Below are 72,089 nucleotides of genomic sequence, written 5' to 3'. Positions count from 1 at the left end.
CTGTTTCGTCATTTTGGGCCCGGTCAGTTGGATTTTCTTGTAACTCCGCCGTGTCAAGTTCCTCATCTTGGAGAGGAAAATCAACAGCTGGTTGCATTTCAACATCCAACTGCACTGGAGAACGATAATGGATTTCATGAAATATATTACAGTTTCCTTCAGCATGTGGATGTAGAACTGAACCGGCTACATTTATTTTCTGTTCCGTGTCAGTATCACTAATCGAATGACCTGGATCATCAAAAATCGTTACTCCTAATTTCAGTATTTTTGATGTCGTCCAAGCCCTCAAGGTCGTCACTGTCATTTTCGTCATAATCTGAAAGTCCTTCGTCAAGAGCAAACCTAATCTGTTCGTCATTCATTGTCTCGATAAAAAAAAAAATTACGGCAAATAAAAAAAAATTACGGCAAATAAAAAAAAAATCACAAATTTAAAAAAACGCCCAATATGTGAAAAAAATCGCACTGAATAAAAAAAAAACCAATGTAATTTTGAAAAAAATAATGAAATAATATATTACCAACGGAACGCCGGTTTGCGATAGAAGTTACTTAGTTCACTCGTACTCACTCACACAATAAAGTAACATATGTTAGTATAAAGAAAGAGATTCAGTAAAAACTACGTTTTATAAAAATCCCCTCCACTTAAAAGGCTATTCTGATTGACAAAAAACTATTTTTACTGTATACTGTTATTCATTACGAATCGGTATGTGTTTCATTGATGCCGATATCTTTTGTCAGAAAAGATTTATTAGGTCTCAAATAAAAGTGACACATTTATGACCACAAATTCCTTTTTTTTTGTGTGTGCCGTATAACATAACTTATTATGTGTTTCAATACATCGTTATGTTGCTAATATAATAAGCTAGTTTTGTAAATAATAAATAAATCCGTAACCCTCATAGCAATTATAATACACCAGTCACACACACACACACAAGCACATTTCTGAGAAAAAAATGGTCATATTCTTTCTTGTCCAAATAAAACATTTTAATTCGTATAACCATAGTTCAAATTGTATAATAAAACTGATTTCTTTGTGAATATAAAAAAATATAACCGACTTAGATCCCATATAAAATGATTTTGTAACAGCGTTTTAAAACTATCACCGCACAGAGCCACTTTACTGGCTTCCTGATCTGAAAAGGTTAAAGTGTTTGATACATCAAACTATAAAGTTTGATAGTTCCTGGGATATATTCATTGTACTAAGGTATTTGTACTTAATTAAAGCAGACAAAGGTAGCGAAGCACAAGATAAAACATGTCTATTCAGTACAGATAAATTACATTTTCTATTTATACAAATAATGTATCCAGATGTAATATAAAAATTAGGCAATTCCTATAAAATTATTGAAAATATTAATACATTTTATAGCATTTTGTTGAATAAAATTCATTTTAATTCCTACATAAAATTCATCAGTAATTAATATAAAAATTTTGCCAGTTGATGTATCCATTTCAAAAAAAGATTACATCACCCCTGCTTTTTTTTTTTGAATAAAACAAATTTTGTAAAATGTAAGATTATTATTTATCTATAATAGATATTAAATTAAAAACAAAATTACAGTAAAAAAGTTCAAAAAATAAATTGTAACAACGTGCTTTAGAAAACCACGTTAAATTTTTATTTTCATTAAACTGTAAATTAAGAAAGAAATGTTTAATTTAAACCGATTAAAAAAATAATAAATCTATGTTGCATAAAATAAAATAAATGTCCCTCACTTAAAATAATGTCCTAAATTGTGTGGTTTTCTTTTCTAGTAGATTGTTCAAAGTCCACACGAACGAGATGCACACAGCAACATTTACGACGCAACTGAAAGGATACGACGGTCTTTTACTGCGTATGACGTTCAAAAACAAGTTAATTACCTTTCTGTGTTTCTGATTGGGGGTGCTACCATAATATCTCGGCAACCGCTCGGCCGATTTTTACGATTCAAACGGCGTAAGTATCGGTAGGTCGAGCGCTAACTGTTTAACGAATCTGGTACACACTTGGTCGACCGGATCTTGGTTATCCAGAAATTAATTCGTCTAGCCCTATGTTTTGATTGCGCTCACCCAACGTAAAACGTACCGATCCGATCTTTCGCTAAATACGCTCAAACCTGTGCGCTAGCGAAGCTGTAAACTATAAACTTATCGAGACTGAAAAATGGAAAATAAAAAATATTTTAAAACACCACTGTTAAATTAAACGCACTAACATATAAAAAATAATTTTAGGAGGGTATCTCAGAATGGATTTGACATAATCTGTTATCGTAGAATCTGTCCTATAACCTTTAGAAGACTTCCATTATATTGCTCTAATTAATTAACCTAAGAGTTTATATATACATGTAGACGTGCGCGATGTTTACTCCGCCTACTACTAGGTTCAGTTAAAGATTTCAGTTGAACGTTGATTATAGGTATTACTTAGCAAAGCAAACCAGCAATTGGCTGTTTTGTGAAGTAATCTTGTTTCTATGAAACCTACGAGTTTAATAATTCTTAAAAACAGATTCTTATTTATTTTTATTTATATATAATAACTTTCAATAGTATTTATTCATTTATTATTATTAATTATTTAATTTGTCTATACATATATTAAAATCATAACTAGGATCGATCTCCCTGTACGCGCATCTCGCCAAAACTGCTGGACAGATTTTAATAAAACTTTACAGATTTATACCTTATAGGCGTGATCATTAACTCCAGTTAGAATTAGCCAGATATATTTTTAACGGGACGTTATTAAAGTTCAGATCTCTAAAATATTTTAATATTTTTTTTTTTTTGAGACTATGTTTATCTGCTGCTTTTGTCATTAACCCTTGTCTCAAACAACAAAGCCTTTTCCTCCCTAATAAAAAAACCAGTAGCGTAGTTAAAAGCCAAATTTTGTCAGACAAATCATCCACTGATAGACTTGTCACAGAACATAAAATTCTCAAAACAACACAAGACAAGGCCCCCTTGCCACTTAAATACCAACATCCATTTCTAAAGAAATGTTGTCAAATTTATCAAAACGGGTGTAATGATGTAGCAGTTCTTAAAAACTCATCCTTAATAAAAATTCATCAAAGATTAACTACATATTTTCTCGACTTCCAAATCAGCTAATTTGGGAAGACGAATTCGCCACTATACCAACCCGGTGTGTTTTACTCTGTACGCTATAAACATAATTTATAACTTGTTGTGATTGACTTTACGTAGTGGTGACGGAAAGACATCAACGTTACCATGGTAATATTCCAAGGTTGCCATTTTTCCCAGATTGTAAAGTTAATTACAAACAATGAAAACAAAGTTAATTACGGACAATGAAAGTGCGTTCTACTTACGCACGAGTAGAACACACTTTCATTGTCCGTGAATTGTACTAATCTAAGGCAGTATAAGAAAAGAATACCAGGCTGCAGATTGGTTGATTCATTTTCTTACCTCTTCAAATCTATCTCGCCAAATGACAGTGATTGTGCTGGGATTTTCTATCCTTCCCTTGCAAAACTTGTATGAAATGTATGTGATCTTCAAATTCATGATTTCTAGTTTCTAATTAAGTTTTTTTTTTTTTTTTTTTTTTTTAGTATTATGCGACCAAAGTTTAATTAACGTTCTTAGAATTATTTATTTATAGAATTTATTATTGTTTTTAGCTGAAATTATAAACTCAGTTGAATAAAAAAGTTGAAATAAGTTATTTAAAAATTTTCATTTAGAACAGTTGTAGATGAAAAGTAGAATAGAGGTAACATCAGTTTAAATCAAATTTAATTTGATAGATATTATTATTATTACTACTACAATGAAACTTTAAATCTTTCTCGTCAGTGTAATATTTATCCAACTAAATTACATCTTCAGAAGATATTTTAGCGTCTTTGTTTTGACGTAAAAGAGACAATGACTTCTCTTTTACAGTAATTGTACTAAATTAAAAAACATGGATATCTGTTAAAACTCTCCTTTCTATACGGTTATCATCACTGTTTGTGCATGCACAAAGACAAACGCGCAACCGTGTACGCACATTAAAATATCATACCCTTACGTCCGTATAAAATATGAAAAGAAAGTTAACGTCAAAGCTTAACGTACAAATTCTATTCAAAAATATAGGCTGTATTTTACTTTTAATAGTTTACATTGTTTTAATATTACGTAGCTTTATGTAGAGTAATATTGTTAATACCGCTCACGTAAGTAAGCCATTCATTGTTCTGTTAAACTGCTTCTCACCATTTCTTTAAATTGTTAACTTGATTGTTCTGCTGATTGTTAAGACAGGATAAAATTGAACACAAAAGCAAATGCTATATTTCATTAACTTTTTTCTATCATTTTTTTTTTAATTTACGTTAATTTATTTTTTATTAAAAAAAATTTTATGGCATTAAAGAAACGCGTACTACTAATTTTAACTTTAATTTTATACAAAGGAGGCCTATGGTAATTTGTTATTGAAATAAATTGAAAAATAAGAAACGCTCAAAACCGTTTACAAACTTTTTTTTCTTAAAGTATAAAACTAGATGCCTATTTCTTTTGTTAAATAATCCGTAATCAGTTGGTAAAAGAAATTAATTTATATAAATTAATAAATAAAATAAGAATTAATTATTAAACAGTACAATATTTGTATATGTTGATTCGTCCAGAAGCCTTGTACGTTGCATAATATTTGAGTGACAATGATCAACACGGAAATTTTAAAAGAAATCCAAAAGAAAAAAAAGATTTTTGAGTTAAGTCGCTTAATACGCGTATATATATATATATATATATATATATATATATATATATATATATATATATATATATATGCGTATTAAGCGAATTAACTCAAAAATCTATATAATACGCGTATGTATATATATATATATATATATATATATATATATATATACAAATTTTATCCCAAAAAAATTTCGTATTAAAGATTTAATGAAATAATGCATGACAGGATGCCTAAACTACATTTTAAGGATGAGTGATAATTAATTTCTTACAAAATCTAGCAAGAATAGACACTCTTCTAACAGTTGTATTATTATAATACTAAGAAAGTCTTGAAACAAAGCAGAAATAGAAATTCCGGAATTATAAACTAGGAAATAAATCAATAAAAATTTAAAACAATCTCGGAAACAAGAGATCTTGAAAAAGAAGAAGAAGAAGAAGATGATCCAAAACAAAAAAAAAGAATGTAAAAGGAGAATTCAAGTAAAAAGTTCATTGGGAATGACTTATGTGAAAAACTGGCATGAAAAGAAGGATGCTATGAAAAATGTATAAACATAGAATAATGTATAAAATTAGGAAATATATAAAAAATGTTTAATATGGTATGTAGAATGTATCACGAAGTTCTCCCGGGAATTTCATATAGTCTACTCATGAAAATAATGGAAAAAGTTCATATAAACGTATATCCCAGAATTCTTGGTTTGCAAGTTCCGGCTACTGTGCTTCGTTCAGGTTTCAGCTACTACGGTGAAATGTGGTCGTATTGAAATCTTTTGGTCGTTAGTTAAGAGGCAAAATTAATAATTTTTTATGGGGTTTCACCTGAAAAATGGAATAAAATAGTCTCAAAACCCTATCTGCAGTAATCCTTGAGAAATCTGAGGTGAAACCCAAAAAATTAGGGTAAAAATACCTGTTTATATTTGGTTAAAACGAAAGGAAAATAAACAGTGCTTTCAAAACAAAATAAACGAATACTTTTACTAACGATAAAACTAGTTTTATCAATAAATATATATATAGAGGAGGGTTGAATAGATATCAACGGGCAGATTAGGGAAATAAAAAAAAAAAATAGAATAAAATAATTTTAATAACACTAAACTGTTATTCATTCCCTTCGTTTCGTAGGAGAAGGTTATTTACATTAAAATTTTTATTTGATATACTACCTCCATTTTTCTTTTGGTAAATTTTTATTTTATCCAACCCCATATAATAGGTATAATGAATAATTTGAAGTGAAGATTCTATTGATTAGATTTTTTTAAGCTAAATAAACTTTAAAAAATTGGAATGACAAAGATAAATTTAAAAAAATAAATATAGTTTTAAAAAGTACTCGCTTTTAAGTGTTTCGTAAGTACTCCTATTTTTTATATTAATTATTATTTTGTTTTTAATATTTATATTTTATACAGTTATTTACAAAGAACGTAACAAACTTACAGAACATGTTCTACTAGTGAAAATGAAACTTCATGTAGACATAGATTCAGAAACGCTTAGAGAGTATCGGCTGACGAACGATTTCTGCTCATTCGGTAAAATTTAGCTAGACTGTAATCCTTAAGATTTAAATTAAGGGCTAAATTAGTAGGGTTATATGAAATTGGAAAGTTGTTAATACAATTCATAAATAACATACAATACAAAAAAATTGTTAATACGATTAACCAAAATGAACAGTAAAGAAATGAATCCTTTATGTATTTGTATACAAATTGATTTTTGATATTATATGTTACGTGCGTACATACTTACGAAGAAATATGTACTCGTATGTTCATAATCATCTTCTACTAATGTTAATACCTTATTTTTTTTGTTTTGATTAAGGGATTCTGAAAACATTTGTAAAAATCTGGATCTTAAATTTCGGCCGACCGTTATACTTTTCCTTTATGTATATCCTGCTGCTGCACCGGCAAAAGGACTATAATTGGGAAAGTATATAGGTTTATAGGTCTTAATAATTTAACATTGTAAACTAATAAATAGACTAATTAATATTAACTAGTAAATTTATATCTTTTGTATTTATAAATCCAAAAGTTTGTTTGTATTTCTCTCTCTGTCTGTTTGTTTTCGAAGCACGAGAGAACCAACCGACCAACCGCTTTCAAATTTGCAGAATACATTTGCGTTATCCCAGGAAAAGTTTGAAGCTATAGATCGATGTTCCTAACCTCCATGGGGAAGAACCTATCGATTAAAGAAATTAATTAAAGAAGAAAAAATTAATTTCTATCACCATGGCAACAGAAATAAGTTGTGAATCTTTCCTCGTCAAAGGTCTGTGTACCTAAATTACCATAGTGACTACTATTCTCTCTTCTGTAATTTAGGTTTTCGGGTTTTTATAAAGCCTGAATACTTTTTAATTGTTATTTTATCAGTATTTTTATCACAAACATGAAGGTAATGAGCACTGCAGAGGTCCTAGTTAAACGATAATGGCGAGCGACGAGAGCTCGCAATCCCGGAGCTCATCTGCGCCGACCTGGGCCATGAGAATGCAATGGGCTCCGCCTCTGGCTAGACGGTCAGGCAAGCAATCGACCCCCGATCGGCTAATATATATATATATATATATATATATATATATATATATATATATATTTATTGTAACTTACAATTTTTCGTAATCTCTGTAAAATATCTTCGAAAATTATTTTATGCTTATCTCTAAAATATCGATAATAATATAAAAGCCATTGAAAAAAATAAATATCTCTTTTGAATCCAATGTGATCGATTTTATCATTAGAAATTCGTAAGTGCTAAAAAATGAAATACTGTAACTAATATGTGTATGTGGTATATGTATAAAAAAAATCAAAGCTTACTTTGCTGATAATATTATTCAAGATTAACAGAATGATCCTACTGATTTATGCATAAATACATATTCGTGGTTATGCGCAGTAGGTGCATCGGAGGATGCCTCCGATGCAAACGCCCCGGCATACATTTCCATCAGTGTATTTATACAACTTACTATCGCCTTTGCACGGCTTCTTCTAACCACGACCACCTAGCATAACTTACAACTTTCAACTATCAAATTAACCGATTCATTGAAGAGAAATTCCCGCGCCTTCCTGTAACACCGAAGGTTTCACACAAAATTCTTCCTTCAACAACACTGTTCCCCATGATCGAGTCTTCAACACCAAAAATATTATCATACCATCAAAACAATTGTTTATCCCGAAGACAATTTTTTCGTATAATTTAATTTACTCAAAATTTTTTTATTTACTTAAAAATCAAGAAAAAATTCACAAATTTAATCAGACTCTAATCAAAACATACCCTATCTCTCTCTGTTCCAGTCGGCTTTCGAGATCGAGGTCAATGCTTACACCCTTTTACACTGAAGTTCCATCACAGAATTCTTCACATATCCATTCTCATTCCAACAGCGAATATATCACCTAACCAGGGCTCAATGTCAAAATCACCTAGCCGGGCCCTAAGCAACCCGGTTGCTATTCTATCTATACATCTATAACACCATCCTACTCCCTCCTAGGAGTATATTCCTTTCCCTTTAAGTATATTCCATTCCCTTTCAGTTTTCCAATTAACTTATGGATCAAAGCCATAATTGATCCTTGCAAACTCTTTAACTACTTTAGTAGTTCAACTTCGTACCTGAGGCCGTTATAGAAGATATGGCACACATTATCTATGCTCCTACACTTTGAACACATGCCCTAATTAATCAAATCAAATCTGGTCAACCTATATCGAAAAGTCCCACGTCCAAAAATAAAAATTTGTAATATGCCGATTGGAGGAAATCCATTAACCTGCATATATTTAACATCAGAAAATATACCATGCGTTTAACGGTCATCGGACGATTCAGTCCACCTGACCTGTCATGAATGGAAACTTTGGTCGTCTATTTCTTTTATGCGTCCAGGGGTAAGTTGGCCTACCTTCTTAATATCATAACGTAATTGGCGCTCAGTCACAAGGATAAGAATGAGTTTAATACCAAAAATAACAAGGATCACCTTTCGAGAGGCAGTGCTATAAGCACCAATTACGGGTAACAGTAGGAAATGTTGAGCTCTCAACAAAATATTCCTATAACATTTGTACTTCATTCGATGAGCCCGACAAGTGTAGCATACAGCATTCTTTCTTTTGATTATTTTTTTTCATTTTCCTAATTTATTTTTATTTCTCTTATTTTTCGATTTATTTTCTCTTATCATTTCCATTATCAAATCGAATCGCATCCTGCTTTACTTTATCCACTTTTTTTTAGCTTTCACACTTTAGGTATAAGCATAAATAAATTTCAAAGAAAATGTTAAAAAATTAAGTCTAACTTAATGTTTTATATAACTTCTTAATATAACATTTTTATATAATACTGTTATTAAGAATGAAACATTAGAGTAAAATAATTTTCAAATTTTATTTAGGAACGAGTTATTAAAAAAAAAAATATTGATTTTTTTTTTATCGTTTAAAAACCGTTACGAATTTTAATAAAATTTCGCAATTATTTTTTTTTTACAACAGAATAAGTACGATGTTTAATATTTATATATAAATTCTTACAAAATGAATCAAAAACCTATTTTTATTTTAATTAAAATTCATTTTTTAGATAAAAATACAAATAAAGAATCTCCGAAAATAAGTCAATATATGTACTGTGTCTAATTCTTTATTTTGAGGAACGGTTAAATTTATTTTGTTTTAAATTCGTAAATTAAAACCCAACTAGTTAATTAATTTTTTAGTTAGTTTATAAAAAAACAACATGTTTCGTTGAGATCAACGAAACATGTTGTTTCGTAGGTAGAACACCTTGGATGTCAGAGGATACATTGCAGCTGATGGATGAATATAGAATATATATGAATGCTAGCGATGAAGAAAGTAAAAGAAACTATCGACAATTAAAAAATACTGTAAACAGGAAGTGCAAACTAGCGAAAGAAGAGTGGATTAAAGAAAAGTGTTCAAATTAAAAGTGTTCAGATTAAAATAAACTGAGCATACAGGAAAGTTAAGGAAAATTTTGTAGTACATAAATTAAAATCTAATACTGTGTTAAACAAAGCTGGTACACTGATTTATAATATGAAAGGAAAGGTCAATATATGGGTGGAATATACTGAAGGGTTATACTGAGGAAATGAATTAGAAAATGGTGTTGAAGAGGCAGAACAGAAAGTCAAAGAGGATGAAAGGGGAGAAATACTAGGATCTGAATTTAAGAGAGCATTAAAAGATTTGAATGGGAGAAAAGCTCCTGGAATAGACAGAATGCCTGTAGAATTACTGCGCAGTGCAGGTGAGGAAGCGATAGTTAGATTATACAAACTGGTGTGTAATATTTATGAAAAAGGGAAGTTCCGTCAGACTTCAAAAAGATTGTTATAGTCATGATACCCAAGAAAGCAGGAGCAGATAAATTTGAAGAATGCAGAACAATTAGTTCATAGAACTAATCATGCATCAAAAATCTTAACTAGAATTCTGTACAGAAGAATAGAGAGGAGAGTGGAAGAAGTGTTAGGAGAAGACCGATTTGGTTTTAGAAAAAGTATAGGAATAGGAACAAGGGAAGCAATTTTAGGGCTCAAATTAATAGCAGAAGGGAGATTATAGAAAAACATACCGACATACATGGCATTTATAGATCTAGAAAAACATTCGATAATGCAGACTGGAATAAAATGTTCAGCATTTTAAAAAAATTACGGTTCAAGTACAGAGATAGTAGAAAAATTACTAACATTTACAGGAACCAAACAGCAACAGTAATAATTGAAGGACATAAGAAACAAGCCATAATAAAAATAAGTCCTACGCAAGAACTACCACATGAAAATATAAGAACAAAACAAAAGTAATGAAATGTAGTAGAAATAATGTAGATAGACCACTGAATATAAAAACAGTAAGAGAAAAGATTACAGAGGTAGAAGAATTATATTATTTGGGAGGGAGAATTAGTAAAGATGGACGAAGCAGGAGTGATATAAAATGCCAAATAGCACAGGCGAATCAGAAATATCATCTGTTTACATCAAAAATTGATTTAAACGTCAGGAAAACATTTTTGAAAGTATATGTTTGGAGCGTAGCTTTATGTGAAAGTTAAGCTTGGACGATCACAGTACCTGAGAAGAAAAATTAGAATCTTTTGAAATGTAGTGCTATAGGAGAATGTTAAAAATCAGATGGGTGGATAAAATGACAAATGAAGAGGTGTTGTGGAAAATTGATGAAGAAAGAAGCATATGGAAAAATATAGTTAAAAGAAGAGACAGACTTACGACCACATATTAAGGCATCCTGCTTTAATATTGGAGGTACAGGTAGAAGGGAAAAATTGTGCTGGCAGGCAAAGTTTGGAATATCTATAACAATATGTTAGGGATGTAGGATGTAAGGGTATACCGAAATAAAATGACTGGCACTAGATAGGGAATCTTTGGGAGCTGCAACAAACCAGTCAAATGACTGAAGACAAAAGAAAATTTTAAGTAAAACAACACAAGTCATTACATTTAATAATGAAACAAAACATGAATTAAAAACATAAATTAGGATTTTTTTTCATTTTACTTGAAACAATGATTTTCTGTATTAAATTTATTAATAATTTACTAATAATTTTATATTTAAAAACTTTCCTAATGTTTTTCCGTATGATTATGTTAGGTCATCAGGAATGAAGCTGTATAAGAATTCAAGCAGATAGAAGAGTTAAAAAAACAAAAAAAATACAGACGATCATGAATTATAAATTTACAATATCTAATCAATAAAATAGTTTTACATCTCGATGCTCCTCGTTTCTTGTGCAAACAAGAAGAAACCACGAGTTTCTTTACTTATATATAGAAAAAAAGGTGCTTTATTGAAATTCTTGATGGTATCTCACCAGACTCTTCTTACATAGCCAACATAGGTCTGACGTCTTTTGCCTACACAACATAGTTAGTGTGATTGTACATTTCAGTTCTTGCTCCTTGTTCAAGTCTCTCTATGCTTATCAAATTTTATTATTTCAAAATCGGTTCATTTCCTCTACCAGGACTATAACTTTACACTCTGTATAGTCATTTGCTATGTTTCTGATAGTTATTAGAACTCTCTACCTCCTTAAAAGCACTAGTATGCACTTTTGCTACTTCATTTTAGCTTTATTTTCTCTAAAATTTTCGCTTACTTTTGCTTACGACTGTTTCCTTTAATTATTGTCATTCTTATATCTCAGCACCTTTCAATCTTCCTTAGCCAGTTTTCATTGAATGCATTTAACTTGATACCGTTTACTGCATCCTTTGTCTTCCATGTTCTTATTTTCATCCGTTCCTTCTAATATATCAACTCTATTAACTTTATTATTTCCATAATTAAAATTTATTCGTTTGGCTTTCTACAGAATCTACTTTTGTAATAATTTGCAAACTCATTCCTACTTAAAATGGCTTTAACTTTACATCATTCTCATTTAATTTGACTGTACTTCATTTATTTTTTCAACCTTTTTCTTTAATTGTGTAATTTCAATGAGTGTAATTATAAATAGATTGTTCATCATAAATCACTTTTGACTGGAATCCATATCTGCTCCTTCACATATTTTATATTTTTAAATGACCATTTTTTTTTTTGTCTTCAGTCCTTTGACTGGTTTGATGCAGCTCTCCAAGATTCCCTATCTAGTGCTAGTCGTTTCATTTCAGTATACCCTCTACATCCTACATACCTAACAATTTGTTTTACATATTCCAAACGTGGCCTGCCTACACAATTTTTCCCTTCTACCTGTCCTTCCAAAATTAAAGCGACTATTCCAGGATGCCTTAGTATGTGGCCTATAAGTCTGTCTCTTCTTTTAACTATATTTTTCAAAATGCTTCTTTCTTCATCTATTTGCCGCAATACCTCCTCATTTGTCACTTTATCCACCCATCTGATTTTTAACATTCTCCTATAGCACCACATTTCAAAAGCTTCTAACCTTTTCTTCTCAGATACTCCGATTGTCCAAGTTTCACTTCCATATAAAGCGGCACTCCAAACATACACTTTCAAAAATCTTTTCCTGACATTTAAATTAATTTTTGATGTAAACAACTTATATTTCTTACTGAAGGCTCGTTTAGCTTGTGCTATTCGGCATTTTATATCGCTCCTGCTTCGTCCATCTTTAGTAATTCTACTTCCCAAATAACAAAATTCTTCTACCTCCATAATCTTTTCTCCTCCTATTTTCACATTCAGTGGTCCATCTTTGTTATTTCTACTACATTTCATTACTTTTGTTTTGTTCTTGTTTATTTTCATGCGATAGTTCTTGCGTAGGACTTCATCTATGCCGTTCATTGTTTCTTCTAAATCCTTTTTATTCTCGGCTAGAATTAGTATATCATCAGCAAATCGTAGCATCTTTATCTTTTCACCTTGTACTGTTACTCCGAAACTGTACTGTTACTCCGAAATGACCATTATAAAATTGATTCCTTTCTTTATTTCATGTATTTGAATCTGCTTCCTCTTTGTTTTATAAATCAATTTTTTTCAGATTTTTAATAATACTTTTAACATCAGGATGACTTCTCATAACAATTATAACACATAATTATTATAATTTAATTTTTTTTTTTTTGAGGCTGACAGATGAATCTTGTAGTCCATTAGAATAGAATTATATACATTTAAATAATGAAGAAAAATGGCATGTAATTTTATAACCAAAAAATAACATTACATACAGAGTGGCGCAAGAGTCACTTGACACAGCAAAAGTATTTAAAAAAAAAATTTACAATAGCATAATGTGGTATACAATAAATTTAGTCCATGATGTTGGTATTATGAAATGTTGATAATTCAGTCATGTGAAATTAGCAATACAAACATAACTAACTGTCTAGATCTGTATCTCAGTGTACTGAAGTGAGCTGTAGTGTTTGATTTGGTTTTCTGTGTTAAATAGTTGTAACAATGTTAACAAAAGAAGAAAGGATTTTCGCTTTAAAAACTTTTCATAAAAGCCGTGATACTGTAATTATTAATGGGTGGATTAGACATTGAGATATCTTTTGGTGTACTTGGACCATACTTTTAAAAATTATGTAGTACCAGGGACTCATGATGTGATGTATGCTGAAAATATTCAAGAAATTTACTTCCAACATGATGGCGCTCCACCGCATTATGCCATTGCAGTCCACGATTATTTGAATGAAATTATTGACAGAAGAGAGAGATGTGCGGATATTAACATGTCTTCATGTTCTCCAGATATTGTACCAATTTTTTTTTTTTAGTATGGGATGTTGTCAAGGAGTCTTTTTGATTTTAGAAGCCTTATACTAATGATAAACTGAAATATTACATTTACAACACATTCAATAATTTAGGCAGTGATAGAGAACTTTTCCGTAGAGTGTGAACCGTGTTCCCAAAAGACTGCAAAAATGTATTAATGAAGATGGAAGACATTTTGAAAATAAAATAATAATTAAATTGTAAGTATCGTCTGTAATAAATAAAACAAAATAGATTCATTACTTTTATAAATAAGTGTCAAGTTACTTTTGCGTCGCCCTGTATAATTATGTAATTGACTTGTAAGATCTTATTCCTAACATGACAGGAGTCTTGTTGTCTACCTTGTAAAAACAGTGCTGCCTATTTTGCTTTACTATTTAATAATAATAATAATTTGAAGAAGGAATATACATTATTTCATTCTTAGTTAAAAAAAAAAAAATAATGAAATTGAAACATAATGACTCATAAAGAATATAGAACATAAAATAAAATAAATGTAGTCACAGGTTTTGTACTGATAAAAATCCTGATCTTTAAACTCTTAAGGTCCTCATTTAGAAGATACCTTGATTTTGTACACACTTGTTTTTTTTTAAGTTATTGATATGCTGTCAATTAAGGATGACCCGGGCATTCTCATTGTTTGAATGTTGCTGTTTTCTCAGAAAGTTACGACAATAATTATTGTCAACAACAATAATATTTTATTCAATTAATATGTGATTTTTTTAAATCAAATGTTTTATGGTACTTGATGCTTTTAATTTTTAAAGTTTGTTAGTTGACTTCACAGTAGTAATCGATCAATATAATGACACAACCATCATCAAATATAACTATCTAATGCAATCGACCCAACCTCCTCTGCACAGTCATAAAAAAAACTTTCATAATTGAGAATTTGAATAACTGGTCTTGAATAACTGGAGAATTTGAGTAACTATTGGATGAAAGAATTATGTAGCTGATGTTCAATTATGAAATCAGTTTGAAGGTATATTCTTCTACAACCTCAAAATGTTCAACTTTGTTCAAAGTTTATGTGTAATCATGATCTCAGTAAGACATAAAACATATAGATAATAGCGCACAGCCTATTATTGGAATAAAAATTCATTTAACTTAATGTATGGAACCTTTTTACAATGGTAAATGAGCTTTTAGTAATTTCGCAAGCTGAATAAATATTTTTGAAAATGGTAAATCTGCATTTATAAAATGTCCAATTGATATTATTTTGAATGTAGACTATTCCAGCAAGTCTTTAAGTCTGTCTCATCAATTTCAGTGGATTTGAACATCCATCAAATTTAAAGAAATAATTTTCAATACATCAACAACAGTATTCAAAAGAATCAAAATTTAAATATAAATAATATTATTTTAACATGACTCACATGAATTTACACTATATTCTTAAATTAATGCATCTTCTTAAGTTAGTTAATTTGTCAATGATTTTTACATTAAATACCTTGTAAACAGCTTTTTAGTTAATCATTTAGACCTTTGATATTTACAAACCAATGAAGGTAACAAAAATAATTATAATTTGATGTAGTTTATGACTGTCATATGAAACAACTAAACAGATCTTATTTGACGATTTGGCTCCTTAATTTCTGAACCTGATGGATCATTTGATTAGATCTTAAATTATAAGTGCTGTACTCCCTCTGACTTGATGATCCTACATTTGATGAAATCTGCAAAGATATATAAATAAGCATTTAAATACTTTAGTTAAAAAAAAATTGATAAAATGGATAATGTATCCATCATTTCCCTGAGTAATGGATCGGTCATGGAGGTCCACCTTTCTAGCCACCAAGAACACTTGATGTAACACTTTTAAATTTTTGCGTCTGGGGATGGATGAAAAATATTGTATATAAAACAAAAATACATTTTCAGGAGGAATTAATTGTTCGCATTATGGATGCTACTGAGAAACTTAAGAATACAGGGCTATTCTTAAGTCTTAAGCTATTCTTAATCTCGGGAGAACTTAGTCATACGCTTTCTATATAATTCAATCTTTTTTTAACCTCTGGGATCACAGTCAGATATTGTTTCACAGGATGAAATGAATGACAATTAGCGTGTGAAAATGCAATGCCTGATGGGGATTCGATCATGAGACCTCCAGATGAATGGACGAGACGCTACCAGTCGCGCCACAGAGGCGGCAATCTCAACTTCTTTTCTTTTTTCTTTTAGGCTCTGGTAATTACCTTTCAGATAATACTTCAGAGATTGAATGAGGATGATATGTATGAGTGTAAATAAAGTGTTGTCTTGTACGGGTCTGAGTTGTGTAGTTACTTGAAATCCAACCACCAAAGAACACCATACTTATCCTAACTGACTACTTTATAAATCTTTCTTCTGATCATAACAAATAATAAAAATTGAAAAATAATAAAAATAAATGTATTTAAAGTTCTATTAATTAAATTTCTTTTAAATAAAATTTTTCAAAATATATAAATTTTCTAATTTAAAAACAACCTACAAGGTACTTCTGTATTTAAACGGCGCCACTATAACTGGGAGCTTACAACCAGCACAACTGGTGGAGACTTAAATTACTACGTTCTTTTCAGGAAGACGATAAAAAAAAATTGAATAAAAAAAATTTTATAAAAAATAACGATCCTACTAAAATAATAAACTTCAAATACATAAATAAGGTAAATAAACAAGGTGTCCATAATTTAAAATGTGAAGACTGTCGTCTACAATATATTGGTATGACCAACCGATCTTTTTCTATTAGAGCTAAAGAAAATAGTATAAAGAAAGAGTATTTAGAAAAATCGAATTATGCTAAACACATTTTATAACAAACATTACTATAGCCCTGATATTTTTATTAAAAAATTAAATTTTTGGAACGATTTTTTTGAAACCAGCAATCACGAAAAAATTTATATATATAAATTGTTGGTAAGGCTGGTTTATATTTTTGTGATAATATTTAACCTAACTTTCTACTTTATAAATAAATGTTTTTTCTGATCGGAACAAATTATAAAATTTCAAAAAAATAATAGATGTATTTAAAGTTTATATTAATTATTTAATCAAATACATGAAATGGCGTTTAAGGTAAATTAATTAATTATGAAATATTACTACAAAATAATTAACAGTAAAGAAATCGCTACTGAAAATAATTTTGAGCATTTACTAATATCTGTACATGTAGTAGTGGTCGCAGATAAATCATATCATTATCCTTTTTTTAATTCATCAACAGAAAAATATTGTTTCTGTAAAACTAAATCATTTAATTGTAAAATAAATTGATGAGCAACTGATTATATACAGTTACCTTTTGATGAAGTATGCATCAGTAATGATCTGAAAGCCCATTTTTTTCTCTTAGAAGGTTATGTTTTTAAGAAGCCTAAAAATTTAACATTACACATTTTATAAGAAAATATTTAGGCATAATACATTTGATACAATGTAAATGAGTTACATTCATAAGCCTCAATGTGTAGCTAAGCCTTTAAATATTATTATAAAATAAATAAGGATTTGTAGAATCAAGAAGCGATGAGTTAATCCCAAGTTTACTAATCCTTTTAAATGTTTTCTCTGAATTTAAACCTATGGTATTTATTTTTTTTTAGTTAAAGCCCTTGTAATCTTTTCTTACAACTCTCTTCCCCTGCCTAAGAGCTGCTGGACACTTAAATGTACACTGATGATACCACTTTTCTACATTCATTTTTTAATGGTTTTTACTTATTGTATTGCACATTTTATGTATTTTAATAATTAAATTAAAAACTCACTGATTACCATTTCTCTCAAATATAATTTGATGAAAATGAAGATTCTATTTATAATTAAATTCTGGGATAAAAGTCCTCCGTAACAGTACCCCTTCTGACATTGCTGAAAATGAAAACTTACCAGTTAGTTATTATTAAGTTATTACAAATAAATATCAAACAAGTCTCTAAGTTGTAGTAGTGAATTTAAAAAAAAAAATGATATACTGTTTATATAATTCAATCCACAAATAAATTATAAAATTTATCTTATGCTTTTTGTTATGAAGAAATTTTGTGGATTAAATTATAAGAAGTATAAATTAATTCATCAAGACATCTAAGTTTAGTATGTTATGCTTTTAATATAATAATTTGCCTGGGAATTAAGTCACATAAACAGACCGATATAGCTCTATTAAGGGGCCATTAAGAAAGTAGCTATTGCCTCAGCCTAAGAGAGAAATCCAGAATTTTTTCAAAGCAAAGCTTAAAAATGCAATTGTTATTTTTGGAATCTTTTGAGGATAAGGGATTCCAATTGACTCGAGGAGTCTAGTTCACAGTAATGTCTCTGAAGGGTTCATAACTCAACAGATAACCTGACATCTAATCTAATCTCACATTCATCCACTAATTCATCCTGTTTAGTGCTGGTAAAGAGCAGTTGATGAAGGACGTAATGATATTGCTATTTCTAACTGTGAGATATGTTTTCTAATTCATTTTTTGTGAGCAAGCATAAGTGAATCTGAATTCTGTAGATGATAATCTCATGTTATACTAATATTATGAGGGACATAGTCATGATGCCAGAAAATCAGACAGAAGCGTGCCATGCTGATTCAAAGCATGGCACTGGCATTGTTTAACTGAAAAATGATTGTCACAACATTTTGGGAAGAAAAGAATTTACTAGTAGAATTCACGGATTTTGGGATTGCAGCGATATCAGAATCTTATTATGAATTGCAGGAGGTTAAACAAATCAAACGCTGCAGGCTGCTCGCAATGCTACTATTCTTCTGAATGAAAACGCATAACCTTACCCTATAGGCCATTCAAAGACTGTATTTGTCTGTTCAAGTTGGAGATTTTTATTGTTACTCCTAAAGAATGGACTCGGCTCTAATACCATCTCTTTATTAAGATAAAGATTTGTCTGTTAATCAGTATAATAAAACTAACATGGGGTTTGTAGATGGCTACCCTGGTGGTAGATTTCTCAAATCATTGGTATGTTTTCACACCTTCCTAACTCAGCACTACATCATCTTTTGAATATTTACAATGGTTTATTCCCCGAATAAGTCTTTCCGCCCGGCTGGACAGAAGCATTTATTATAACAGTACTAAAGCCTGATAAAGACAAAACCGATACCTCAAGCTACCGTCCTATTTCTTTAACAAGCGTGATGTGTAAAATAATGGAGAGGATGGTAAACCGCAAGCTTACATGGTACTTGGAGAAACATGGCTTTCTGTCTTCGGAACAGTGTGGTTTCCGACAAGGACGATCTTTCATTGTCAATGAAAACGATCAATAAGACGATCTTTCAGTGTCAATGGAAACAGCCAACAAAACGCCTTCCTAAACCGCCAGCATCTCGTTGCTATCTTCTTCGATATAAAAAAGGTGCACGACACGGCCTGGCGACATGGTATTTTTAACACCCTCAAGGGATGGGGAATCAAGGGCAATATGCTTGCTTTTATCCAGGGATTCTTAAATCACCGAACGTTTCGTGTTCGTGTAGACGATTCACTTTCAGATAGTGTCGTCTTGGAGAATGGAGTACCTCAAGGTAGTTTATTAAGTGCCACCTTATTTTCTGTGGCCATAAACAGTAATACCAATTGTGTACAGGCTCTCTCAACCCACCGGGTTTGGTCTAGTGGTGAATGCGTCTTCCCAAATCAGCTGATTTGGAAGTCGAGAGTTCCAATGCAAGTCCTAGTAAAGCCAGCTATTTTTACACGGACTCGAATACTAGATCGTGGATAGCGGTGTTCTTTGGTGGTTGGGTTTCAATTAACCACACATCTCAGGTATGATCGAACTGAGAATGTACAAGACTACATTCACACTCATACATATCATCCTCTGAAGTATTATCTAAAAAGTAGTTACCGGAGACTAAACAGGAAAAAGAAAAGAAAAGAGGCTCCTGTCTCATGTTCTCTATTTGTTGATGATTTTCTTATTTATGTTGCGAGCCGTTCAACGCCACAAATTTGGGCTCTCTAAGTATTGAGCAGTGAGAGCGTTTCCATCAGGATATCCTGATCATGGAGCATCAATACCAAGGAAAATGGGATCCTGGAATGATGCGTTTTTATTTTGAGAAACTGATCAAACATCGTACAAGCGAAAACATTTGTCAACATTTTTTAAAAATTCAATTCGTGATTTAAACTTTTAAAAACTGTAATAATGTATTTCAATTTATCTGTACTTGAATAAACAAATAAATGAATTGATTTAAACAAATTATAAATGCATACACATAATAATAACTTTTTGAAATTTTGGTACCACACTGATTATTCATTTATTGGTAAATAAATCGTGTATATCTAAAAATGCAATGTATTGCACAAAATTTTATAAATCTTGAATTCAGCACCCAAAATTTGTTAAAATCACCATGTACGATTCTAGATATACATATTTTTTTTTTGTTCTGCTGCGTTTTAAAAATTCTATTAGTCATTTACGATACTCACCTTTTATTCAATCCGGATTTGAAACTACGGTTATAGTCATTTTAACTAAAATTTTCTTTAGCGCCCATAATCATTTTCCATTTCAACGTTACATTTGAGTAATCAGCAACCATTTTTTATCACAGCTTCCATGAATTTAAAAGTACTCCCAGTACAGCTCCTACAACACAAAATCACTTGGCAAAAAGATTAGTAATGTACATAATAAAAACTGTTAATTTTTTTTTTTTTTTTTTGTTTTGCGTAGGAGGAGGAAAAAGCTCTCCCAGCCACCGTCTGCGCCCGCAACAGACGGTAGTGTCGGGCTCGCACCGACTAAAAAACCTCCCCCTTTGTGACATAGGAACTGGACATACCTACAAAGCATGAACATGGTTCCCATGCGACACAAAAACATTGAAAAAATCATATCCTATCAATGGGGAAACCTACTGGGACCCTATTTGTGGGTTAGGATCGCGGACGCGACTTAACTATGTAATAATAAAATAATATTTACGTTGAACCTGAAAAAACATACACAGCATATACAAAATTTTACATCTATTTTCATAAAACTTAATTTACACTACTTGTCTTAAGTAATTCTAATATAAAACCTGAAACAGAAACATACACAAAAGTACACAAAAAAATCCCTACAGGAAAGTTCCTATCAGTGGACCCTACTAGGACTTGGGACCTACCGCGATATTATCTGAATATTATACTATCAACTTAAAAACTACACAGCTTAATTCTAACATGTAAATTTATAATATTAAACAATAATAACAAAATGCAAAATTTATGTTGAACCTGAAACACAAACATACACAAAAGTACACATAAAAAATCCCTACAGGAAAGTTCCTATCAGTGGACCCTACTGGGATTTTGGACCTACCGCGATTTTATCTGAATATTATACTATCAACTTAATAACTACACAACTTAATTCTAACATGTAAATTTATAATATTAAACAATAATAACAAAATGTAAAATTTATGTTGAACCTGAAAAGCAAACATACACAAAAGTACACATAAAAAATCCCTACAGGAAAGTTCCTATCAGTGGACCCTACTGGGACTTGGGACCTACCGCGATATTATCTGAATATTATACTATCAACTTAAAAACTACACAACTTAATTACTAACATGCAAATTTATAATATTAAACAATAATAACAAAAGAAAGTACCTTTAGTAAAAAATTACCGTATAGTAAAAGGGAGTACCACAATGTAAGGAGGGCCACTTACATGGCAGCTCTCCCTTAGATTATTAAATGAACCGTTGAGTTACCTGAAACAAAAGAAAATAACACAAATTCAATTAGCAGTTGTGAAATTAGTTTTGTTTTAGTTATTAAATTCATTTCATTTATGATAGCATTGACCTTTTTGTAACAAAAATATTTATTACCTATGATTAGGTGGTCCATTTTTACTCCTTAAATATTTAGCCTGAGGTAGAAATATTTATACAGAGATTTTTTTACAGAAATAGAATCGCTAGCTAGGTAGGAAAGACATAATAAAAGCTACGCAGTACATAATAAAAGCTATACCCTCTACCAGACTTGATAGATACCAAGGACAGTGAATGTTTTATGTCCCTACATCATTAATCCAGTGAGAAATCATTGAAAAATACAATTTTAATAGATCAAGGTGGAAGAAAATAAAGGAAAAAGTGGAGGTTAGAAAGGAGTAATCAGCAGAAGGATTGCTAAACAAGACGACTCACTCAAAGAAATTCTAAGCCTCTTTTAAGGCAGCAGGGATTTCTCTCAATCAGAGCGCTTTTACCAAGAATAGGAGCAAAAAATTATTCTAACAGATCTATACCGCATCCAGGAATGTGTGTTATAGAACCTATTTGGCCGAGCTAAAATTTTCAGCTAAGAATAATGTTGAATGGTAACAAAATTCGATACAGGATGTCGGTTCGGTACACCACCTGATCCTTTTACTAATTTTTATATTATTTATTTCAAATCATACTTAATTTTTGTGTAGAATGAACTGCATCATTTATTTTCTTATTATTTTTACAATTTTGTATAGGTTTCCACTTACTTTGATCGCTCTGGTATTTAAAATTCATGAAATATTTATTTATGTACCATCTACTTTGTAAGTATATTTTACACGTTTTGACAAAGAGGTGCGAGCATGGTTTCATTAAATTTTCAAACTGCTGTCAGGCAAGAGATTCATTGCCAAACCAAGCAAAACAATAACTGACTAAACAAAATTTCCATGTCAAAAAAGAAAAAAACTTGTGAAACTACTTCTAAATTTTCACACGGTGTATCTTCTATTAAAATAATATGTAAAATGAAAATATCGCTTTATTTCATCTATCAAAGCCCGTTCTCGATCTGTAAACGTAGATAAAATTCATTTCTATTATAATTAAAAGTTTGGGGGTATCTAAGTGAAACGATGACTGTCACAAGAATAATTTAATTCTTATTTCATTTATTCTACATGATGAAATCTCTCAAAATCAATTGTTTTTCTTGGCTATTCTTTACATTATAAACAAATAATTGTTGCCTACAAAACGAATAATTTAGTTAAATTATATATTGCATTTCAATTTTATTAACAATGATGAAAAAATCAGGTGATGTACTATTAACTGATAAATACTCAAAATATTATTAGAAAGGTTTAAAATATGAATAACAGTCTTCTTGAAATATAAGCCAACAAATGTACATGATAATCTTATGAAGTTTGATTGCAGTAACTAACAAAATTCATACAAAATTTGAATATATATATATATATATATATATATAAAATTTAACATTATATGAAATATAAACCACCTAAACACAGTAATTAGATTAGTTATACTTAGCATTTATTTCCAATAACTGGTTTGTGCAGTATCTTGCACCTTCAGTTTACATTAAATTATAACTTATACTTTTTAATTGATTTGTATTTTTTTTTTTTTGTTTATAAATATTTTCACAACTACATTTATGATCATAATATCATTTAAAATTTCACAATATATAACATTATAATTTATGTTAAAAAAGAGAAATCATTAGAAAGAATACGTTTTAATGTAATAGAAATAGAATTTAATACAGATTGAATATACAGGGTACTGCGAAAAACAGTCAATCGAAATTAATATGGCAAGTTTAACTTATCTAATTAGTGTGTTTTTGTAGTTTATATTTCAAATAAAATATATATATCAGAAACAAATTAGGCATTGACCAGATACTGGCATATCTTGATATGTAACACTACTAAATTTCTTTTCTTTATTATACTTATGTTTCCTTTATTGCATTTATATTGTAATTTGCCACACAAAATTTCTGTGTTTCCAATGACATTTAATGCCAGATCTACATAAAATTATTAAAAAAGTTAGAAATAAAAGTAACTGCAGTATCAAAAGAGAAAGTTACCTATCGATGATGTAAACTGGGGTCTAAAACATTGTCTTGACCCTCTCTTCTTCTGTTTAGCCTCTGGAACCACCATAAGATATTACTTCAGAGGATGATGATATATATGAATGCAAATTAAGTGTAGTTTTGTTTAGTCTCAGGTCGACCATTCCTGAAATGTGTGGTTAATTGAAACCCTACCATGAAAGAACACTGATATCTACAATCTAGTATTCAAATCCATTTAAAAGTCTTTACTAGGATTTGAACCTTAGAACTCTCGACTTTGAAATCATTTGACTTGTAATGATGAGTTAACCACTAGACTAGACCGGGTGGGTAATGCCCTGACCCAGGCCTCTGATACAAGGTAAGTGATAGTGGCTGGTTGAAGCCACCGAGTGAGTAGCTTCATTACTTGGTCGCTCTAACTGAAGCTAAACATAACCATAAATGGATGGAGTCTTTTAATAAATGCTAGTATTATCGTGAAATATATATGATGTAGTAAAGAATTAGTAGTACCTTAATATTTTACCATTTGGCTACACAGCTTTATATTCATCACCACCGCTAATCCAAGGATCAAATCCATCGAGCAGCTGAAAGAATCGATCGATCTGGTACTCTGAAGATATAGGACGCAGGATGAAGTGAAAAGTTGACGAGATGTTGAATATAACCTGGTAATCTGTATTATTTCAAGTCTCATTTTTATTTATAATTTGTATATTTTTGTAGTGAGGAAGAAAATGTTAATTTCACACTTTGATCTTGATCGCACTTTAATTTCACACTTTATTTACACCAATCACTTTACTCCCCCCACAATTTCAAAATGTATAAATGATAAAATAATTACTACTAAAAACCAGGATCAGTTCATGCCTTTTTAATATACAAGGCAAATATATTACATATAAAAATTATTAAATTTAGATTACTGTTATGCTAGATGGATTTTTCAAATAATCATTCCACTTACCACAAGAAAATGGTAAATTTTGCAAGTAAGTTAATTTTTTTTAATAAAATAATCAGCGAATAAATGAAACAATTTATTATGGCACCTCTAAAATCAGCTGACCCTGGTTTGAAAAAATTAAACTAACATGCAAGCATGCATCTTCTTTGAAGCAGGTGGCTGAACGCAGACTGGGGAAAGCAAAGGGGTATTCAAAATTTAAAATATTTCAAATAAAAGAAAAAAATGAAATTTTTAAAACTGTAATTAGATATAAATATGCTCTAACCTTCAATTTGATTAACACCTACCAAAAGAAATTTAAGAAAATTTAAATTTAAGCTTTGAAATTTAATAATAAATATCAAATAAAAAAAATACATATAAAAATAAATATATATTATATCCCACGTGAACCAGATTTAAAAGCTGCATTTAATTGAGAAATTGCCTCTATATCTTTACTTATTTTTTAAATTACTAGAATTTATTTAAATGATTAATTTTGTCAATGAATTGAATAAAATTTAAATAATTTATAAAAAGGGTAATTTTAAAAACCCACTAATTAATATTTTAAATAAAATTAAAAAAAAAATGTTAACTACAAAAAGGAATTTTTATCAGATTAAATTTAAAATTAAAATATAAATTTAAATTATAAAATTTAATTTTTTATGAATTTAAATTGATTTATAAGGAGGACTTCAGGCACTGGTAGCGAAGTGATGAGCTGAAAAGACAAAGAAACATAATAAACATAGAATAACTAACATTATCATATTTATATATCACCCCACAATATATAGACACATTAATATACACAGCACCCTCACAACCTAAACCCGATGAACGATATCGGGATGATGAAATACGGGCGCGACGCGGTTGATATAATATTGCATACAACATAGATATTTACAATGTCAATATGTAATCAAGAATTATAATTAAAAATAATTATGTATCATATTAGGTACCTGATAAGCTAAGATGTTAATAATACACCCGGAACTGTGCAAGAGTACATCAAATTTCCTACCCGTTAACGAAAAAAATGAAATAATATACACTGAATTCTGTCACAGGATATAAGATTTACTTCATGTGAAGCAAGAATCCAAAATAATACACCCTGACCTGTGTCAGAGCATATCAGATTTGCTACCTGTTAAGCAAGAATCTAAAATAATACACCCTGACCTGTGCCAAAGCATATCTGCAAGTTTGGTATTTGTATAATACACTCTAATATGTGTGTATTTACAATTACATAATTTGAAACTGGATTTCTAAAAATGAAACCGAATTAGAAGATTGAACTAGGGAAATAATGAATACTCAGAAGGTTTTTGTTTTATAATTTCAACAGGAAAATGTTATTGATTTGAAGAAATATAATTTAAGGGATTTTTCTATTATTTTCAATATTAAAAATAGGAGATTTTTCAAAGAAATCAATTACTCAGAGGGTTTTCAATCAATGAATTTACTTGTATTTTCCATATTTCTTTTTTCCCCTTTTGTACTTGAGCAGATGTTGCATTACTATCCCGACCTCTTAATTACCCCTTTTAAGATTCTCTTAAGAATGCATTTTCACAGCATAATATGGCCAATCCCGGTTAGAATTAAAAAAAAAGTCTATAATTTATGTTAAGAAAAAAGTAAAGTTGCTAATGAATTACAAATGGAATAAAGTTGTGATCGATGACAATCCAATTGAAAAGAAGGTATTTAATAATGCAAATACTAAATGTAATATTGAAGTTACCTTTATCTGCAGGATTATAGAAAAAATTTAAATTTTATTATTCAGTAATCCATAAGGAGGTCTTTTTTCATCAGCAAGAAATTCTATATGTGAACAGCGGCAGGTGCAGAATGATTAATAGCAGGTTACAGGTACTGATTAAATCACTAATTTATGAAATTCTAATTTCGTATAAGAAAAGAGAAAGTGCTTGATTTCAGTTTTCATGGTTGGGAAAATGGTTTATAAAAAATATACATTTATAGAAATAAACTAATAATTTCAGTGGATAACCATCAGGCAAGATATGGCATATGCTCTAGAAGACTAAAACCAGGGGGTTTATGTATATAGTTTGCTCATACAAAAGGTTTAATGTAGTGTATTTTTAAGTTTAATATTCCTGTAAAGGTTATCAAAGGTAGTAGTGATGGGCCTTTTAAATAGAATTAAAATGATTCCTGACGGAACACTGTAATAGTTTCTTAATGGTTCTCTGCAGATGACCAGTATACTTTCAAATACTGTTTGATGGTGTCAAAAATAGATTTATATAACGTTAAGATGGTTAGTATGAGATAGAAGATCTTTTTAAATGAATGCCAAAAAATCTGATGTTTTGTATTCTTAAATTTGTTTATATGTAGATAATCAAAGGAACATTTTAGAATTAATTTTGTTGTTAAATATGGTTATTTATTTAAGAAATTACTAAGTGTAATTATAAAATAAAAGCAAATCCACAAGGAAAGTAAGATGCGAGGCTGTTTTACATAAACAGATCAAATACGATTGAAAAAAGCCAATACTATATGAATTAGCAAATCGCAAATTTCTCCTTATTTAAAAAAAATTGCAGTAAAAATAATAAATTTAAAGAAATTGTATAAACAGCCTGTTAAATGGTTTATATATATACCCTCTTCCTTAAAATCAATTATATTATAATTTAACCTCTTTGAAGACACAGTTCTAATTTAATACTTGAAAATCAATTTATATTACATTTATATTTAGATATTCAACTCATATACAGCAGAATGAATGATAAACATAAAATACCCATCAACTAAACTTAAATTAGTATAATTAATGTTAGTAAGTTAGTCAATGTTTGTAAAACAACTTTTTATGATAAAACAGTTATATTTCTAAGCTACATAAAAAGAACATGCAATTACAAGCTACATAAAAATGCATGAAATTACTAGCTACATAACAAGTACATGCAATTACAAGCTACCTAATTATTTTATTTATATTATTAAAATTACTGTATATGAGTCAACAAAACCATGTAAACATAATTGTATATAAAATATACATAGTAAAAACATTTATCTCTCTCCAAAGAGGTTAAAGTTAAATATTTAATTAAAAAGTTAGGAAAATAATGCTTATTACTATTTTTGAAAAAATGTATTATTTACATTACATTAAAAAACCGAGAATTCACATGAACAAAATTACAGTGTACTACTTGTTATGAAAATAAATGGAACATTTACAGTATATGGTCATTTGACTACTTGCTTAAAAGCATGAATATAAGCTGGGATTGTATTTTTCTTCCTGTATGAAGTTTTACTAACGGCTATATATAATTAAATAAATTCAGTAAAATAATTGTAACTGAAAAGAAAAAACAGAGTAAAAAATTGTAAATGATTTCAATGAAGAAATTATTTGAAATAATTTCCCAAATTTCTGATATAAATGTAGTGACAAGGAAGATAGATATAGGACATCAGTACCTTAACCACCAAAGTACCTAACCTAACAAAGTTAAGAATTACATAAAAAATATATTAAAGCGTAGACTAAAATTCATTTAGAAGAAAAATGAGTAATTAAAAAAATGATGCCCTTATTTTTCTTTCTACCTAGTCTCCTGTATAATCAGAAAAATAAAAAAATTGCACCTGCTTGAAAATAATTAAAAAATATGATTAAACTTTTTTGATTGTATTACAGTATTCAGAAATTTGTGTGCCGGTTGGCAATTCACTAAACATGGTAATGGATCAAATGAAAATATTAAACAGGATTAGAACAAGTTTTATTTGGATTAGAATATTCTGTGGGTTTTAATTAGTGAACTAAAAAAATTAAAATAAATTTATGCAAAAATAATATAAAAAAAGGATTGGTCGATTACACAATAAAAACAGCTTTACAAAAGATTTCTTTATCGGGTTACAATTGAGAGACCCAGAAATGAATGCAGTTAACTACAACTGACGTCCAGGAAAAATTTAGAAACATAGAAACAAAAATAAATTTTAAATAAACTTTAATAAATAAAAGATAATTTCTTATTATTATAAACTCTTCAGAAATAAATGAAGAATATATCTTCAATAATGGAAAATATTTGTAGAAGTGATAATTGGCTTTTATTTCTAGAGAATTACAGAAAAAAGAAATTAAACAACATAGATGTGGAAATGTGTGGATGTCCAATAAGATTTAGTTCAATGATTTTGTATGAAAGAAGATTCTGATTGTTCTAGTGGGGAGATAACACAGTTATTATGATCTGAAAAAACTAAAAAGGAATAAGTATATTTTAAATATGATATAAGACTGCAGATTGTTTTTTTCCTAATTCAAAATACAAACTATTCTCTTAATACAGTTTCTAAAAAATATTTCCTGTTTCAGCAATAATAATTAAAGTGTTTGATACATCAAACTATAACGTTTGATAGTTCCTGGGATATATTCATTGTACTAAGGTATTTGTACTTAATTAAAGCAGACAAAGGTAGCGAAGCACAAGATAAAACATGTCTATTCAGTACAGATAAATTACATTTTCTATTTATACAAATAATGTATCCAGATGTAATATAAAAATTAGGCAATTCCTATAAAATTATTGAAAATATTAATACATTTTATAGCATTTTGTTGAATAAAATTCATTTTAATTCCTACATAAAATTCATCAGTAATTAATATAAAAATTTTTCCAGTTGATGTATCCATTTCAAAAAAAGATTACATCACCCCTGCTTTTTTTTTTAATAAAACAAATTTTGTAAAATGTAAGATTATTATTTATCTATAATAGATATTAAATTAAAAACAAAATTACAGTAAAAAAGTTCAAAAAATAAATTGTAACAACGTGCTTTAGAAAACCACGTTAAATTTTTATTTTCATTAAACTGTAAATTAAGAAAGAAATGTTTAATTTAAAACCGATTAAAAAAATAATAAATCTATGTTGCATACAATAAAATAAATGTCCCTCACTTAAAATAATGTCCTAAATTGTGTGGTTTTCTTTTCTAGTAGATTGTTCAAAGTCCACACGAACGACATGCACACAGCAACATTTACGACGCAACTGAAAGTATACGACGGTCTTTTACTGCGTATGAGTTCAAAAACAAGTTAATTATCTTTCTGTGTTTCTGATTGGTCAATCATATCGGAGTTGCGTAGTCGCTAGAGACTCAAGCGCTCCCTCATGACGTATCTAAATCCGTACACAGTTAAAACTATAGACAAACAACTAACTATACACAATAGAGAAAAGCATTGAAAAACAAGTTAATTACCTTTCTGTGTCTCTGATTGGTCAATGGTATTACAGTTGTTTATCGTTCTAATGAATCCCTCCTGACATAACTTCTTAGTAGTTTTCAATTAATAATCACTTTAAAATATAAATCCAAATTTAAAATAAAAAGAAGTAACTAATTTAAAAACAATTTTTTTTTTGCCTTTACCTGTATTAAAATATTATTTTATAAAAACAAATTACGTCATCAGAATTGCGGATGTAGTCCAAAATTAACAGAAGTTTTTTTTAATAGTAATTTACAGAACTGAACTTTTGTTTTTTTCACCGATATTTATTTTTTTAACAGTAATTTTTAACAGGATCCGAATTTTTGGAAGAAAATCTCAAATATCTCGAAAACGGTCGGTCCTAGCGCTTTGAAAAATTTTCTCACCCCCATCCGCTCCCAGTGGTTCCCGACAGATGATAATATTTTCAAGCGCCCCCGGGGCGCCGTTCGAAAATTGGGGAGGGGGTGCGATGGGGTGCTACCATAATATCTCGGCAACCGCTCGTCCGATTTTTACGATTCAAACGGCGTAAGTATCGGTAGGTCGAGCGCTAACTGTTTAACGAATCTGGTACACACTTGGTCGACCGGATCTTGGTTATCCAGAAATTAGTTCGTCTAGCCCTATGTTTTGATTGCGCTCACCCGACGTAAAACGTACCGATCCGATCTTTCGCTAAATACGCTCAAACCTGTGCGCTAGCGAAGCTGTAAACTATAAACTTATCGAGACTGAAAAATGGAAAATAAAAAATATTTTAAAACACCACTGTTAAATTAAACGCACTAACATATAAAAAATAATTTTAGGAGGGTATCTCAGAATGGATTTGACAAGCTTTGACGGTGATATGTAACATTATGTGAGTCATAGCTTCAAATTCAAAATTTGATGTTTTTGACAATTTTTTCTTATGCGAGATAAAGACGGGTTCAAACACGCATAAGAAAAAACTGGCAAAAACATCAAATATTTAATTTGAAGCTATGACTTTCACATAATGTTAAATATCACCGTCAAAGCTTGTCAAATCCATTGTGAGATACCGTCCTAAAATTATTTTTTATATTTTATTGCGTTTAATTTAAGAGTGGTGTTTTAAACTTTTTTTTTTACATATTTTTTATTTATTTATGCGATTGTCTTTGTTCATAAAATAATGAACTATATCCAAAAAGTAGGCGCTTGAATGTACCGATCACTAGCGGAAAATCCCGATTCGTTAGTATCAATTTCTAGAATTAAACTTCTTATTTAACTTTCATTATATAAATATTTATCATTCAAAAAAATATTTTTACACAAGAGGTAATCAATTTTGGACACCTAATAATCCAATTTCGAGACGTCACCCGCCAGGGCAAGCCGTTTGGAAGGTCTAGATGCGGAGGGCGTGTCATAGGCATGCCTCTGCAGCTAGTATATTTGCTAAATTGGGGCGAAGGAAGCGAAGAAATATAATCACAGAATTCTTCTTAAAAAAAATGTGTAAATTTATTATGCTTCGAAAAAGAGCGCGTGCGCGCGCACGCACACATTTTCAGATCAATATTACAGCTTATGTACAAGATTGAAAATGCATTTGAAATGCAGTTATAAGTGTTATATACAGAGTGATATTTAAGTACGGAAACAGTTTTATACTGCATACCTGAGAGGTCTTTGGAGGGAGAAAGAAATGGGGTTCACCCCGGTTAAAAGAATCTGTATTATGATGGGTTTTTAATTTTTTTCCGCCATATTGAATCAAACTGAATTTTTTAATTAAATAGGAAGGTTGACGTACGATACATGATTCGGTTTAAAATCTTACAAGAAAAAAGTGGTGAACGCCGTTTTTCTGTTACGCCTTCGTTATAGAGTTTTAAGCATTCAAATTTGGAACGATGGAAAAATCGTATTAATAATAAAACGCGATGCATGATCAATTTTATTGCATTTTCCATTCATAATGCAGACAATAGCAAAGCTGTAATATCGGTAATAACAAAAAATAATTAACAATGAAACGACAAATTATTATCAACTGATATTATTTTTAAAATTAAAATTAACTTCCCCTGCTAATATCAGCTGATATTTGTAAAATGAAACAAATCAGCTGGAAATACTTAATTAAAATATTTGATGTGGACACTACATGACTTCCTTATACGCCTATTAAATTATACATACACATTTTTTTAAAATGAAAAGTACATCAAATTTTATTTTATTAATAGTTTTTTTTTCATTGTTTTTATTGAATTATTAATAAATCAATAAATTTAAATTGAAAAAAATATAAAATGAAGTTTGATTCGAACCTAGGTGCCTTCCCCTTGTAAGATCCAAATATTTCATTAATTAAAATTTTATTTGGCTATAACTCTGGAACCAATAAAAATAAGTATTTTTTACTTTTTCTTAATTGCAGTAAACCCTCATTGAGAGCTTTATTTTCAACGGTTCCAGAGTTACAGCTCAATAAAATTTTAATTAATGAAATATCTGATCTTACAAGGGGAAGGCACATCGGTTCGAATCAGACATCTCCTTTTTTTTTTTAATTTAAATATACTGATTTATTAATAATTATTAACCTCCGATAGTAAAAAAATTACAGTAAATAGTCATTCAATAATAAAAATAAAAAAAAACAATGAAAAAAATGTTATATACTTTTAAAAAAAGTTTTTAATGTAGGACTCGAACCGTGCCACGACGGGATGCGACTGACTGACGCCTTAAGTCCATCGGTTATAGCAACTGCTTAGTTAAGTTGATAAAAAGGTTTGTATATAAGTTACGCCAGAGAAAGATGAAATATATATTAGTATATTTTGACCATCCTGTGACGTTTTTTTACAACTACAGAGTCATTCATGGAACCCACCGGATTGGTCTAGTGGTGAACGCGTCTTCCCAAATCAGCTGATTTGGAAGTCGAGAGTTCCAGCGTTCAAGTCCTAGTAAAGACAGTTATTTTTAATCCGATTTAAATACTAGACCGTGGATACCGGTGTTCTTTGGTGGTTGGGTTTAAATTAACCACACATCTCAGGAATGGTCGAACTGAGACAGTACAAGACTACACTTAATTTACACTCCTACATTTCATCCTCAATCATTCTCTGAAGTATTAGCTGAATGGTAATTAGCGGAGGCTAAACAGGAAAAAGAAAGAAGAAAGAAAGGGTCATTCACGGGGAACCCACCGGGTTGGTCTAGTGGTTAACGCGTCTTCCCAAATCAGCTGATTTGGAAGTCGAGAGTTACAGCGTACATATCATCCTCTGAAGAATTATCTAAACGGTAGTTACCGGAGGCTAAACAGGAAAAAGAAAAAGAAAGAAAGAAAGGATCATTCACGAGAACCAGATGTTTTTAAAATAATCATAAAAAATTGAATATTTACTTTAAAAAAGTTTTATTAGTACTGAAACACTTGTTAAATCAAAGCATTTGTTACTTACTCATGAACGAAAAATTATGTCCGGCAAGTGATGTCCATTTTGGGCAATACATTGTTGTAGCCTTTCACGATAATTGGCTTCAATTCTTTGCAGCATGTCTACATCAATCTGGGTGACGTGATGACGAATTGCGATCTTTAGGTCCTCCAATGTACGCGGTTTATTGCCGTACACACGCGATTTCAGAAACCCCCACAAAAAAAAATCACAACTACTCAAGTCGAGGGACCGAGGGGGCCAAGGAATATCGCCGAATCTGGAAACGATCCGTCCCGAAAACAAGTTACGGAGAACAGCCATCGTTGCCCTCGCTGTGTGCGCTGTAGTTTCATCCTCCTGGAATAACGCATTTTGAAAATCGATTCCCCGATTTCGTAACTCAGGGATGAATAACGCATTTTGAAAATTGATTCCCCGGTTTCGTAACTCAGGGATGAAAAACGTATTCAACATCGCAATGTAACGATCAGCTGTTACAGTTACGGCAGCGTCATTTTCTTCAAAAAAATATGGTCCAATAACACCGACCTTTCCTATTGCACACCGGACATAGACCTTTGGGCTATGAAGTGGTCTCTCGTGAAGCTGATGTGGGTTTCTTTCTGCCCAATACCGGCAATTCTGTTTGTTGACGAAGCCATTCAGATGAAAATGGGCTTCGTCACTCATTAACAATAACAAATTTTCATTTTCTTTAAAAATAGTAAGCATTTGTCGACAAAATTGTAATCGCTGCGTGAAATCTTGCTCGTTTAACTGCTGCACGACGGCTATCTTGTAAGGATGGAAATGCAGGTCTGTATGCAGAATTCGTCTTACCGTACTTGTGCTCATTTGAAACGCTGCTGAATGCCTCTGAATAGAGCGGCGTGGGCTTCTGACAATGGCTTCCCTTACTCGTTCGATGTTCTCCGGAGTGCTAGCAGTTCGTCGGGGACCCGGTGGTTTTTTCTTCAATATTGAACCACTTGTTCGAAGGTTGTTTACCCATCGCAATATTGTGTTACACTTGCATTACGATGGATATTAAACTGACGGCGGAAATCTCGCTGAACAGTAGTTACGGATTCGTCATTTCGCACAAAACTGTCATACGCGTACAGGCGTTGGTCTAGCGTCCACGGCTCCATCTCAACGACTAAAATGTAAATGCTATGAACAAAGGAAACGCCAGAAACCAGACACGTGCCCCTCCCACCACGAACGCCCGAGTACAACCCACTTCAAAAACATCCGGTTCCCGTGAATGACCCTTTATAAGTCATAAATTATGTTGCTCAGCTCTGCTTGTGTGATGAGATAAGGTTCAGTATTTGATTCTTCTAGAACGTTAATAAATATCTACTGAAGCTGAGGATTCATTGATTGAGCCTTCTAGGCAATCAGAAATTTCTTTCCAAGAAGTTGGAGCCATTGGAATTGGTAAATCAATAACATGACGTACTGGTCTCATAGCTGAACAAACATTTCGGTATGCGATACTAATTTATTGTTTGAATTGAAACCAGTAACATTTGTTAAGCAAAAATAGCAATTATCATAATGGTTAGTAGGATCTCGCCAAATCATAGATATGCGAAAAGACAAATGCTCTTTTTTTCCTGTTAACCACTGGGTTAATTTAACGTAGCACATGATGCATCATGCTACATGTGGAGCTCAGGATGAAACACATACAACCCAGGATGAAACACATACACAACTTAACAAATCTTGATGTTCAATAAAATAATACCAAAAGTTGTTCTGTCATAAAAATCTTTTATTAAATTAATGGCATCACTTATGAAACAATCTTTATAATATGTGTTTGATAAAATCACTCTAACCACTAAAGAAGACAGCAGTCATACCAACAGCTGAACTCGTACTAAAGAAAATTTCATCATGTTGAATTACTAATTACTTGACTCCCTGACATGCCTATACAAGTCTGGCTTAATATGAAACAACAACATTCAACTGTTATGTATCAAATATAGGTCTACAGCATGCATCAATATAAATCAGATGTACTAACTTATTTGTATTGTGCGTTTCATGAATGATGGAATAAATAAATTTAGGGGGTTGTTATTTAAGAACGTTACGCGATGGGTTGTTTTGGAATAAATATTCAGATTTGAAACATAAAATACTACGTAGGACACCTACTCCCTTTTCAGTTCCAAATTTTATGTTGACCAGTGTAATTTGCCGGCTTTTTTGAAAGATGTACTTTACAGACTAGACTGCAAATGATTTTCCAGCATGATGGTTCAATGCCACATTTCCCTTTAGTAGCTAGAAATCACTTGAATGCTAATTTCTTAAACTGGACTGGACGTGGTGGACCAATCAATTGGCCACCATGATCACCTGACTTCACCACTAGATTACCTCATTTGGAACCTTATGAAAACCATATTATACCAACAAAAAGTTAATACTAAAGATTTATTCATTAAAACATGAAATGCTACTGAATTTATACAAAAAGATCGTCAGATGATACGGAAAGTCACCAGAAATATTTTACGCCAGGCAGAGGCTGTGCACATTGTGAAGGAGGGAGTTTCAAACAATTACTGTAACTGAAGTTTGTTATTCTGTTATTATTTCATGTATTTTATTTTTCTGTTTTGCTATATTAAGAATGATGTTTATTACATACAGAAAGAATAATACGATTTTCTGTCTATTTTTTGCCTGTTTTGTTTGAATAGAAAACCGATCTTTATGTTTTTTTATTTAATATTTATTAACCGTATTTACATTAATTTTCCCAAAATTAAATTCTGTACAACTTTTGTTACTAAAATTAATCCTACACCTTTTGTTTTATTAGTCATTTAAGAAAACTATTGTACTACAAACTTAAAAAAAACTTGTTTTTCAACACCATATGTTGTGTTTTACAACAGATTCTTAAAAGCTCTGGGACCTGTTTTATCCTATTTCCCAGCTTAAATTACATAAGAAACCACCAATTTTACTCATTAATTTGTGTTCCAAAAATTACAGTACAACTTCTTTATATTAGAAGAGCTGAAATCCATGCAAAATCTTTCGCTAGCCATATCTCAAAACAGTGTTTCCAGACCTATGTTTTTTACAAACGTTTTCATTATTTCCACCAGTAGAACATGTCCTGAAAGTTTCTCTCTTTCTTTGTGGGGCCCAATGTATATAAAAACAAAGTTCATTGATTAAAAAAGGATCAGGGCTTAGTAATCAATGCGTCTATCAAAGTTTGATACCTCATCCTTATTTCGCAGACCATTGAGATGAGATATAATAAAATTAATAGCACTGTCTAATGAAGATAAGATTACTGTTCGATTTGTAAAAATATTTTAGTTCACACAAAAAAAGTTATGAATTTATTGAAAATTATGATTTAGGTAGTTTGACTAAATATTTTTCGCTTAAAGCTGTATAATATAATTGAATTTAAAATAAAAAATCAATAAAAGTGATAATTATAAAGCTGGGTTTTTTTAATCCGCATTTATATTTTCAAAACACGACATATTCTTACTGCGTCAATTATTCGGACAAGAAGGTAGTTTTTTTTTCTTTACGAACAATTCCCTTGGAATCAAAGAAGCACACAAGCATGCATTTTACTTTTGACTTTGACATGCAAGCTTTTTTTTGGTCTGGGTGATCCCTTTGAGCACCATTGCGAACTTTGGCGTTTTGTCTCTGGATCGTATTGAAAAAACCAACCATCACCAGTGATAACACGGCTCAACAAATCTGGATTGATTTCCATTTGCTCTAACAGATCAGCTGCCACATTTTTCCGTGTTTCTCGCTGTTGTTGTGTGAGATTTTTGGGGACCATTTTTGCACAAATCTTTCTCATACCAAGATCTCCATTCCACCTTTTAGGATTTGTCAATAAACTTTTAGTAGTGAAACTTTCGCTACTAGTCAAGTGAAAATCCTTAAACATTACATGAAAAGCCAGTATTTAGTGTCAAAGAGTGGTGTGCCAGTTCATCAGTAGAAAATACAGGGCTGTATTTCTTTGAAAAAAACAATGACCATGCACTTACAGTAAATTCACAATGCTATATATCATTGTGAATAAACTTTGTTCATCCTGAATTAATTATCATTCTGTTAAAACATGTTCTGTCAACAAAGTTGGGTTACAAGTTGCACTTCAAGGGCTTAAATGAGTTTTAAAGAAATTGTTTCCTAATCATGCTGTCTCGAACGTGGTCATTCTGCTGATCACAAGACGCTGGTGGTCACAAAATCAAATTATGCATACATTATTATACATACTTCAAACACCACCACACAACCAGTACCAAAGTACAGATTGTTGGAAGAATTTCTTGAAAATAAAAAAGTAAAACATTATGTGCAAAATAAAAAGTGTTTATATTTTTCACAAAGTATTATTTTTTTACAATAGAAATTAAGAAAACAAAATGTATCCCAAATTTAAGAAAACCACCATAATACTTAACAAAATTAAACAGGAGGATAAACTAGCTGCTTATTAATAAAAATGTACTTACTAAATATAAATTATTGATCACATTATTTTATCATAGAGTACTGTTTATTAATAGTTTATTTGATTCATATATACATACAAATAAACATGCACACACCTTTCTTACATTAAAAAAAAATAATAAAAACAATAAATATAATTTATGCTATCATTCTGGATTTATTTTACACTTATTTTATATACAAAAAAAAAAGTTAAACAATTGTTGAAGTAGATCTGAAGATAAGAAAGCGCTTGAAAACTCTTTACAAAAAAATTATTTAAATTTAAAACAAGATAATCAATTCAACTGTTCAACAACGAATGAGTAATTTTTTTGTAAACAGTTTAAGAGTATTTTCTTGTTTCCCAGTTTAATTATAGAAAAAAATAAAATACAGTTATCGTCATATAAAAGTAATGGGGTTGGACTGACCTTTTTATTAATTAAATAAATATATCTTTTAGCAATGGTTAAATTATTATTTTACATATTGTAAAATACAATGTGAAACAATGTAAAACACGTGTGAAAATACATTTATTATGCCTCTATTTTTTTTTTTGAGTTTTTCTTTGTGATGAGAAAATGTGAATGCTTTACTACTACGCTCAGCGTAGAATAACAGGGGTTCAAACTGGCATTATTCTGTGGATTACATTTTTTAAATTATTTAATCAATTATTATGGATAACAACCTGGATTTCACTGAATCTGTGTTTGGTGGTTAAATAAGTTTATACATAACGAAGCATTAATCAATGCTTATCTATAATGGATTTATAGCAAATGAGATTAAAAATATAAGGGTAACGAGGGTATTAACAAATATTTATGAGAACAAATTTATGAACAGAATACTAATTTAATCAATTTCATTGTTTTACTTTCATTGAATTAATACTACAAAGTAAGTAATTTTTAAACAAGCTATACAATATTTTGTATAAATCACAGTAAGGTAGATATTTATTTAAGAAAAAAAAATGCACACGTTATTATAAAGAAACTAATACTCTCCCTTACATACCTCATTTTAACAACCTATGACATTTAATAATTAAAATACCAAATAATATATTTAAAAAATGCAGATTGCATAAGACCGGTATTTTTTTTATTTTTAATAAAAGCAGTGAAAATGAAAAGAAATCCTTACTTAGATGATTCTTAACCTTACTTCATGCATGAATAACTTCTTAAATAACACAGTTGTAAATAAGTATTAATAAACATTGTAACATTTTTACAGTCAGAAAAACTTACGTTATACAATTATTTAACTGTACACATATACAGCATTTAAATGTTTACATAATGAGTACTTCATTACAAAAGAAAAAGTCTATTTTAAAAGTTTAAACAATCAAAAATAAAAATAAAAATGAGTTTTATATCATAATAAACTTTACCCTTTTCTGCATAGTTCTTAAGTGTCAATTTATTTTGGGAACTTGGCATTATGGAACATTACACTAGCAAGCATCCTATTTTTTTAAATAGTGCTATTTCAGTATTCCATAATTACATATTCTATATTATAATATCCAATAATTATTTTCTACAAAACTATATGTTTTGTAGAAAATAATTATTAAATAATGTTTTAAATACATTACCCATACTATACTTGTTTGTATGGTTGCTTAACGGTATGGTAGTGTGAAAAACACTCATAGGTAGTATCAGAGAAATATACTTTTCTAGTAGAAAAATATACTTTTTCATTAAAACTAAACATTTATTAAAACTGCCAAGAGCAGTTTTAATGAATGCTTCTTTCCATCCTAGTGTAAACTTAAGTTATCTACATAAATTATTAATGCCAAAAATATATCCTATATTTATTGAAAACTGAAATAAAAATTTATTTTTAAATGGCCACCGTACGTATATGTATCAACAATCATAAAATCAAAATGTATACTTATGAATAAGACAGAAATCTAATCTTAAATATTTAAACATTTAATAATTGTTTAATGTTTAATATTAATTAAATATTAATTGTAATACAATTATTTAATTGTTCAATTGTTTAATATTTAAACAATTGAACAAATTGTACTATTGCAAAAAAAAAAACACAGTATACATTTTAAGGAAAAAGTATTTTTGCATGCTGTACTGTCTGCTGGTCTTTTTTATATAAATTGAAACTATTAAGAATAACACAGAAGAGGACAAGATTTTTCTTTTGTAACAATTATTAAATGTTCATAATATGGAAATTTCATAAACTTTGTGTAATTCCTAGATCTTAAAAAAATAATTTTTTTTTATACAAACAAATTCATAATAATTTGAAGATACCATATTGTATATAATGAAATTACAAAGATAAATAGTAGATATAAATTATTAATAAATAGTATTTAATAAGATATACATTTATTTCACCAGTATCACATGCTATCAATCATAACATATGCTTAAAGGTAAATGTCTTCCATGCTTTTGATAATGTACGATATTTTTCGTTTTTAACTTTTTTTTTAAATTTCTTTAGCATTATTTAATACACTACTATTAATTAAGGAAATCTCCGCACCATTATCCTTCATACTCGAGAATTTGTTTATGGTAGAACAGCAAATACCTGAAAAATGCATAAATAAAATAGAACTAGAACATTACAAGGATCAGTCAAATATAAATTTGTTCTTTTGCATTCACAGCTCGTATTTGCTGTGAATATTCCTCAGATTGATACTGAGGAATTGCTAGTGGTAAAGTAGGGAGGAAATTGACACTCCAGTTGCTCTTGTATCTGCATCTTTCTGGTCAGTAGTATTATGCTGGAGCAAAAGGTTTTGGAATTTATTATCTTGAAGTTTCTCATGAATGAGGGTATCTAATCCTCTGAAATTTTACTCCTTCTGCAGTTTTAGGATATGATACTGTCATACACTCAAGTCTATAACTGGGGCAACAAATTAAAAGGAGGGGATGAATCTGTAGAAAATAATGATAGGCATTCAAGGACAAGTGTAATGGATGGCAACATTTGATTGATCCATGACCTCACTGAAGATGAATGGCATCTTACAGTTGATAAAACTGCTTTGGAAGTGGGTATCAATCATGGAAGTATCCATTCCATTATCACAAAGCACATTGGATTCTGCAAAGTCTGTGGAAATATGTTCCAAGACATCTGATTCAATCACAATCACAATGCCAGATCTCGCACAAGTCATTAATACTACAGATAACCTGGATGAAATTTACTGGGAAACCTTGGAATATTGCCTTAGTCTGAATTTATCCCTCTCAGATTTTTTTTAATTTGGATTATTGAAGGAGACGTTGTGAGGACATTGATTCCAGAGCAACAATAAGTGGAGTTCATGCACAATTGACTCAAACTAATTTAAGGGCTCAACAAGAAACACAAACTTCAGGGAAAAATTACACAGAGCAATATGTTGTATTTTTATTCTGTACTAATAATTGTTAAAAACAAAAGTCCGGTTTATATTTGACTGATGCTCATAAAAAAATTACATACTCTCTCTAAAAAAAAAAAAAACATACACAATGAGATGTGTATGTCATATATTTAAAATATGTATTATTTTATTTATGTGTGAATTATTTTATTTAAAATATATTAAAAGAATATATATTAACATATTAAAAGAAATAAACAAAAATATTTTTAACAAGTATAAAATAATTTTACTCCTTTCTTCCTAAATGAGCATGGTATGGGATGTTCATTATTTCTGGGAATGGTTATAACATTTATTGGAGTAACTTGGAACTTATGACAGGTTGTCTACTTTCATACAACCAAAAAGTGTAAAATATATAAATAACCAAAAAGTAAAATTATATAAATATTATTTGCCGATCTCCATGGTGTAATGGTACAGTCTCAGCTTTTCATCTAGAGATCCTGGTCAGGCATGGCATATGTAATATGCTGCAAAATTTGTCAGAAAGCAGTTTGCTTAATCATAAAATGACGCTTCATAAATATACCAGTACTGTTCAAGCATTCACTGAGTAAAGTTTGTTGAGTTAGATAAAAAAATAAATATATATATGTAAAAGTTATCCAGATAATAATAAAAATTTCGGGAATATGATGTTTAAAGATCAACGATGAGGTTAATTGTATCAATTCAACTAGTTAAGTAATGTGGATTTCTTCCCAAAATGGAACTAAAGTGTTTTCAAAAAGACATCATTGCCAACCAAGTAAAAGAGGTATCAGGGACAATGGAGTGTTAGGATGCTTGTTGATTGAAGAAGGATGTTCCATATGCCAAACAAAGAAGAAAACAACAATCATAAAATTTATACTACAATTTTATGATTATTGTTATAAAACTATGGATGATAGAATAAAACTACTTACATATTTGAATTCAGTGAGAAGAATCTATTAGGATCATAAATTTCTCCTCTTGTACAAAAAAAAACCTTTTTGCTCCCAGAGAAATGTATGCTTAATAGATTGTACAATCTATTAAGCATATGTTCTAATAAGAAAAAAATTGAGAATACGTTCTAATAAGAAAAAAAAAAACACATGTCAACCTCAGGATCATTTGTACCCAGTAGGTAAAGTAGCAAATGTAAAAGTCACAATACAAGATAGCTGATGATACTTCAAAGATGAATTTGAACAGATTGCCATTCAAGATTCAGAGAATTGCTTAATCTGATGGAAATACTGAACCTAACAAAAGGATAATGGCTCCTCTTATTTGGTAAAGCAAAGCACAATGTGAAGATCCATCTATCAGTAGCATTTAAATGGTTCTAAACACTATTAAAACTAGAAATGTATAAAATCATCTATGATTGTATGCTGATAACAAAATAATAAATAATGAAAGTCACAATAAAACATGTGGTTTGTAAATGAAAAATTAGAATTTTTGAGTTAATACATTAGACAACCCCTGGCTACAATGACTTAACTGGTTTCTTAAGTGGTTGTAGCAAGAGTCCTTAGCACTGCACACAGTTATATTGTTTTACACTAAATTCCAGTAAAATTCTTTTTTTTTAGTTATCTTTTATTTTTATTCTTTTTTAGACTTAGACAAAATTAAATTATAGAATATTAGTTCAATAAGTGGATTCAACATTGTGCAAAAACACACTTACATGATCTTTTGCAGCTTTGAAACTGTTTTATCTTCTTTGCCTATATAAATGGTGTGATCAAAAAGTAATGAGAATTCTAATTTTTAACAAAAAGAATTTATTTATTCTTCTATATTGGCATTCTCCCATTCATAAGAGTCCTCCAGTGATGTGACACATTTATGCCACACTCACCAAAAGTTTTCTCTAATACCTACATCACTTCAGAACCCTTATTCCATTTTTAATGCAAATCCTTTGTTATGTCATTCTCAAACACAAAAAATCGCTGCTCATAATAAAATATATTCTAATTATTTGGCTGCCAAATTTTAAAGGACAAAAATTATTGAAAAATTTTACCAGTTATTTGCAATTTCATACAGTAATTAAATGGTGAATAATTTGATCTTCTAAATTAATCATACCACCTTTTGATGAAATTGAAGAAGAGTTCCTAAATGTTTTATCTTTGCAGAAATAGTTAAACTATTCTGATAACATTTGTTATTACTTTCTTTATGACTTCCTTTATGAGATTTTAAAAACGAGGCAAAGATAGAGTGGAAATTGTGAATCGGAATATGCACTGATGGTGCTTCTTGATGTCGTTAATCATGACAGGGCACCTCCTCATTTTTCTAATAATATAAAAGATCATTTAAATAATACATATGGTAGACAATGGATTGGTTGAAACAGACTACTGGACTAGTCACCACAATCTCCTGACCTTACACCAACAGACTTTTTTTCTATGGTGTTGGATGAAGCCAATTGTTTATTCAAAAAGGAATAACAAAAAAGAGGGATTAAGGAATCACATAATAGAAGCCGCATAAACTATTAAGAATACTCCTAACATTATGAGATGCCCTAGAAAATAATGGATTCATCAAGTGAAATCATGTATTGAACAAAGTGGGGGCCACTTCAAGCAACTTTGAAGGTAATTAATAATGCCTTCACTAATTTTTAATATCGCACTAATTTCACAATTCAGTCTGTTTTGTTTTTTAATAACGTTAAGTTTCAACATCTTGTATTCAATTTTTTAAGAAATTTACATGAAATTTTTTCAGAATTAAATTTTCTACACTTCTAATTGAAAAAAAAAATGCAACTTAATTAACCATTTAATTAAGTTTTCTTACGTTAAACCAAAAACCATGTTATTTTTTATCCCCCAATTTTTGTGTTTTATGTAAAATATCTTTAAAACCAATGGATTTACAGTTCTGGGACCCATTTTTTTCAAATTTTCAGTTCAAAAACCATAAGAAACAACTTGATTCGCCCCTTAATTTACCTTCCCAGAATTTCAGGAAGTCTTCATTTCACCAGGGAAACAGAATCCTGGCGAAATCTTTTGCTAGCCGTAACTCACTAATGAAGGGTTTTCAAGCCTATGTTTAAATAAACTTTTTTCCTATATTTAGCTGTAGAATTAGCTCCCGAGAGATTTCCATGTAGTTTTGAATCACCTCTATACATAAACATCCTAAACATCCATCACCAAAGAGTGTTAAATTAATTGGAAAAAGCTGGCTACAAAAAGAAGTTCAACGTTTGGGTGCCACACGATCTGACTCAGAAAAATTTACTTAAATTTCTATCTGTGAATCTCTTCTGTAATGTCTAAATCTAAATGTCTAATCTAAACGTAATGAAATTGAACCGTTTCAATAATGAACAATGGATAACCTAGGACAACAATGTGTGAAAAAGATTGTGATCAGAGTGAAGAGAAGCTCCATAGTCTGCAGCAAAGCCCACACTAATGCCCTGGAAGGTTACGGTGTGTGTTTGGTGGGATTGGAAAGGCATCAAGCATTACAAGCTGCTACTTCCAGACAGAACGATACAGATAGACTGATACTGTCAATGATTAGTGTGACTGCACCTACCAATTAAAAAGAAATGGCCTGAACTTGTCAACAGAAAGGGTGTCACACACCGTGCTGGTAACGCCAGACCATATACATCTTTAATGACCCATCAGAAGAGAGAACTAGACTGGAAGGTTTTAATGCACCCACCATATAGTCTGGATCGAGCATCATCAGACTATCATTTGTTTCAATCTTTGCTAAACTCCCTGAATGGTGTCAAGTTAGTTTCAAAAGAGGTCTGAGAAAATCACATATCAAAATATTTTTACTAGAAACCACACAAGTTCTATAGCAAAAGTATTATGGTACAGCCGAAAAAATGGTGTGTATGATCTCATAATCTTATTTTCCAATAACAACAAATGTATTCTCAATTTTGATCCCCAAAGGCTTAATACTTTTTAGACAACCTGATTTCTTTTCTTTTTACAACCTGTCATCACATTTACATAACATGTATTTTACCTGATCCTGATTTAAACTATATCCAACTTGTTAAAGTGACATTACATGTGAAAAACGTTAGTAGATTTTATTTATTAATTAATATACCTGTAAAAAAGTGATACACCTTGCTAAGAAGTAGTATTTCAGACCAAAATTCATGTAAAAATTCACTTTTTCTTCTTCACACCTATTATTACTAATCCTTGTCAACTTATATTTCATAAAAACCTTAGAACGCTGGATTCAAAAAAGAATGTTATAAAAACCGTACATACCTCCTAAAATCATAATCCCATAGTAATTGAGCTTCAAATACTATTTACTCAGAGATTATAACGACTTATGACTGAGGCATTTTTAAAACTTTTTACTCACTTTTATGAAGTTATTATGCGTCATCATCCGGAAAACATATGTAAATTTTTTGAAATGTTTTTCTATTCACTCTATTTACATAACTGAGTTTTTGCTAACTATCAGCAAGCAGAAACTTTACCAATTTAACCTAAACTATTTTACAATAATAAAACTTGTATTGAAAATAATCTGCTTAAATTCACATCAGTTTTAAATTTGATCTAATATTTAATTTAAAAGAACATATAAGGAGTAGATTTAATGAATTTAATATTATAAAATATTTTACATACCATACAAGATTAAAAATTTGGTTGTAATGAATTTAGTTGACATAGTTATCAAGTATTATAAAACTGCTGTCACTGTTACGCAAGAATTGCATTCATAATTTGTAAAAAAATGTAACAGTTATAATCAACATTTTATAGAATAATGAAATTCACTCTGAAAATAAGATGAAAACAGTTATACATCGTGTTATAAATAAGTATGGGAACACCGTTCTAAAGCAGATCACACATATCTGAACAGAAGTATTAAAGGGTTTGGAAAAATATAAGATATAGGAATACAAGATACAGGAAAACATTTTCAGTTTTCAATGTGACTACTTTAGGCCTAACTTTATCTATTACCAACAACTGAGTAACTTGATAAATATGTAATATAATTTATACATTAACACAGATATTCAAGATAAGCATATTAATGTAAACTAGTAAGTTTAAAAATAAAAATCTTATCTGAGCAATCTCTTAGATGCACAAATGATAAATTGTATACAGTACCTGACCTTCTTTTTTACTTAGAAACCAGTTGCAGCCAAATGGTAAAGACACATCCCTGCATAATTTTAAAAACCACTGTAAGATTTTAAGTTGCATACATGATCTTTCCAACTTCTTTGGGCAAGTCAGTCGTACTTGGATAGTAATTGTGTACACCACCATAATCCTTGTTATTTTGTTTATTACTGCTACTGCTGAATAGTTTCTGGTTTTGTACCTAGTCATACAAATCTCATCACAAGAGTTCAGAGTCTGAGGGAAGTTACAATCATTACTGGCAAAGAAAGCTTGTTCAGTAGTTAAAAAGTAGCTCAGGAAAAATGATCAAGCAGTAGTCTCCTGTAACATAAGTAGGCTTGTTGACAGCATACCAGCATGCTGTTAACAAGTCATCTTTAAACCTTTCTTTAATTTTTTTAACACCAACTATGTTGGTGTTAAACAAGGTGTTAGTGTTAAAATTAAGTGAAGTGTTAATTAAGTGTTAGTGTTAAATTAGTGTTAAACACCAACAAATTGGTGTTAAACAAGGCTGTGCATCTTGCAAACCTTTGCTCTTTGTGTATCATCAAGCTTGACAAAGCTTGGCAAAATGTTATGTAGCAGCAATGTCACCTTACATATCATCATAAACATTAAAAGTATCTCATTAAAATGAGGACAGGTGTTGTTTAAAAACCACACAACACTGGATAAAACTAGAAAAGATCATTAACATGAGGTAAGATTTACTACACAACAAAATTTTGCGTCTTGCTCTGATTTCTCAGAATAAAAATAAGGTCACACAGTTTTAGAACAAAAACTTTTACAGCATATATGCTACCAAAACATGAAATTTGTACTTAATAATACGCTTGTACATACCCTTCACTCTGGAGTACATCACGTATATTAGCTCGAGTTATTTTATGATCATCGCATTTGAACCATTGATCATGTTGTTGTCTAATAAAAGCAGTATAATGACCACCAAAAAAAGATCCTTCATGATTAACAACAGCAAACAGTGAATACCTATTAAAAAAAAAACCATTAAATCAATTTTTATATTTAGCTTGACATCAAATTCATTTCAGATTGGTATTATTTAGTGACAATATTGTTACTTTATGCTTATCTTACCAAGACGTCATTTAAAATGGATTTTATTCCAAAGAATGGATCAAGATGAAGATGTGATTGATTAGGACGAAAAAAAATCTTCCCAGCGATAATGCAATGTTTATGAGAAAGTCCAGTTTAGACCTGCAGAAAACACGAACTCACTTCAACAAAATTCTAGCTGTAGCTGAATTAAATCCATGATTAAACAGTTTGCTATAGGTTACTAGAGACTGAAGATAAGCATGTCCCAAAAAAGTAAAAAAAACACACAGCTGTTAACTTAAAAAATAATAGATTACTAATACATTTGACCAAAAAGAATAAAAGTTAGAACTGTTCATGTGTGACATATAGTCATTTTTTGACATAAAACTAATTTTATTGTTAAAATTAAAATATCATTTTACCCTTTCCTCCCCCCTGGGAAACCCTAAGAGTAATCTTTGAAGCATCCACTAAAAGAGATGTTTAAGGGTTGTTCTCAATATTATGGTCCTTAATTTTTCAATCCTGTGAATATCAGAAAAATAATGGTCCTTAATTTTTCAATCCTGTGAATATCAGAAAAATAAAAAGTTCTGAAGTGATAATACAACTGGGAAATTGTTACTATTGTTGGAAATATTTTTCAGATTGTCTCAGTACCATGCCAAGATAGTGAAGACTGTGATTGTGATGTTGGATTGGCCAGAAAATTACCCTGATATCAGTCCTGTTGAAAATCTATGAGCAATCTTGAATAGACAACAGAGTAAAAAGAACTAATTAGCTAATCAAGAAAAAATTTATGTGAAATTAAAATATCATTCCAGTGTGATGAAATTAAAGAGATGTATGCAACTGAGTGTAAGTGATTATATGCTAAATAAAATAAATCAAATTATCATCAAAGGTGGTCACATTACTTACTCAATGCAAGTTTTTGAATAATGAATTTTTGTCTTTTTAACATTAAATTGTACAGTACTGTAGCACCTGAAGGAAAGAAGATATTAAAAATTGACTAATAACAATGAGTTTCTGCTAAATTTTATTGGGAAATTGGTTATAAATTTCTTCTCTTGCTATTAAATAAAATTAAAATTAACAGATTAACTATTTTTCATAACTTTTTTCAAAGTATAAACATTTCTAATCACAAGAATATACTAAAAATTGGCTTTCACTATAAATTACAGATTTTACTTAAAATTTTTATAAAGAAATAATTAAAATGATTTACATAAAGTAAAAAAAATATTATGAATCTAATAAATAAATAAAAAATTATATATAACACACTTAAATAGAAGCAATAAAAAAATTGATACTCTACGTTCCTCACTAGTTCAATAAATAAACAGAAGATTGATTTAAATACAACACTACCTACTGCAACCAATACACTAGTTTCACATTCCAGTAAGTTATAGATTACAGATAAAATATCTATCACATTATAGCTACTGTTAAATATCTTCCACATTACCTGTTATCTTCAAGTGATACATGCCCTCTGCAGCACATACTTTCACTTTCTTCAGATCCATTACGATGATGAGACATAAAGGGTGTCATATCAATTTCTGGTGGAAATGCAATAACGGTAGAAATTTTTTGAAATCGGCTGGAATGTTCAAATCTCTGAAAAAAATGAAATTATGAGGATTAAGAAACACACATTATTATCAATTAGAAGAAAATATTTTTTTATAGATCTAACAAATTAATGGAACACCCTAAAAAATTGTTTAGTTCATATTCATTTGGCTATTTCTTTGAAAAAATATTTTCAATAACTTATTTATAAAATATTAAGAATCCTTAAATAAAGAGTAATGTGTTTATTATTTTATTTTGTATTCTGCAAAAATACAGGTTACAGCACAAATATAAAAATAACTTTTGCAAATAACTTAAAAAGCTCCATAGTATACAAATGTATGCGCATGAATTGTTGTTCTTAATGGCTTATCATAGCGTATACAAGGTCTGTTCAAAAAATAATTGAACGCTTTTAATTATGCACCAATGGAGATATTTAGTGATATGTAGTTGGGGGCATTGTATTCTGCATACCGCCTGTATAACCACACGTTCTTGGATTGCTGATACCGCATTTAGTTTTCGTTTTATTGTTATTTGAGTGCAATGTGTTTAAATGCTAGTAGCGATTTTTGTCTAACAAAAAAGTTTCAACTCCATTTCATGCAAAATTTTGCGTGAAGCCGGGGAAAAATTTCACAGAAATGTTTTAACTTTTGAAACAAGCTTATGGAAATGATGCTCTGGGTCGTACACAACATTACGAATGGTCTTTACAATTTAAAAGTGGTCTCAGTTGATTGAAGATGATCCTCGATCAGGAAGGCCTCCGCCTTCAACTGATGACACCCACATTATCAAAATCAATGATTTGGTATGTGCATATCACCAATCGACTGTCAGACAACTAGCAGAAGAGGTTAGCATCTCAATTGGATCTTGCCATGACATTTTGACTGAAAAGTTGAACATCAATTTGCACCACAGTTTGATGACCAAACAGCGAAAAGAACATCGACTGGAAGTTTGTTGCCAATGTCTTGAACAAGCCGATGACAATGAAACATTCATGCAAAGGATCATAACAAGACGAAAGCTGGGTTTACGGCTATAACATTAAGACAAAAGTTCAATCATCACAATGGATTGGCAAAGGATCTCCATGGTTCAAGAAAGCACATCAGTCTCGATCCAGTGTCAAAGTAATACTCTCTGTTTTTTCTATTTTAATGGAATCGTGCATTTTGAATTCTTGCCTCACAGTGAAATGGTGAACCATGCATACTATCAAGGTGTTTTACAATGGTAATGTGAAAAATCTACAAAAAGAGACCAGAGTTGTGGAGACAACCCATAGTTCCTTCACCACGACAATATACCTACACACTCAGCTTTGTCAATTTGTCATTTTTATGCAAAAAATCAGATGACTGTCCTCCCACAGCCTCCCTACTTGCCAGACCTGGCTCCTTGCAATTTTTTGTTATTTCTGGAATTAAAATCAGTGATGAAAGGATGCTATTTTGAGACTTTCGATGACAATACAGCAAATTCGTCACAGGCCATTTCAAATGAAGCTATGTAGGAGTGCTTCGTGATGGGCGAAAGGAAACACCACTGGAGACGTGTGTAAATAGGGGACAAGGACCAATAATCTGTAGAATTAATAATGAAGTTCAGTTATTTTCTGAACAGAATTTGTACATATTGCTGAATTATTCACAATGGTGGCTTGCATATAGGCACTGTGGACTGCAGCACCCCGTACTTCCACTTGATATTATCGATAACATTTAATATAATGAGTACTTTTTTGTTTAATTCTTTCTTTATACTTGTACAATATATAATCCTTAAGCTTAAGTAGCCATCTCCCAGTTTATGAAAATGATACAAAAATCGTTGTATGGAACTGTAAGATTCACAGTTCCAGCAGCGTGGTGTTTGGCTGTTGTACGCATGCGTACATAGGAAGAATTAGTAAAAAATAATTATGTATTTGTTTCTGTGTACATAGAGATTTAAATTAAGCGGTGTTTTTAAGCGGACATTTTATAAAGTTATTACCTAATAATATTAAAAAATGTTATCTATATTGACATTTTATTATTTATTATGGTTTTAAGCAAGTGCTTAAAAACCATGTACCATATTCTTGAATGTGATAAAGTGTAGAATTAGACTATTATCCTGCTTGGCTATTCTATTTGATTCATTTTTATTTTACAGAAAACTTTAATCATGGCCTTGAAAATGTTCAGAAAAAAAATTTCGGGAGCAGCACCTCCATTAATTTTAGCTACGAGTCGCCGCCATGCTTGTACAATCAGTTCTGACAAATGTAATTTATCTAGCAAATAATATATTCAATAAACATAAAGAACACTCACCAATCTTTCTGGAGTATTTTCATAGTAATCACAAACTCAGCCAAATAACTAATAAGACTCGCTCAGTGAAGTTAAAATTTCAATTATGCACTGTCACTCACACACTTTCCAAATCTTAGTAGTAATAATGAAATAGGATAGTTTTGGGTTGGATAATTTAATAAATCATTTTATTAAACATGTTGTCTAATGTGCTACAATCAATAACTAACAAAAAAACCACCCTTAAACACATCCAACTAACATCAAGCTCAATGGAAAGTTGCCAATTTACTTAAAAGCACTTCTGAAATTCATGGATTCATCATCAGTTATTAAAATACTTTCAAACAATGGTACCGTTGTTATTTTATCATGATTGTTTTAACATATAAACATTACCTTAGACAAAATTTTTATGGTGTTGAATATATCATCAGTTTGAAAAACATTTGTTTGATAAATTAGTAAGTCTGCATTGAGTTTGCAAGAGGTTTGTATATGTATGCTGGTTTTGTTCTCTCTCTCTCTCTACACATACATACTATTTTACTGAAACTAATCTTTCTAAGATACATATTATTCCCCTGTACTGTTAAATTATATTTACATTCTATTAAATACTTTCATAAAAAATTAACGTTAAGTTATGTCTTACTTGAATATTCTGTACCACAGATGATTTATTTATTAAATTTAATTTAATTTAGAGAGAGAGAGAAAGAGATGAAATTTGAAATGAACTATATAAATTTGGCTATATTCTCTTTCATAGTAGTCTATTTGGGGTGATAAAGTGTTTTTCTTCCACTGTGTCGCATTGTTCACACTTCTACATGTCATACTTGATTTCATGGTATCAGAACAGTAATATATATATATATATATATAAAACAAAAGCAGAAATGCCAGAAACCAGAAATGAATGAACTAGAAATTAAACCACAACATGAAAAGTTTATAAACTTATTTAATTACAAAAAAAGGCCTTTAGTAAGAAGAGGCACATTCAAAAGTCAATAATCTTGGCTTATATTGTAGTAGTCATGTTAATCATCAATAAACAACAAAAAAGGAATTGACTTATAAAAGATTTTAAAATAAAAATCCCATAGGTTAGGTTAGGGAAGTTTAGTAAAGTTTAGGTAAAGGTTAAAATAAGGTTAGGTTAGGTTACAATTAACAATTCTTTGTACTGAACTTTATACAATATCAACATAACCTTAACTCACTTACTTTGTCTAATTAATCTTAAATATTAAATTGGCGGATTTAAAATATACACAAGATAATATTGACACAAATCCAATACACCCCCTTAAGGAAGAATGTATTTGATTTTTCAGTTTAAAAATCTTTATAAATCAAAAATTACAATAATGTGACTTTTTTATATTTACAATCAGTGTGGTGAACTCTATAACAAATGCCAAGAGCATTGACTTTTGAATGCACATCATCTTTCTAAATAATTATCAAAAAAATAATGTTATTACAGAAGCAAATAGAGTGCACATTAAGTATACTATTTGATCACATAATAATAACAACATTTCAAACAACAGAAATTACAATTTCTCCAAAATGATAAATATACAACCGAAAACTCTCAAACATGAAACCTGATTGTGTGATCTGATCATTCAAAACCAATTTACATCTTAGTGGATGATGCAAAGCCACTAAATTTTTAGATATTGAAATCTCCATATTACATTCATGATTCATGCACTCATACAACCATTATAGAATCCTCATTGGCAGTTATTATATCAGGAAACACATTGTGTAATTTGGGAAATATATTTTACTAATTTAGGAGTACATTTATGAAATGGTTCACTTTTACATTATTGTACTATATTTATTTGCTCATATTTTACTCACATTTTCAAAAAAGCTAATTCTTTTTCAATATTTTGTCACACTAATCAGTGAATAATAATAATAATAATAAAAATCAACTTTACCTTGAGATGAAAACAAGCAACAATTGGAAGCGTCTGTATAGTAAATTGTTTAGTTGATTCCTGGTAATCTTCACATTTAATGCATTTAATTTTTTGTTCAGTAGCAGAGCCAAGATGTTCTGGCCTTGTAAATTGTTCGAGGCAATCGATTAATGAAACAGGGCCATTATTTGAAGTTGTACTGCTATCACTGCTTTGTGATGAATTCCCACTAGATGAATTACTATTTGAATTACCATTGTTGCCATTACTAGTTCCAATATCTAATGATATGTCCCGAAAAGGATCAACAGTAGTTGATACACCGCTTTAAATAAAAATAAATAAGTAAAATTTATAAATTATATTTCTAAAATAAAATCTATTGTATTTAAATGAATAAAATATACTTCAGAAATAATTTAATTCTTTTTAAAATAAGTATCTTTGAAGTGGCTAATTTTTTGTGAATAGCATATAATTATAAAATGTTATCAAAATTTATATTAATTTTTGTCAAATTAAATAGATAAACATCTTGCAGTGAAACATAAAATGTTGCATTAATTTATGGTGCAGTATTTACTGCTATGAGTAGTTTAGTTGGTTTAAAAGAACCTGAGAGTCAGCTGAAAACAATCGTAAATCAAATTGAAGTCAACTGACAAAACTTATATGGGAGAAAATCTTCACTAGCGAATTGTAAGTGATGATAAAACTGTCCTACAGGTGTGATGTAGAGACCAAAGTCAGTCATCATAATGGATTGGTTAATCTTCATCGAGGCTGAAAGACGTTTATCAGGTCAGGAGGTTAAATCTCTACATCACACTTAATTTTTTTCTATTTAGAGTCTTGTCCATCATGAATGTCAAATGGAAATTTGATTTCTGACAGAGATACTTCATTTTCTTGTAAAAAAAAAAATAGAAATCCTGAACTAAACTTTGGAAAGACTGTACAATCTCATGGTTCCTCCACTATAACAACTAAATATCACAGGAATTTATTTGTAATTTATATAAAGAAAAAAACTGCTCTTCCTTAACCTCCATACTTTCATGACCTTGCCACAGGAAACTCTTATTTATTTCCTGCGTTGAAATCCTTATACAAAGATAAAAGAAAATTTACAAATGGAACTATGGACGATATTGAAAATGCAATTTGGACTACTTCCTGAAGAGAAAAATATTGGTAAATTATCCACAAAATGAAGGATACATCAATGGGAAAAGCTCAATAAATTAAAAGATCTAAAAACATTTTATTTAGAAAACAAATGAATCACTGAGAGCAAGGCCAATGCTCTACGATGAGTGCTCAATACTTACCAGTCAAATTTATAAAACAGCATTCAAGTATTTGGAGCTGAGTACAGTTATAAAGCATACATCATTCTGTTAACAATATGTTGCATCATGTTATATAGTGTGATAGTCAGTCAAGTAAACCTGCAAGTTTAATGTATATCTGGTGTTCCAGTCCCAGAAAATGCTTGTCATCACTTTACATGTCCTCAGAGACTGTTCAATTTTAATAAATTCATGTTTCACCACCAGCAACAGTAAGATTAAGAAATTAATTGTTACCACCAGAAAGCATGAAAAATACTTGAAAATTCATCCATGAAGACTGTGAACAATCCAAGATGAGACATGACTGTAATCAGACCGGTCAATAAATCTTAAATGAAAATTATAATATGCTTTATGTTGCTGCAAATTTAGACTATCAGTTATTGTCACTCATTCAAAAGCAGTAGCATGTTGATATGTATCATGCACAAATTTCAAATGACAATTCAAATTTCATTTCTAGGATCATCAAAGATGGTGAGTATACAATTTTTGATTAGACTCCAGTCAAAGCAATGGTCAAGATGGAAGTGCTAGCTTGCAATCACAAAGTTGAGACAAGTATGAAGTTCAACAAAGTTCATGAACTTTTTATTTTTTCATATCAAGTGAATTCTTATTTTTAAGTTAATGTTTTGAAATACTTAAGAGAAGGTGTTTGATGAAAGTGCCCAGAACTGTGGATAAAAAAAAACTGGCTGTGCCACTAAGACAAAACAGCTGCTCACATTTTCAAAGTGATGAAATATTTTAGAATATTTAATTATGACTACTATGTGGTAATATAGTAGTAATATACCCTCTCGATTTTTTCTCAATCTCTCCCCAAAATGAAATGAAACTGAAAATTTGCTGCTTTAACACTGCAGATGTTAACCTAGCACAGTCACAGGCAATACTGGAGAGCCTTCAAGAAAAGGACTCAGATGATTTTCAGGCAAGGAAGAAGCATTAGCTAAGGTGCTACTGAAGGAAATAGTGGCCATTTTTAAACAAGGTAATGGTTATGTATGGTTTTAAACCTAGTCCAGGAAACTTCTGATACTACTTAATCAGTATGGGGACATTTTAACATGCCTTTTATACGTATTATAACTGGAAAAAACTAAACTGTCTAAATATTGAATCCAATGCAAAAAATAGGGAATAAGCTAAAACAATATGTTAGTATGTATAACATCATAATTGTGCTGTAATTTATAAATATCTCAATGTACACTATGTACACAATTTAGTAATTAGTACTAATGATATAGTATTATATAGTGTATTATTTTATTTAATATTTTCTCAATTTTTCAAAATAATGAATATTTTGACAGAAAAAGAGAATGAAGTGAGGCGATTGCATTTATTAGTTATTACTGTACTAAATGATTACTATCTATATTTTCACTACTCTCTGATACAAACTTAATTTTTTTAAACCATAACATTAATTTCTGTTATAACTTAATCAAGCTGTAAGCAGGACTTACACTGATTTCTCAGTTATCTAAATGTTAAACCGAATGTAAAAAAAAAACTGAAGAAGAAAATTATATTTAAGTTAACAATATTTCTTTACTGTTCAAAATAATCAATCTACAGGCACCAACAAACAAGAAATGAATAGATAAATTGTAATCAAGTCTTAAATTGACTTCATCACTAGGAGCAAGAAATTTTAAGTGGCAAACGTAGAAGGAGAAAAGGAAAGGGCAAACTCAAATTCAGTAACTGAATAATTCTGTAAATAATTATTTTCCTTGTTTTTTTATATAATATTTATAATACACAAACATTTGCCAAATATTTTTAAAACCTATCAGGAAAAATTTAATCTATTTCAAAAATATTTAGAAATGAAATTAGAGGGGAAATATTTTCTTTTCACTGACAAGTCAATCATAATATCTACATAAAATGAAAGTAAATGACAGTGAAATGAAAGTTGTAAAATTTATGCTATGATGTCCGATATGTAATACAACTAAAATATAAGGAATTTAAAGTACAAATAATATAATGAAACAAACAAAAACAATTCTAATAATAAATTTTAAAAGAAAACATACTTGCACGATTGACACACAACATCTGACTGCAATCCTCCAGTAAAAATCCGATCAATTATACATGTACAGCGATTTGGATTATTTGCTGGAGGCGTCTGTATACTGCCTTTGCAATGTCTATGAAGAATATTTAACATAGCAATAAAGAATTCATGTGCATCTTGTTGCTGATAGCCTGCTAAGTGTTTAGCATTCGTCCAAATGAGATGAAGCACTCTATGTAAAGTTAATGGTTCTTTTTCACCAGAATAAAACTGGAAAAAGATTATTTAAAAAAAAAAATTAATTTATCAATTAACAATCTATCAAACAACAAAACAAAATATAATTTGTATTTTCTTAAACTTTTCCTGCATAACTTATTAGTCACTATTATGAATTTGACATCAGATTACTTTTATCCAGGACTAGCATTCTGGTATCAAAATTAAGTTTTATTAAAACTAAACTGTTACCATCAAATCTTTCACAACATAAGACAATAATATTTGTCTTATTGGGAATAAACTAATAGTTTATTCCCAAAATAATTCATAATGTAACAAAATTTCTACATTAAATAAAAAGTAAATTATATTAATAAACAAATTTTTTTTAAGCATGAAGAGAAAGAATTATAGTTTTTACTAATAAATGCCACCCTTTTTACAATAGTGCTTTAATCACAGTACCATTTAATTTAATTTAATGCATAAAAATACTAAATAAAGGTAAAATAAATATTATTTACATTTAGCCTGGCCTATTACTCAAAAAAAAAAAATATATAAAAAAATAAAAATGTAATGATAATAAAAATGTATTTTTTCTGAGTAATGTAAGAAATAGTCCCCTACTAAAAGAGATAAATAAATCTAGTAATCCATCAAAATTCCAAGTAGTGCATAAGTTCCAAATTAGATGTAAACTGTCCAAAGCTTATTTAATTAAATCAACTGACAATTTTGCTACAGATATTTGTGAATGTTGGCAGGCAAGGTTTCCAATGGAGACAATCAAATTTGCCGAAAAATACAACTCAATTCAAATTAACTATAATTAACAAAACATATGACATACTTTCCAAATCAGATCTCTCTTCCTTGTTCTGTTTAGCCTCCAGGAATCACTGTCAGATATTACTTCAGATGAGAAAGATATGTATGAGTGTTAAATGAAGTACTCTTGTACAGTCTCAGGTCGACCATTTCAGAGATGTATGGTTAAATGAAACCCAACCACCAAAGAACAACAGTATCCTAGCATTCAAATCTGCATAAAAGACCCAACCCAATGGGTTTGGTGAACTTGTCATCGCAAATCAGCTGATTTCAAAGTCGAGAGTTCTAAGGTTCAAATTCAAATCAGCTCTACATTATTTTTAATTAACATATATGCGACTACAAAATTGTAACACTGATATATGAGACACGTGAATGATTTGTTTACATTAAGTAACACACTTAGGAAAGGTCGAAAAACAAATAAAAGTACAAAAATGATTTACATATTTCAAAATAATTGTAAGAAATGACATGTAAGTCAGTTCACCAGTAAAAATAGTTCAAGAAAAATCATCAGGTAGTAAAATTTAGTGTTTAAGTATAACTTATGAAAGACCTATGTGAGATACTACCTTCATTTCTTAGCTGCTTTTTCCATAGCACATAATTAATTCATGGCTTATATCAACCAATAAAGTGAAGACTTTCAAACCGTAAAGTAATTTTTAAAGCAATGCAGTAGCCTCTACTGAGAAAATACATAAATAATTCTTAACTAATTTTATTAGACAAAAGATTTTCTACACAAATTATGTCATGGCAAACAACAATTATAAGAAAAGTTAAGTGATGACCAGTTATATGGACTTACATATAAAATCAATATCAAAATTGATTTATTCATAATTTTAAAAATCTCTTTAATTTTTCATTATCATATAAACAAGAATTTCAGCAAAAAGCTTCAAAATTTGTATAGTTACTATACGAAAAAAACTTATATCTAATAACAAACACAATGTTGTTTAATCAGGTTCACTAATGCAAAAAAATTAAATAATTAAATCTCAATTAGTAAATAAATCCAGAATTTTAATTTTTCATAGATTAGAAAAATATTAATTTCAGAAGTTAATAACGACAGAAATGATAAGTAAACGAATTCCATGATATATCAGTAACAACTAACTAAAGCAACAGATAATCTTCAATTACTAACAGAATGGAGCAAGAAAACTTATCAGATATGTACAGTTCAACTTATAATATCAAAGATTTCAAGCTGTTGGAGAAAGTGAGGCAGAATTCTTAAATACAAAATACTATAATAACCAATTTCTATTTACTATTTATAAAACAAATATAATATACGAGGTGTGACTATTAAATAATGAAACTAATGTTGCTACAGAAGAACTGTGCATACGCCAAATTTGTACGACCAACAGCTGTGTAGCATGAAGCCTTCTCTTTTGATTGTTGCCACTCCAGTTTCTGCAGACATAGTCTGGCTGTGGCTATCGTTTGGATAACATTGTTTTAAATTATATAACATTATTATAATTATTGTCATAAAATTTCATTTGAAACTTGGAAAAACGGCTACTGAAACTTATTTTTTATTAAAAAAAGTATATGGCAATGAATTTTTATTACGTGCGCAGGTTTTTGAGTGGTTTAAGCATTTCCAAGATGGCCAAGAAGACCTTGAAGATGATGTCGTCCTGGTTGACCTTCCACGTCAAAAATGGATAAAAATATTGAAAAAATTGGTAATCTGTTTAGATCTGACCGTCAGTTAACTATTTGTGCAATAGCTGAAACTGTAGGAATTGACAAAGAATGCTAAGGCAAATTTTACATAACAATTTTAATATGCAAAAAGGATGCGTGAAAATGGTGCCTAAAATTCTCACAATCAAACAAACAGAAGCTCTGAAAATCTTTGTTCTGACACTTGTCTTTAATGCCACTGAAAATGACCCAAACTTCTTGGAAAGACTGATAACATGTGATTAATCTTGGCTTTTCACTTATGATCCAGAAACTAAGCATCAATCCATGCATTGGAAAGTCCCACCCGGCTCCAACTTCACAGAGAGCTAAAAAAGCTTGAATGAGCAAAACAAAATTTAAAGCGATGATGATTGTTTTTTTTTTCAATATTCATGGAATTGTGTACCTTCACTGAGTTCCTGAAGGTAAAACTATTAATCAACATTACTACCTTGAGGTCCTTGCTCAACTCCGTGAAAAAATAAGAAAAAATGACCCAAATTGTGGAAGAACAAGTCATGGTTCTTCATCAGGACAACGCACAGTCTCACACTGCATTGTCTGCCAAGATGTGTTTCTAGCCAAGTATAACATCCCAGTGCTAGACCACCTGCCTTATTTGCCTGACCTGCCACCATGTGACATTTATCTGTTAAATCTGCATTAAAAAGAACAAGATTTCATCATTGAAGCTATGAAAGAAAAAGCAGCACATGTCATAAAAGAGCTCACAGAGAAGACTTCCAGCACTGTTTCACATGGAGTGTTGTAGGGATAGAGGATTAGTGTCGTTATTTAATAGCCACACCTCATATATATGTGTGCACATGAAGTTTTAGTTACAAAAAAAGAAAGGTGTAATATTATAAACACAAATCTGACAGTAAAATTACTACTTTCAAATCAAAGTTGTCTTTATAGCTAGGAGAAAGATTATTCAAAAGAATTTTTTAAAAATATTTTACATACATTTTATGAAAGAGTATGATTATTTTTTCTGATAAAATGTTTAATAAGGCTATTGAAAGTAAAAAAGGATATGATAAAAAGTTATGGGGAAATTACTATTAATATTGTGGGACATTCAATGTGGAAGTTTAATTTGAAGAAGTAATAATTAAACAATTATACCTGACCCTTATCCAGAAAAAAAGGAAATAAATAACCAGTTTATAAGAGGCTAAGAATAATAATTATGCCAGATGAAAAATTGTTATTCCAAGCAAGTAAAACTTCATAAGTGTCTTATTTTATGTCATATATTCTATTTATTTTAATTTGTTTAATGAATCAGATATTAAAAATATTAATAACAAAAGAGAACTTGTAGATGTATGTGCTCCTCTTCTTACGCATAAGACTAACAATTATGGTACTTATGTTATTAAAAAGGGAGTCAGTTAATTACTTGAAATTAATTAGTAAAGTCAGTATTCTTTTGCTAAGTCCAACTACGTTTTTGAAAAGTTTGCACTTTTGGGAACCTTAATCAGTGGTTTTTAACAAGTTACTTTTGATTAGTATATTTACTGCACTAAAATTTTCACTTAGTATTTCTCTGTTTAAAAAAAAAATAAAAGATTTTTTTCATTTTAATATTATAAGCAATCAAATGTAAAGTAATTTCATCTAATACAAATTTGAACATGTAAATACACTATTTCTGCCTCTCAAACTGTCATTAATTATCTTAAATGCATTTGATGGAAATGGAATTACAGTGTTTGAAAATCTTTTGGTTTTTGTTAGAAAATTTCATTGAGAAGATTGTATGAAGATGAGATTCATCTTATTATACTTAATACATATAAGATTTATTAGAATAGAAGAAAAACCAGTAATAGAATGGTGTAATCTGCAAGATATGTAGCACATACTGTACCACAACGTTCTGTTACAGACCTTTTTCTCAATTTAATCAATAACAGTTGTTTTAAAATGTGATGTGATTTTTAACATGACTAAATGTAATTGTACTAGTTAAGTTTACTTCATTATTTATGATTAATAACACATGAATATTATTTATTGAGTACCAGTTACAACAATAACAAATGGAAAAAGTAGATTTGTAAAATTATTTGCGTATAAGTTCTTTATGTAGAGTTTCAGTCTTCAATGAGAAATTGGTCTACCTATGACCTTAATGATTATTTAAAAAGAGAAACCAATAATTAAGGAAATATTTCAATTAAAAAAAATTCCTTCACTCTTAGAAAAAGTCTCTTCTTTCCAAAAAAAATTAGACAGTTAAGATAATTGTAGATTTGTTAAGGTAACTGTAGGTTTACAATAAACATCTGACCTATACTCTGTTTAATCACAGGAAGAAAATCTTTTTAAAAAGTCATGCCCTGCCATAAATTCCAGAAAAGGATAAAAAAGTTTTTTTTTTATTTAACATTTAATTATGAACTGATAAAAAAAGAGTAGCAGTTTCAGAAACAACTGGTTAATACAAACAATTGAAGCTATTAAACAAAAATTGTTTAATAGGTTTAAACAAATATCTATAAATAAAATATTAAATAGAAAACACCTTACCTCCTGGAAAAGACCAGAGACTTCACAAACAAGGCAGTGATTCTGATCCTGAAACTGACAGACATGTTGTTCTGCAAGAAAATAATCCCTAAGGACAGGTGTATGAACTAATGCTTGAACTATGCAATTCATAAAACATGTATTACCTAAATTTAATAAACCACGGAGTCCTGAAATACAATCATAATTTGTAATAATAAATTTTCAATAAAAGTAATAACAAATTTATTATTTTTTTAACTGTCAAACATTTACAATTCTTGAACTTCATAAATTGCTTAACTTGTATTATAGAGACTTTATAAATATCAAGATAAGAACATAAGACAGATGTTTATAAATTTAATTCAATGAAGTTATATGTAAGTTTTTTATATTATAAATTATTTTACAAATAGAGGCACCATTTTGTTTGTTTTCATGACTTCATTATGTTATAAGTAGAATTTATTAACTTCTTAATATGTACAGCTAATAAAGAACTGAAATGCATACATTTGACAATAATAAACAAATTTATTAAATAAAATAATATTTAAAATTTTATTTTTATTAAAGCAAAATATAGTTTTATAGAAGATTCACTTGTAACATAGAATGAAGTTCTAAAACTATTTTATCAACATATAAAAGATAATCAATATTTTTATTTTTTTTTTAAATCACACATTTGCACACAACAGATTCAACACCTATTTCAAAATATTTAAAATAACATAGAAACAAATGACAACAAAAATTGATGATAATAATAATAATAAAAGATAACATTTTGTCTTTTAGACAGACAGGCATGTATGCCTGTCTGTCTACCCCCTCTCTCTCACTGTGTGTCTGTGAATTAAAGTTTTTGAAACCTTATTTTGGAAGTAGATGAATGTTTAATATCTGTTATGGTAGACAAATGAGACAAAATCTTATGAAATTGATGATATTTGCTAAATAATCAAGTTAGTAATAGAGATCTACTTCAAGGACAAACAATGAAAAGAGCATGGAAAAATTGGAATTATAATACAAGTATTTTATTAAGCTTTTAAAATAATTATAATAAAAAATAAAACTTTAATAACTTTAAAACATGTTTGAGAAAAATTAAAATTATTATAATGATCAAATATAACAACATAATTATAATATTACTAAAATGTTTCAATTGCTATAAATTCATGATCAATAAAATCAACTATTTCATCATAAAAGTATAAATTTCAATGTAAAAACTTCGACTTCTATTATCTACAAAAAATAATTGATAATAATGTAATATAAATTGTGACAGACAGTTTGACCACATTTAGTACTTGAAAAGAATATTGACTGAATCTCACTGATTTCAGCACAGTTTTGTTACATGATAATAACAATCCATACTGAGTAGATGAATGTAATCTCATTAGTATATTTTTTCACCACAGAAAGAGTAAATTAATTAGTTACCACTATCAGAAGATAATATATTTTTAATATATTTGGTTATCAACAACTGTTTCAATTTTGATATTTAACACACACAAATTGAATTTCTTTAACCTACAGACAATGCACCATGGCTTTTACAAACTGGAACTGTTGTATGGTGCATCCATTTTAGCTGATTTCATCAATGTTTACAGGACTTTACTTGATGTTGAAAAACGAATGCTAACTTCAGTTTCTAGTTACTGTTATAATATCTGGCAAAGTGCTATGTCTTCACTGTATGGTGTTTTGGTTTGTTTACAAGTGAAGGAGGTGGGGAAAAAATAACACCTGAATAAGCTCATGGGAAAATTTATGACTGGAGAAAATATTAAAACAGGAAAGCATTTAAAACATTGCTAATTTCAAAGAAATGTCAAAGTGGCACGAGTTATTTGTGAGCATACATATGTTCACAAATTAATAATAATATGCTAACTATTAATAATCACAAATATAAACAAAGCAAACAGAGGTGGGTAGCTGGTATGTGGTTGGAGTTATCACTTCCAGTGGATCTCTCTCTTCTCTGAGTTATAGATACAAAAGCACAAAACATGTAATATTGCATATAATAATATGTAGTCATCTATCTTTGTAAATTGTATTTGCTGATATTGTAATAGGAAAGTAGCAAACTTATATTCCTTTGAAATGAAATCATATGTACAAAAGGAAATTGATATATGAAAACATAATAAAAAAAAATTAAACAAAAATAGGTATAAAAACTCAAAGTAGTCAAAGGATTGCTAAGGAAAAATTACCTGGACAAGGTATTGAACAAACATTTTATGAAAATTATATCTAAGTATAAATCAATGTTACAAATTCTGTTAGGTTACTTTGTTTCAAATACCAAAGAACTTCATCAAAAAAAATTATTCATTCAGAAGTTGCATTACTTGTCCACAACATTATTTTTTTTTTGTCTTCAGTCATCTGACTAGTTTGATGCAGCTCTCCAAGATTCCCTATCTAGTGCCAGTCGTTTCATTTCAGTACCCCCTACATGCAACATCTCCAACAATTTGTTTTACATATTCCAAACATTGCCTGCCTGCACAATTTTTCCCATCTACCTGTCCCTCCAATATCAAGGCGGCCACTATTCCAGGATGCCTTAAAATGTGGTCATAAGTCTGTCTCTTCTTTTAATTATATTTTTCCAAATGCTTCTTTCTTTAACAATTTGCCGCAACATCATTTCAATTGTCACTTACTCACCCATCTGATTTTTAACATTCACCTACAGCACAACATTTCAAAAGCTTCTAAACTTTCCGTCTCAGGAACACTGATCATCCAAGTTTCACTTCTATATAAAGCGATATTCCAAACATATACTTTCAGTGGTCCATCTAATTTATTTCTACCACATTTCATTACTTTCATTTTGTTCTTTGTTTATTTTCAAATGGTAGTTCTTACAAAGAATTTCATCCATGCCAGTTATTGTTTCTTCTAAATCTTTTTTACTCACAGCTAGAATTACTATACCATCATCAAGTCATGCATCTTTACCTTTTCACCTTGCATTGTTGCTTTAGATCTAAATTGTTCTTTAACTGCTAAATTTATGTAAAAGTAACAGGGATAGGAAATATCCTTTGTCCGACTCCCTTTTTTATTACTGCTTCTTTCTTACGCTCTTCAACTATTACTGTTGCAGTTTGGTTCCTATAAATGTTAGCAACTGTTCTTCTATCTTTATACTTGTACCCTACACTTTTTTAAATGCTGAACATTTTATTTCAGTCTACATTATCAAATACCTTTTCGAAGCCTATAAATGTCATATATGTTGGTTTGTTTTTCTTTAATCTTCCTTATATTATTAATCTGAGTGGTAAAATTACTTCCTGTACTTTTTCTGAAACAAAACTGATCTTCTCCTAACACTTCTTTGACTGTCCTCTCAATTCACCTGTATAGAATTCTAGTTAAGATTTTTGATGCACGAGTAGTTAAGCTAATTGTTCCATATTCTTCACATTTATCTACTCCTGCTTTCTTTGGTATCATGACAATAACACTCTTTTTTGAAGTCTGACAGAACTTCCCTTTTTCATAAACATTACACACCAGTCTGTACAATCTATCACTTTCTCATCTGCACTGCACAGTAAGTCTGCAAATATCCCATCTATTCCAGGAGCCTTCTTCCCATTCAAATCCTTTAATGCTATATTAAATTTAGTTATCAGTATTGTATCTCCATTTTCAGTTTCTAATTCATTTTCTACATATCCTTCACTATATTCCAATCATCTAACAACCTTTTCTTTTGTATTATAAATCGGTTTACCTTCTTTATTAAACACATTATTAGATGTTAAATTATATACCACAAAATTCTCCTTAACTTTCCTGTAAACTGTCAATTTTACCATGAGCATTTCCTTTCTACTTCTGAACACTTTTCTTTAGCAAATTTGCACTTCCGATTTATAATATTTATAGTATTTCTTAACTGCAGATAGTTCCTTTTACAATCTTCATCACTAGAATTTTTATACTTTCCACGTTCATCCATCAGCTTCAATATATCCTCTGATATTCAAGGTTTTCTACCAGTCCTCTTTGTTCAGCCTAAGTTTGCATCTGCTGATTTAAGAATTTCCTTTTTAACATTCTCCCATTCTTCTTCTATATTTTCTACCTTATCTTTTTTACTCAGACCTCTTGAGATGTCCTCTTCAAACATCTTCTTTACCTTATCTTCCTCTAGCTTCTCTAAATTCTACCGATTCATCTGACTACTTTTCTTTAGGTTTTTAAACCCCAATCTACATTTTATTATCACTAAGTTATGGTCGTTATCAATGTCTGCTCCAGGGTAAGTTTTGCAGTCAACGAGTTGATTTCTAAATCTTTGCTTAACCATGATATAATCTATCTGATACCTTGCATTATCAACTGGTTTTTCTTCTATTCTGATCTTCTATTTTGATTTTTAAACGGTGTTAACAGTTACTAAATTATACTTTCTGCAAAACTCAATAAATCAGCCCCCCCTTTCATTCCTTTTGCCGAGCCCGTATTCACCAATAATATTTCCTTCCTGGCCTTTATCAATGCTTGCATTCCAATCTATAACTATTATTAAATTTTCATCCTCTTTTATGTGTTTAATTGCTTTGTCAATTTCTTCTTACACACAATGTATCTCATCATAATTGTGAGCACTTATATGGATATAGACGTTAATTGTTGTCGGCTTACGTTTTGATTTTATCCTGATTACAATAATTGTATCGCTAAGCTTTTTTTTAAATACTCTACTCTCTTCCCTATCTTCTTGTTCATTATGAAACCTACTCCTAATTGCCCTTTATTTGATGCCGAATTAATTATTTTAAAATCACCTAACCAAAAGTAGTTTTCCTCTTCCCACCAAACCTCGATAATTCCTACTACATCATCTATATTTAACCTACTCATTTCTTTCTTTTACCTACTCATTTCTAACCTACCAACCAATTTTAGACATTCCACTATCTGACTTGTAGAATGCTATTTTTTAATTTTCTGGTGACCCCCTTTCTTAGTAGTCCCCACCTGGAAATCCGAATGGGGGACTAGTTTACCTCCAAAATATATTAGGGGCCTCTATCTTTGTTACACGAAAATGCAGAGAGCTACATTTTCCTGGAAAAATATAAGCTGTGCAATACTCAGAATACTGAGCGATGTTGATATGGCCGTTTAAGTCCTCCTGACCTACACCTTTAACAACTACTGAAAGACCTGCTGCCCTCTTTCAGAAATCATTCCTTAGTCTGGCTCTCAACAGATACCTCTCCAATATGGTTGTACCTTCAGTCCAGCTACTCTGTATCACTGATCACTGACCACTCAAGCCCCTCACCATCACCAAGGTCTCATGATTCATAGAGGGAGAACATTACATAATTCTGTAACATGGAAGTATACAAAATATGAGCAGAATGAAGGCAGCAGATATGAATTTTTTGTAGAACCTTTTTTTTGGGAAGACCAGAGAGCAAAAAGAAGAAATATCATAATGGGAAAGAAACTTGATTATGAATGTCATAATCAATCCAGAAATTAAAAAAGTAAGTTAATATTTTTTACCTAGTGATACTTACCAATTGTTGTATTTTGAATAACTTGTCTTCGGCGAGGATTTTTCCTCAAGAGTTCTACTTCTTCTTTGGTAGGTTCCCATTTTCTGTACTTTGAACATATACCTAATGAACTGGCAGCCTTGTCTTTTTGTTCTCTTGCTATTTGAGAAAGTTCTGTGTCATAAATGTAATCTCCACATTGAAAACAGAACACGTTTCCACAAGCTAAATCTACAGCTGCAAAAAAATGTAAATTTTATAGATAAGTCAAGCATATATTACATATTATAATTAAAATAAATTATTGCATGCTTAAATGTGAATAAAAAACTTGTAATTCAGATTAGAAAATAAATCCAAAATTACCAGTAAGATTTTGTTATCCATGAAAAAACAATATTATTTCTGAAGACAGGTTAGCAAATGAGTTAGCAGAAGTTTTAATATTAAAAATTTTTTTATCAGACATAGGTAACAACTACTCTTATGCAAGAAAGTTTCCTAAAGCAATAATTTTCTAAAACTTTTTTTTTAATTTAAGTAAACAAAACTTATTTTGATGGAAAAAATATACATACTTATAAATGTAGCAGCTGGTAGCAAGTTAGTATATAAACATCATTATATAACATAAACATACATTAGTGGTGATTTTCTTTCTTTTTACTTATGGAAGTAATTAATTTTTAAATATGAACAATAAATTACACAAAATATTAATAAAAATCCTCCCTAATTCGTAACACTATGCCTGTAATTGGTGTAAATCATCAGATACAAAGTAAGAACATGAACATAGTGGTTTTCTAGGAACCCAATGAACTTATTATTAAGCTACAGAATAAATATAAAATCACATCTAATCAGCAGTGATGAAGTTATGTCAGATACTACTTTTCAAACAATCATTGCATTACATTATTTCAATAAATAACAAAGTATAATGGGTGTTGAGAATTTCAATATTATGTTTTTTTCATATAATAAACATTTAAATAAAAATATAGATCTAAAAAGGCTAGTATTCTATTGGTTTCAAACTTTTAAAAAAATGTTTTCTTTACAATAAATAGATTGAAGTATTTTAAAAAAATGTTTTAAATGTAATATAGAAATTTTATATTTCCACATTACAACTGTGTTAGTTCTAAAATTACTAATATCTCAGTAATTACTATTTACTAAATAAAATGACATTTTATCAACTAAAAATCTGATGTGTTATTTTGTGGAAGTAACCAAGTGAAATAACATAAGTCATTTCAATAACTTTTTTTAGATTTTCTTACACCAAATCATCAAACTGCATTGATTGCAAGTATCTTTTATGTTCGATGTACCTAGACTGACATGAGACCGATGATCTCTTTATTAAGATTGAGAAGAGCCAGTGATATATAGAGAACAATTTGCTTATTTTTAATAAATACCTGACAATATAACTCACAGATTCACAAATGAAGATTTTAAAGAACTGGTTTGATCATGCTGTACTTTCATTTCAGGATAGCATAAATAATTTAGCAAACTATTGAAAAAGATTACCAAATAATTTAATAATATAATAAAAAAATTGCAAAACATATGGTTCAAATTTTTTCCTTCCTCATTAATAAGTAGTTAATAAAATAGCTGTTAAATTCTGACTCCCCATTCATAGATTAGTAATGAATAGCAAGGAGCTGACAGAAAAAAAATATAATTCTGTTTTCACTACACATATTTCAATTCAAATATATAAATTATGGTGAGGTATTCTAAAATTCTGTTTTTTTTAAATTCAATTTTATTATAGCTATATTCTCTGATGGTATTAATTTTACTACTTTCTGATTTTTTAAGAAGACTGTTCTGTAAGGTCAACAATCAAGAGATATGTAATTGGATGTTTCCAATACCCAGATTACTTAAAATTAGGATTAACAGAGTCTTTTAGGAATAGTACAGTTACACTTTGGAACCAGTGGATAATATATTAAATATAAACGTATATGGGATTCATGATCCACAGTTACGGTAGTAACTCTGCTGTCATCCCACACACAGAGATATAGAGTTTAAAGCCATGCTATACTTTAATACCTAGCTCCACAACACTTTCTTCTGGTGGCCACTATCGTTAATTATGTTCTAATGAACAAATACATCCTAGTAAACAAGTTACATAAACAAAATTGGTCCTGAATCAATAAAGATGTGAAATATATACTTTGCAGGCCGTGTACAGGCCAAGAAAATCACATGATGATCAACCATCTTTAGATGGACAACTGAGGTTTCATTTCTACAAGCCCAGTCAAAGACAGAACTGTATAACAGTTCTGAAGATCTATCAGACAAAAATACAATCAAAATTATTTTAATGTTAATAGATTTATTCTAATTGATGAAAATCATTACCCAAGTAGTGTTTTTTTGTTTTTGCATGGTCCTGAATGTGTCCTTTGTAACAGCCAAAAAATATACAGTGCAAACATGAATGCAATCGAGATCCAATGCTTTTGCACACGTGACAGTAACAGTAACGCCACTGAAACGAACATTAGCAAGTAAATATATGCATCAATTATAAATAAAACATGTCATAATCTACAAAATAGCTGTACTTCTACTTTTATATTCATTAAATATTGAATCTGTCACTTCTGAAATAAATAAAAAAATCATAAAAATAGATTTTACTTTAAAATGCATTTAATAAAAAATTTATGAGAACATTCATTATAAACATTACTTATAAAAATATTAAATATATTATTTAACAAGCGAACTGAATATAAATAAAAATTGTTTTTTTCAAACTGAAAAAATTTCTCAAACCTAACTTCAAAATTTATCTGATGAAAACTCAATTCATAAAATCCCGGTAACCTATTTTTTTCAGTACCGTAACTGAAAAATATGTTTATTTGCAGCCGGGCGTGGAATATGATTACAAAAACAAAATAAATAACCGTTAAAATTATTCTAAATCATCATAAATATAACCTAAAATTTGTTAACTTCTACTTACTTATCATACACTTTAAGAAAAAGTATTGTCATAAAATAACATTGAAAAAACAATAACAGCTTTTACCCTGTTTGACAACTTACCTTCGTTTTCCGGGCCTCGGGAGTGGTACATGTAACAAAAAAGGAATAAATAGTACGATAAGGTTGTACACCTTTAGCAGCTTTAAAATTATTCAGGTGTACGCATCCATTTTCACTCATCTCAAATCCTATAACTGTTCGAAAAGTTAATGCTTACCCTATTTCAAATATAGTTTGTTTACCAGCACTACTACTAATCACGCTGGCAGAACATCCATCCCTTCTACTCTTTGTTGAATGAACTCTTTAACGACAACTAACGCTATTCACGGCAACGTTCCGAGTTACTATGTTGTCAAACGGGCAACTTAAAATCAGCTGTTAAGAAACCAAGCTCTTGGCGCGTAATCCTTAAATTTTCAAAGCTGATATCTTAATCTTTGTCATGGTTTAATCTTTATTTAGAATGCAAATGAAAATATCTGATGTGGATACCATATGACTTCCTTGTACGCCTATTAAATTTTACATACACATTTTTTACTGGACTTCATTTAAACTTATTTCATTTGAAAACGAGATACGATCCTCCAATTCTTTAATAAGGTGACAGTTACACAATTGCGATGCGGTGGACACCACATTGTAACGCATTTTTTTGTGGTGTCCGTATCAGCACTTTATATTAGTTTTAGTTTCACGTCGCTCGAGTAGTTTTGTGGTGAAAGTGAGAATATGTCGGTCGGATCCGTTACAAAGGACACATCGGTTCGAATCCGTCTTAAATACATACATTTTTTTTAACTTTTTTCTTTTTAATTTAAATATATTGATTTATTAATAATTATTATCCTCTGTAAAATTTTTTGAATTAAAATGAAAAGTACATAAAATTTTATTTCACTAATAACTTCTGCTTCTGATTTTTTTTCATTTATATATTTTTTATTGTT

The 72,089-nt window shown here is 29.8% G+C and overlaps 1 protein-coding gene across 3 annotated transcripts; it reads right to left on the bottom strand.

Moving 5' to 3' along the window:
• Positions 1–40,368: 40,368 nt before the first annotated feature.
• not (ubiquitin carboxyl-terminal hydrolase nonstop) lies at positions 40,369–71,414 on the bottom strand. 3 transcript variants are annotated; one of them, XM_075375371.1, is made up of 9 exons: positions 71,197–71,414; positions 70,501–70,630; positions 68,122–68,337; positions 62,549–62,718; positions 57,246–57,499; positions 53,852–54,158; positions 49,457–49,611; positions 47,749–47,898; positions 40,378–40,890 (listed from the first exon to the last, which is right to left on the bottom strand). In XM_075375371.1, exons 1-9 carry the CDS (start codon positions 71,314–71,316, stop codon positions 40,845–40,847), a joined length of 1,548 nt encoding a protein of 515 aa, XP_075231486.1. In that variant the 5' UTR covers positions 71,317–71,414; the 3' UTR covers positions 40,378–40,844. The 3 variants fall into 3 exon arrangements, with proteins under 3 accessions (XP_075231489.1, XP_075231486.1, XP_075231487.1); XM_075375372.1 differs by lacking the exon at positions 40,378–40,890 and adding an exon at positions 46,414–46,537; XM_075375374.1 differs by lacking the exon at positions 70,501–70,630 and having other exon boundaries at positions 40,369–40,890; positions 71,197–71,395.
• Between the last annotated feature and the right edge of the window lie 675 nt (positions 71,415–72,089).

This window comes from Lycorma delicatula, chromosome 9, assembly GCF_047948215.1.
Source record: "Lycorma delicatula isolate Av1 chromosome 9, ASM4794821v1, whole genome shotgun sequence".
Lineage (NCBI taxonomy): Eukaryota > Metazoa > Arthropoda > Insecta > Hemiptera > Fulgoridae > Lycorma > Lycorma delicatula.
Note: the sequence above shows the minus strand (reverse complement) of the source record. Positions and strands in the feature narration are given on the sequence as shown.

What these genes read in the sequence shown, in the direction of transcription:
- not (XM_075375371.1), bottom strand. Translation starts at nt 71,316, where the DNA reads ATGAGTGAAAATGGATGCGTACACCTGAATAATTTTAAAGCTGCTAAA. An exon ending in AACAAAAAAACACTACTTGG is followed by an intron (nt 68,338 to 70,500) that starts GTAATGATTTTC and finishes ATTTTTTTGCAG; the next exon opens with CTGTAGATTTAGCTTGTGGA. An exon ending in GTTGTGTGTCAATCGTGCAA is followed by an intron (nt 54,159 to 57,245) that starts GTATGTTTTCTT and finishes TTTTATTTAAAG; the next exon opens with CGGTGTATCAACTACTGTTG.